The sequence below is a fragment of the Ambystoma mexicanum genome, chromosome 1p (assembly GCF_040938575.1).
Source record: "Ambystoma mexicanum isolate Mex_15411 chromosome 1p, UKY_AmexF1_1, whole genome shotgun sequence".
NCBI lineage: Eukaryota > Metazoa > Chordata > Amphibia > Caudata > Ambystomatidae > Ambystoma > Ambystoma mexicanum.
Window position 1 is genome coordinate 425,266,759 of NC_090921.1, and position 72,089 is coordinate 425,338,847.

Below are 72,089 nucleotides of genomic sequence, written 5' to 3' on the forward strand. Positions count from 1 at the left end.
AATTGCGGCCATTTTTGACACCATTAGTAAGTTGTCTTTTTCCGATCGTGATTGGGTTCTCTCATCATTAGAGGGACTTTCCGTGATCTTTGCGAGGGATTTATAGGTGTTGTCGCCGCTTTTATTGGTGAGTCTGTGATCTGTGATCAACCCAGTTGCTGTGCTTGTGTCAGTTGGTTTTTTGTTTGCCTCAAAATCTTTTGCGTGGCTGTGTCAGTACTCAATATGTTTTTTTCCATCAATAATGATTTCTCCAACATTATTTAATCCGAGATTTCGGTCGTCTGTGATTTCTTTTCTCTTTCTCCATTGTCCTGGTGGACTCTGCCACCCTTAGTAAAGTTTAGTACTGCTTTTTGACCAAAGAAAATGTTTGCCGCGGCCGGGCCATCTGTTAATGATAACGATTGAGGCTTCCAGATTTTTTTCTCCTGACTGATGTACCTCCTGACTGATGTATGAATTGTGTTTTGTTGGGTTTCAGGCCCATCCTCCTTCCATTAGTAGGTTGCTGTTTCTGTAAGGATAATTCATAGGGGGTTGTGGGCTTGTCATTTATTTGCGGGCGGGTCTTCAAAATATATCTTTCCGTGGGGCTATTTGCCATTTCTGCTGTTTTTTTTGGTGTAATTTCCCTCACGCCCAGAGGAGTATCCACTGCATTGGTCGAAACATTCTTTGGGGCTCGCCACCAGGGTTGCAAGGTCCACGGGCTGTTTATTAATGTTTTCCTCATCCCGCCCATGGTGTGCGTTGTTTGGGCTTTCATTAATTTTTCTGATCTGTCGCATGGGGGATTGGGTTAATAAGATGAACTGGCTCAATGATAGGAGTTTCAGTTGTACTCTCCTGTTTGTCACTCTTATATTGCGATTCAGGTGGTATCACCGGCTGGGCATCGCAACTTAATGGCTTAGAAGGGTTAGATGTCAGGAGTGAATCCAGCCTTTTTTCCTCTTCACTGATCTGCATGGTAAGTAAATCCATGTGTCATGCCGTAGAATTTTCAATGTTCACGTTGACCGTGAACGGGCACGTTGTTCCATTATGGTTGGGTTACGCACACCAAACAGGTGTCTGCGCTAAGAGTCCACTATCTACCAGGGGTCAAACTTCTTCTAATGTGTTACCCTCCATGCCTGTAATTCCCAATAATTCAGTAGTAGTGATTAGTGGGGGGTCAGGGTCCCTTTATCCGCACAGGCCCCCAGTGGCACAGTCATTTCCCCCAGCATTTTGTTCTTTTGACTTACTGGTGACTGGGTCCAAGTCCACCGGCTTCTTCCTTCTCCTTCGACGCCTGACACCAGACACTCTGCTACACTCCGCTATGCTTTGCTAGGCAGCCAGGTTATGACTGCCAGCGAGCAGTAGTAGGAGGAGGAGCGTTCCGGCACAGGTAACAGCCAGTGAAAAGAGACTCCAGTCCTTTCTCTCTTCATTTTTTTGCAGTTTGGAAGAGGTACTTTTCTGTCCTTATTATTCAGAGCATTAAAGTTCCAGGCACAATCCACAGTGTCAGGCAATTTTCACGGCACACCGGACACTCTGCAACACTCCGCTATGCTTCACTAGGCAGCCAGGTTCTCATTTTTAATGCAATTTAAGAAAGGAAAAGCACCTTTATCAGGTAACTGTAATATGTTTGTTAGCTGCAGTAGTTCCTCTACTATTACTATGAGCAGCCTTCTGATTACAGGGCCATTCTTAGGATCCTGTAAAAAATTGTGTATATCCACATCGCTTCTAACAAGGGCCGGATAAGCTCAAAGAATAAACACAAAAATAGCAAGCACGATACGCTGCACATTACTTTCGGGAAGAACTATAAAATCAGCCAAATAAATATTCAGTAAGAAACAAATCCAGGTACTGTTTATGTTTCCAATTCTTAACCAAGTGTTGTTGTTTAAGCATATTCAAGAAATATCAGCATTTCTCTAAAGTTGATTCTCAAGATTCCTGTGGCTTAAACAAAAGAGTTGCACACCTGCTATAATATCTATAAGGAGTGTCCAAGCCACAGTCCAAATGCAAATCTGCATGTATTAGTTAGTTTATAGCCTTATCGTCCTTCTTCTTTGTCATCGATTGAGTCTGCATACGCTGAAATTCTTTTTTTGTCTTGCTTCTGGATCAATGGTTGGGGGTGCTGCGGCCTCGCCGGTATAGGGTTTGACGTCGTGCAGGTGGACCCAAGATCTTCTGCCTTGAACTTTCACTGCTGAGGGAGTAATGCTCTCTACAACATTTGGGCCCTCAAATCTGGGCTTGTGCCACTTCCTAGTGAAGTTTTTTATAAACACGGCATCACCAGCAAAAAGTCTCAGTGCTGATAAAGGTTCTGAAGATCTGGGTTGCTGAATGGTTTTCATCTGTGTTCTGAGACCGACCCGCCTGGCACTTGAGTTGATCTGAAATGAGAGAGATACTAGCGGTCATACAAGTCAAATAATCACGTAATTCATTTCCTAACATTTTTGCTGTACTCTGGGCATCATTTCGACTCCTCAATGGAGGAGTCAAAGGCACAATGATATGTCTTCCTGTCGTTAGTTTGTGGGGTGTCAGGTGATGGTCCGAACCAGCCTGATTCCTTATGCATATAAAGCTAAGGGCAGGCAATATAGCCATACCTTTTTTAGTGTCAGCTTGAGCTTGGCAATCCTTTCTTTAAAGAGACCATTGAGTCTCTCACATATCCGTTCGCTTGCGGGTAATGAGCAGAAGAAAACTTGTGCTTGATACTTAACAATAATCTTATCTGTTCAAATACTTCATTAACAAAATGTGGCCCATTGTCGGATCCCACCAATTCACACACTCTTGGAAAGACTTCACGTACTAAAATCTTCGCTGTGCAAGTGGCATCAGGGTGTGTACATGGACCTGCTTTGATCCACCTAGAGAAGGGACACACCACCACTATCAGATACCTGTATCCACTACATACTTGCAGCATATCAACATAGTCGATATGTAAATGCTGAAAAGGACCATTCAGTCGAGGAATTACTTCTCTAATTGTTTGCAGTGTATGCCCAGCGGTAAACTTTTCACATACAATGCAGTTTACTACATAAAATGCAATGTGTTCTAACAGGTTTGGAACAACCAGTATTCTGCAATTGTTGCAGCAAGACTTTCCCTAGTTATATGCGCAGGATAGTGCAGCTATTCAAGCGCTAACCTTAACAAGGCTACTGGCATCACTGGCTTTCCAGTGCTATACTGTCACCAAAATGCCTCAGTGGGGGATAAAGAGCAACCCCTTCACTTCCACAATTCCTGCTCTTCCTGTGGTGCACCTCGTTGAATCTCCATTAATCGTGTTCTCGGTAAATGATTCAATCCTTCTTTCACTACCATAATAATGACTACTTTTCCTTAACATCTGGAGTATCAAAAGATGAAATATCTGGTGAATACACAACCCTTTTGAATTCTTTGGCTTTGTTTCTGCAAAAAATAAAGTCAGTTTGCTTAGCATGCGCTGCGCATTTAACTATCAATACGGCTACTGGGAGTTGCAGTGCCTTAATATAGCCTGTCCAATGAAGATGCGTGCTGTCTGCTAAGAGGTAGCCCCTCCTTTTGATATGATATGATATGATATGGCATTTATAACGTGCCCTTACACAAGTGTTTCAGGGCGCGACGAGGCAAGGGAGGTGCAACAGTGGGAAACAGACAACGATCCTAATAGGCCAGGTGTCATTCAGATTGCGCAAGTGCATGGGTAGGGAGAAAGGGCAAGTGCCTGGGGGAAGGGAGAGGGGGAAAGTGCAGTGCAAGGGATAGAAGAATAAATAAGATAATTAAAGCGGCCAGATGGTGGCAAGTGCAGGGTAAGAGCAGAATAAATGCTGGTAGGGGACTGTAGGGATACGGAAAACAGTCCCCAGGTGCGATGGGTTGCCAGGGGGGCAGAGCAAGTATGCAAAAAGCGGGGCCTGGCCTGGAACCAAGACCAGAAAGGGTGGCCAGGTAACCAGTGCAGTTTCAGCCAGGAATATCAGCAGGGGAGAAAGGCAGAGAAAGCAGAAGCAAAGAGGAAGGTTTTGAGGTATTTCCGGAACTGGAGATGGTTCTCCTCAAGTTTCAGGGAGGCAGGAAGGCTGTTCCAGAGGGAAGAGAGAGCTCGACTACCCACTCATTGCTTGGAGAAGTGACTGACCCTGAGGGAGTTGGAGGCAGATGAGCGAAGAGCCCGAGAAGGAAGGTATTTGGGAAGAGAGAGTTGGAGGTATTCCGGCCCCAGGCCCCAGAAGGCCTTGTGGACAATGCAGAGGGTTTTGAACTTAATCCTTGCAGCCACTGGGAGCTAGTGCAGAGATTTCAGTCCTGGAGAGATACGGTGGAGGAGGAGGTGCAGCTGGTAGTGGGATTTCTTAGAGACATTTGAGATGTGAGATTTCCAACGTGATAACCCTGCGTGTACCGTTGACTTCAAGGCGGAGGCACAGTACACCGTCACTTCCTTATCTGCATGATTTTCAAGCACAACAATAAGTGCTACCAATTCTGCCGCATGAGCTGAAAATTGAGCCAGTAGTCTTGCACTTGCTACAACTTCAAACTCGCCATTTGCTTTGTGCCTCACTACAGCTGTGCCAAAATTCCTATCTCTACTCATTTGATCAATTCTCGAAGAACCATCAATAAAAATAATTTCCCAACCAGACAGCGCATTTTCCTTTACGCGTGGTATATCATCATAAAACTCTATATAATTCGCACAGTCATGCACATGCTCGCCCTCTGCCACTGGCTCAGCTACAACGGTGGCAGGCTTCACTATTTTACATGTGACAATTTTAATGGCTTGGTTTGAGGTTATCACTTCATAAGCAGAAGCTCTCTGAGATTTCAATGTTCCCTTGGGTTTCTGTGATGGCAAACAAAGCATGTTACACAAAAAGCATCATAGAGCAGTCCGTTACAATGTTTGTAGATTTCTCAAATGCGAACGCGGCAGCTGCCAATGACTGTTCACAAGGGAAGTGTCCCTTCATAACTGGGTCTAGAATCTCACTGTAATATGCTAGAGGTTTATTTCCCAATGTGGTCCTCTGTGTAACCACTGCAGTCATGACTGTCCCATTTGTGTGCGAAAATAAGCAAAACTCATCTGCATATTTGGGAATTCCTAAAACAGGAGCTGTACAAATTGCTTTCTTTAGCTCTTCAAAGCCCCCACCCCCTCCATTTACACACTCCATTCGGTTTTCTCTGTGTTTTCCTGTGCTTTCTTTAAAGCCTGCAAAAGGGATCTTGTGTACGAACTGTAGTCAAACACCCAGGCTCTTACATAATTACATATCCCCAAAAACCGCTGCATCTGCTTCACAGTGTGCGGTTTTGCAGTTTTCATCATCGCCTCAGCTCTTTTAGGTGTCACTCTCTTTTCCTCATATGAAATTAGCTGACCTATGTATAACACCTCTTCTTGACAATACTGTAGCTTCTCTTTGTCTACCTTGTATCCCTTGTCTGCTAGGATAGTCATCAACTGAATCAAGTACTGCCTGCACTCCCCTTCTGTGGTGCTACAAATGAAAATGCAATCTACGTACTGTATCACAGCACTCTTTAAATAAATATTGCCTAGGTAAATCTGTTTGACTCTATTAAAGATCAATGGAGATTTATAGTACCCTTGGGGCAGCCTAGTGTGTTTCAGATGAATCTGGCTAAATGTAAATTAAGTCAAGTCTTGTGAGTCTTTGTGCAACGGGATTGAAAAAAATGCATTTTTAAAATCGATCACCGTGAAATATCGAGCTTCTACTGCGATACTGCATAGTATCATGACTCGGGTTAGGAACTAAAGGAAACTCTGCATCTACAATTTGATTAATCGGTCTCATATCTTGTATAAATCTTCACTACCTTGTCTTTGATTTTTTCACAGGGTAAACTGCAGTCTTGCACAATGACTCTAACAGCACCAGCATTCCTTGTTCCATCAGTTCTGAAATAGTCTTAAAAATACCCTCATCCGCCTCTCGAAACATTGGGTACTGTCTTGCTCGAGGTTAAATAGCTCCTAGCTTCAGCTTTATTTTAACTTCTCCTACCCCCTTCAATAAGCCTACATCATAAGGGCCTGCAGTCCATAAAGCGCTTGGCACTTTCTCCAAGTCTTGGGCGCTGCAGCATTATTGCCATGTGCTGTGGGATCTATCATTTTCTCTATTCTAATCCAATATTTGATGCTCATAAAGAATACTACTTCATCATCTGCTGGGTCATCTCTAAACATATCATTGTCAGTCAATTGTATTTTTGGCGTCTGTGTCTGATACACTGTCTGATCTGGGGCAAACCCTTCCCTAGCTTGTGAGCTATATGCTGGATGATAAGCTGTCCCCCCTCTTGGGAATTGGCCATTCTGTACATACCCTTGGCTCCCATATATGCGCACAATATGCCCTGTCATCCCACAAGTCCAACATACGGGAGGAGCCCTTCTAACTAGTGCCCCTTGGTTGAACCCTCCTTGCGCATTTTGATTCTCATTCGGTGTGTTCTGAAACTCACCGTGATTGTTTTGGAATCCACCCCTTCCTCTATATCCCATGCCTCTACCTTGTGGTACAAACCCATTCCCTCCATGTCCCATCGGGCGCTGATTATTCACCTGCGACGTACCCGCTGCTTGCTGTACACCCAGTACTTCTCCGCTTGTCAATATTACCCTTCCATGGGATACTTTGACAATTTCTATGGAACTAGTTTAGCTTCCTTAAGTTTCTTAGCCTCTTCTCTCTTCTTGTATTTCTCCTTCAACAGCCAACAGTGATGCACTATTGTCAACTGTATTTCTGCCCACGGCTTTGCTTCCATTCCCACTTGCTTCTTCATTTGCCTCTGTACTTGCTCGAGCAAACCTTGACATAGAATGTGGTAAAATCATACCACCTTTTTTTCCCATGGCTCACTCGTTTCAAGAGTTCAGTGCTCTTGAATGTCCTGAATGTAAGCAAGAGGATCTTCGTCTTCTTTCATTTTATGCATCATGATTGCACCCATGTCTGATGATAGTGTACCCTGAAAGCCTTCCAAACATCTGCTCTACAATTATTAAACAGCGCTCCATTGTGCAATGTGTTCTGTGCTGTCACACTCAAATAGTCTGCTCTCTTCCATATGTCATCAGCTCTTTCCCCAAGAATGGCTGCTAGGAGACCCTTAATGTCCTCTATGGCTAGTGTATTTCCTCCTGTCATTTTGTCCAATTCATAAATCCATTTTCCAGCACCCGATGTCAAACTCAGAAGTTTGCATCTTAAATTGTCCTTGTCCATCTGTGGCCATGGAATATACTGTGGTCTTGCTCCTCCTTTTTCCAATAAGGGAAACAACATAAATCCTAACACGCAATCGGCTCACATCGTCTGCATATACATAGTAGGGACAATGGTTCCTGACCACCTCCTCCCTTGCAACAACCTTAACCTGCTCACATATGGCAGTGATTCTCCCTTTTCGCCATACGATTGTCCTCTGGGCCGCTCTGGATATGCTATGGGATCTGGCATTCTATCCTTTGGTTGCTCTAGATCAGACCATCTTACTTCCTTGTCTGCCTTCAGGCTTCCCTCAGGGGCATGTGCACCTCCTCCATCCTCCCCATGGAAGGATCCCTTTCTTCGTCTGACATATCTAATCCCCAATTAGTGTGACTCTCGTCCCCGTCGCCCCTATCTAAGGTCAATCTGCTTAGGGATAAGGCTCTATGCTCGAGACTGAACATATTTTCCTCTTTGGTTCGTGATTGGAAGACCAACATGTTATCGCATTTCTCTCTGCGTCCTGATTTACTTCCTTTCCTTAATTCTTGATAGGCTTTATAAAGCCTGTCTCTGATATTTCCTATATCAACATTTTCTTCTAAGACTACTCTAGATGGCCCTTACGTCACTCCCTGTAATGGGAGGAACCCCTCTATGCTGCCCCAGTGTATTGCTGGACTGGGTTCCATCAGCTCCTTTTGAATGAGGTTAATGTTGCACTCCTGCTGTATTCTCTTTTGTTCTAATTCTTTATCTAATTCTCTTCGCTTATTCACCTCCCATCTAACTCTCTCCTCTTCCTGTCTTATCTCCTCTCTCCTTGTCCCTGCTCTCCTTTCTTCCTCTTCTTTTCGTCTCTGTATTCTTCTATCCTTTAATTTCTGAGCTTCCTCCTCTTCTCTTTTTCTTTCTTGTCCATCCTGTTCTTCTATTGCTCTCTGCCTGTTGTCATGCTTCCTTTGCTCCTCTGCCCTTTCTTCTTTCTTTTGTTGCTCCTCCTGATACATCCGTTCTCGCTGCTGTCTGCCTTTTCTTTTATGGCCATCTTCCTTTAATCTCCTTTCTCATTCCCTGTCTTTTTTATCCTGTTCGTCCTGATCTTCTCTTTGCCTTACTTGCTCGATGCTATTCCCATCTAGCTTGAGCAATATCTACCTTCCCATCCATTTGTTCTGTATGAGCATTACCTCATCAGCTTTATCCTTCTCTCCTTTCCATCTCTTACTTTCTCGCTCTATCTCTGTTGATTTATTCGATCACTCATTTCCCTCTTTCACTCATTTCATCGATCATTTCCCCTCTTTGTCCTGTAAGATCTTAAAGATCTCCTCTTTTCCCTTACTCTCCTCTGGACTGTCATCACTGCTATAAGCGGGTGGTTCGTATACCGGATTACTATACCCTGTTGCCGTTTTCAGTTCCTTTAATGGGTACGTCTTCTGTACTATCACTGTTTACTTCCGGTGAGTTAAGGGGAGCTGAGGGGTCAGCACCTTCCTCCTTACTCTGATTAAGCATCCACTCTTCAGGTGGCGGATCCTCCCTCTCTTCGTGGTAGATTTTACAAAGCTCTAAAATAGCTAATATTTTTTCTAACTTCTTTCCCGTGTACAAAGCGTGCAAGTATGTGGTCATGTGTTGCAATACTGCTTTCGACAATGATCCCCCTTGTGGCAATAGCATGAACATCTTATCTGCCTTGCCTTTCATCCATTCCACACTATACTGTTTGAACTTGGGCATGTGCTTTGGCAATGTCTTACATAAATGCATCAGAGAAGTAATGCCCCCCATTGTGACGAGTCTCAATTGACTGTCAATACTTACCAGTGTTTACAAAATACCTTCATGAATACAGTAAATATCAATGCGCTCCAACAATCGCTACTTAAAACCTTTATCTCTCCAATTTTCTCTGTCCACCTCTGGAACGGCCCCAATCGTTTCCGTAGGCAGATAGTATAATTTTTTAACCTCTTTTTAGTTTTCCTACAATAGTTTGTGTCACTCCTCGACACCTTAATTCAACATAAATACACAAACATACAAAAAAGTCAACTCTTTACACAAAAACCTTAGTGATCACTTTTACTCTCTGCCCCTAATAATACCCTCATTTACAGAGTTTAGATTGTCACCTTATGCGGACCTGTCCTGCACGTTAGCATAGATTACTCCCATTGGAGTGTGAGACAATCTCTTCTAAGACCTCTTGGGTTAGGACTCTCAGGCCTTCTATCTCTATCTGTACATAAAAAAATTTCTCGTTACCCTCGTTACTTTTTCTCATTACTTTTGTTACTACTTCTTTTAATTATCACACCCGCATCCCCTCAATTTGCCATGCCCCTTTGTCTACTCACCATTCGCTTATTCAGCTTGAAGCCTTCGGTATCGACTTCCTCCTCCAACTGACCACTTTCGTCCGCACAGCACCTGTGGAAACCAGGTAGGGATTTTGTTAAAAAGGGACCCTGCCCACCATCTCGATTCTTCTTGCAAGTTTTCAATTTGGCCGCTCTCCACAGGAAAATCTGCGATGTTCCGGCTAGATGGCGAAGGATGTACGATTGTCCGAAGCTCTGGAGTCAGCTCTGGAGTCAACAGGTCGATGGGTCTTCCGTGCATCCATCCAACAATGCTACCATGTGAACCCATGGGGGCACTTTTAATCAGTAACACGCCATACAAAGATGGGAATGCAGAATAACTCTTACACCAAATTATAAGACTGACTCAGGAAGTTGGCCAAATGTCTCCTCCAACTGTTTTATTTTCAATTGTCTAAAACAGGGAGTTACAATGGACATCAATGGATGTTCAATCATGCTCTCAATCATTTTACATAAAAAACATACTTAAATACTCAAAATTCATCATACATGACGTCATACTATGTGGCAAACTAAGAAAACTTACGGGTGATTGTGATTGGCTCAAGGGGAACATCTAAGTATACTTTCTTTAAGGGATCGGGTTGTGATTGGGTCTCTACAGTCAGGTGAACAACTTATGCCCACCCCTAGTGGAAGTCATCTTCATCAGTTACCATCGGCTATCAAACTATAAGGCCCATTGTTATGTGGCCCTCTTCTATTGGTTGGCACGTGTCTACCCTTCTGGAGCATTCAGCTCACTAGAAGCAAGTAAGCTGGTACCCCAGGTGCCAGCGGGTGGACTTGACCGTGTCTCCCCACCCAATTAGCCCAACATCTCTCATCGCTCATGCCTTCTGCCATTAAGATTGTCTTTGAACTTGTCCTTGCAAAGTATCACTGCTCCTGAGTATAAAAGGGATTATAGGCACACTCTTATCGCAGTTCAGGTTTGTAGGACCAACTGCTATTTCCAGCCTGGACTCATGTGACAGGAGACCGTGTTTCGGCCTGTTTTGCAGCATATCATTTTCTTTAATTAATAAACCTGGCACTCATGCTATTCTTTCTTGACCTTAACAAGGGCTGATTCAGCGTCTCACATTTACTGTTCTTCAAGGATAGATAACCGGTTCTTGGCCACTCCATCCGTTGATACCAGGCCAGACAGCTATTCCAGGCCCTGCCTCGATCCTCAGCTGTTTTCTTGCTGCGACACAGCCCTCCGATTCTTTTTTCTTCATAGGTCTGAGCTTACTAAATATGTAACACTGATGTCCAGAATTCTATATAAGGAACAAGTTAATTACCTGTAACTGTTGTTCTCCAGCATGGGTCTGGCATGGATTCACATGCTCATGAATATTCCCCGTCGTCCGGCTGGGAATCCTTGGTAAAGAAAAAATGTGTTTCAGTTTTGTTTCTTAACTGTCTTTCTCCTAATAACCAATCACTGGTCTCTGGGTCATACTGCCCCCAGCCAATGACTGCCCTCTACCTAAGCCCCTCCTCTGGCAGCCATCTTCGAGTTTGGTAGCACGTAAAGTGGCAGTAAGAACAACAGAAGAGCCGCAGAGGGGTAGGAGGGAGGGTTCGCATGTGAATCCATGCCAGACCCATGCTGGAGAACAACAGTTACAGGTAAGTAACTTGTTCCTTCTCCAGCATGGGGTCTGGCATGGATTCACATGCTCATGAATACAAGAATACATAGCAGTACACACATGCACAACCATGGGAGGTGTCAAGGCTCAAGATTAAGCATTTCAACAACTCAACATTAAGCATCTCTTACCTCCTCACCAGGCCCACATTCAGGTGAACAGGTTGCGCAGCACTGCCTGGCCAACTCTGGACTCCTCCCTGGAATGCTGGTCGATGCAGTAGAATCTCATGAAGGTGTGCATCGACCTCCATGTAGCAGCCCTGCAAATGTCCAGCAGGGGCACACCAGACAAGAACACCGTGGTATCAGCGATCGCTCTGGTTGAATGGGCTCTCGGACGGCCGGGCAACGGTCGGTTTGCCAACCGGTGACTGTGCATGATGCAGCTGGAGAGCCATCTGGAAATGGAAGCCTTTGTGAGGGCCTTCCCTTGGTTCACAGGTCCAAAGTTCACAAATAGCTGTGATGTCTTCCGAAGGGTCTTCGTGCAGTCCACGTAGAACTTCAGCGCTCTAGCCACATCCAGCGAGTGCGAAGTCCTCTCGGCCGGCGACGAAGGCGATGGGAAGAGAACAGGTAACACCAAGGGCTCGTTGAGATGGAAGTCCGACGGCAGCTTGGGCATGAAGGAGGGGTGCGTCCTCAGCACTACCCTCGTCTCGTGGAATGTCAGGTATGAAGGTTTACAGGAGAGGGCCTGGATCTCTCCCACTCGTCGTGCAGAGGTGATGGCCACCAGAAATGCTGTCTTCCACGATAGGAACTTCAACGTTGCCGAATGTAGAGGCTCGAAAGGCGGCCCCATGAGCCTGCTCAGCACCACGTTGCCTTCACCGGCGGGAATGACCGGAACAGTCTTTTCATGAACTCCTTCACCAGGCGATGAGACCACAGAGATGATTGCCCCGGAGTTCTGGTGTAGTGGGAAATCGCCGCTAGGTGGATTTTGATGGAGGCATGAGCCAGCCCTGCCTTGGCAAGCGACAGTAGGTACGGCAGCACTTGAGAGGCCGTAATCCGTAGAGGGTTAATCTTCTGTGCACAGCACCATACAGAGAACCTCTTCCATTTGTGTCCATAGCACTTGAGAGTCGAGGATGCCCTGGCCTTTGCAAGCACCCCCTTGCAGTCCGCCGGGATATTGTACCCTCCAAACTCTAGTGCTGCAGGAGCCAGGCCTGCAAGTTCAGCGACCCCGGGTCGTGGTGGAGGATGGCGCCTACTTCTCTGGCAAGTAGGTCCGCGTCCGTCGGCAGTTTGACTGGGGGGGACGCTGACATGTCCAGAAGGTCCGGGAACCAGATCTGCCTTGGACACGCCGGTGCGACGAGGATCATCCTGCACCGGGACCGTCTGAGTTGATTGATGAGTTGCAGCAGCAACGGCAACAGTGGGAACTCACACAGGAACAGGCCATCCCAGGGGAATGAGAAGGCATCGCCCATGCTACCCGGCTGGGGAAACCTGCTGGCGAACCTCCAGCACTTGGCGTTTGTCGCTGTCGCAAATAGGTCGATCTGGGGATTACCCCATCGTTGGAATAGGAGATCCACTTGATCCTGCCGCAGTTCCCACTCGTGGCACGAACGCAGCTCCCTGCTGAGTGAGTCGGCAATGGTGTTCTTTATTCCTGCAAGATGGAAGGGTACCAGAAACATCCCTTGGGCGACGGCCCAGTGCCACAGATCCTGGGCTTCCTTGGATAGGGCTGGGGATCTGGTGCCTCCTTGCTTCCGGATGTAGAACATCGTGGTGGTGTTTTCAGTGAAGATCCTTACCACCTTGCCCTAGAGGGACGGAAGGAATGACCTGAGGACCCAGAACACGGCTCGGAGCTCCAGGACATCGATGTGAAGTGACCTCTCTTCTGGGAGCCAAAGGCCACTTGCGTGGAGATCTCCGGTGTGCACTCCAAATCCTTCAAGGGAGGCGTCCGTCGTCACCGTCTCCTGATGTGCCGGGGTCTGGAAGTCCATGCCCGCTGCCAGATGTGCGTGGGAGCCCCACCACCAGATCGCTTGGTGAAAGGTCTTATTGAGCGAGATCCTATCTTCGAAGCTGCCCGCCGCTTGCATCCAACGGGCGTCGAGGAACTCTTGCAGTGGACGCATCTGCAGCCTGCACAGGCGCACGAGGTAGATGCACGAGGACATCATGCCGAGCAGAGACTTGATGGATCTCACCCTGGCCGCGTCCATGGTTGACAGCCATTGCACCTTGCCCAGGATGGCCTTCGTCCTTTCCTCCAACGGAGAAGCCAATTGCGCCACTGTGTCGAGCCTGGCTCCCAGGACCAGAGCAACTTGCGATGGCACCAAGTGAGATTTCGCGAAATTGATCGAGAATCCCAGATCCATAAGCAGTTGGATGGTCTTCGCCGTGTGCATGACGGCGAGTTCTCTTGTCTTTGCTCAGATGAGCCAATCATCCAGGTAGGGGTAGACGTGGATCCCCTGCAGGCACAGCCGCGCCACCACTGGTGCTAGGCACTTGGGGAACACCCTGGGTGCCGACTTCAATCCGAAGGGAGGGGCCTTGAACTGATAGTGTCGCCCTTGGACTATGAATCGCAGGAACTTTCGATGTCCTTTTAGAATGGGGATGTGAATGTAGGCATCCTCCAAGTCCAGCGACGATAGGAAGTCGCCTTCCTCCAGCTGTCCCAGCACGTGCTGGAGGGTGACCATCCGGAATATCTGTGACTTGATGTACTTGTTTAGAGGACGAAGGTCCAGGATGTGCCGCCATCCGCCGGTCTTTTTCCTTACGAGGAAGTATCGCGAGTACATTCCGGAGCCCCAGAGCCTCTTTGGGACGAGTTCGATGGCTCCCTTTTTTAGCATCGCTCGTACCTCCAGTAGAAGTTGAGGGATGTGGTTTTCCTTCCTGGCCACAGGGGGAATACAAGGACACTTCCTTAGAAATTCCAGAGTGTGCCCGCGGGCCAGGGCATCCAGCACCCAATGGTCGGTGGAGATGGACTCCCACACGCTGACGATCTTCGCCAGCCGGCCTCCCACCAGGGCACTCAGGTGGGGGCCCGACGCTACGGCCAGTTCAGTCCTGCTTGGCCGCGTCCTTGCCGCCTCGGCCTCCTTGGCAATGACAACGAGATCCTCCTGTCTTGCCGCATCCTCTGTAGGCCTCCTGCGACGAGGAGCGGGCCGCCTGGTGGTACAACGAGGAGCCACCGACAGATCCTTTGGAGGCACCTTGCTTGCCTCCGGTGTTCCGAAAGGATGGCCGTCGCTGTTGAAGAACGGCCAAGGCCCAAGCCGTCTCTGTATCTGCCTTGATGGCCTCCAGTGACTCGTCCACTGTCTTGCCGAACAGGTTGTTCCCGTCGAAGGGCATGTCCAGAACCCTGGTCTGAACGTCCTGGTGGAAATCGGTCACCTTGAGCCAGCCGTGCTGATGAAGGCAAATGCCGTTGCCCATCTGGCGAAAACCGGTGTCCGCAATGTCCATGGCCACCGTGATGGCGTGGTCCGAGGCCACCTCGCCTTCCTGTAGGATCTCCAGGGCTTCAGCCCTCTTGTCGTCCGTGAGGAAGTCCAGCAGGGGAACGATCTTAAACCACAACTCCCTGTCGTAGCGTGCCACAATCGCGAGGGCGTTGGCCACTTTAATCATCGTCGCTGTAGACGAGATGAGCCTCCATCCCACAGCGTCAAGTTTCTTTCCCTTGCCGTCCGGCGGGGAAGTCGAAGTTGAAGCCATCGCCCCCGCCACTTTCTTCTTGGCCACCGCACAGACAACCGAATCTGGGAACGGCTGAGCCCTAAGGCACATGGGGGCAGAGTCCGGGACCCAGTACTTCTTCTCGTACCGGTCTCTCTTAGCAGGTGCCGTGGACGGGTTCTTCAGGAGCGTAAGCCCCTCGTCCCAGATGTCGTCTAGTAATGGAACTGAGAGGACCGTCTTCCTCTTGGCCTCACGCCGTTGGTAGAGGAACATTCTTCTATCTTCAGGGCAGAGCTGGAAAAGCTTGGATGCCCTGGCGATCATGACATGGAAAGAGCCAATTTCATCGGGTGGGGAGGCCAGAAGGGGTGGTGAAGGAAGGTCCATTCCGTCATCACCACCGTCGTCATCCGTTCCCGTTGTCGCCATCTCCGTTCCTGTCTCATTCCTCGGACCAGGGGAAAGAGTTGAAGGCTGAGAAGGCCGTGAGAGCTGGAAGCAGGGGGTGAGTTCTCCTCCGCTTGCTTGGTGGGCTTCCCGACAGTCTAGGCTCCGCTGGATCGTCTGCTGGGGGTAAGGGCAACCTTGTCCTTATCTCCGTACATAAGGCCTGAATCGCCCTCGAGATTGCTCCTGAGTTGTCTTGTGGCATAGGCACCGGCTGTGACGGGAGCAACGGTTGGGGAGTAGGCTCTGTCCCCTCCACGGCTCGCGGTTCCTCGTCAGCACCGCCGTCGCTTTCTTCGTCCACCTCATCGGGATCCCTCCCGTGGGACCGGACCTCCTCGAACTTCTTGTTCAGTATCTTTGCGACACCAGCCAGCTCCTCTTCAGAGGTGGTATCTGTGTCCGTAATGGCCACCGGGCCCCCCCCTCTTTTTCCACCTGGGGTTTCATGGGGGTCTTATCGATGGGCTGAAAAGAGGATTCCCTCTGTGGTGGCAGGGAAACTCTAGGCCCCGAGGTTACCTCCACTGGGGTAGCCTCCGCAGGCTTCACCAGGGCCACCACGACAACCTCGATTGAAGCCTTAGCTGGGTGAATCAGGGCCTTCGCGACTTTGGGCGCACCTAAGGCCTTAACCTTGGGGGGAGGGTCACTGCCTCGCTCCCCCTCGGCTGTCTTCATCGGGATCGACCGGGGCTTCTCCCGAAGCTTACCCGGGTTCTCCGATTTCCTCTTCCCCGAGCCAGAGCGTTGGCTCGTTGTTGATGGCGTCAGTGATAATGCACCCTGCCTGGCAGCCGAGGAGCCCGACCGATCGGCACTCCCAGTGCTCGCGGTGCTTAGCCTTTTGTTATGCCCCCGTCGCCGGAGCGCCCTCAAAAGTCTTAGAAAACCGCTTGGACTTCTTCTTCTCACCTGCTGCTGGGCTCTTCCCTTCCAGCCAGTTGGTAAGTCGGATACGATGATTCTTCATAGTCTGTTCGGACATGTTCTTGCAAAACGCACATTCCTTCTCCATGTGCGTTTTGTCTTCGTGAAGACAGTAGAGGCATCGAGAATGCTCATCCTCCTTGAAGACATTCTGTAATCCGCATCCAGGGCAGCTCTGGAACAGCTTGGATCCGGGCGTCGTGTTTCCTTTGTCCTGGGCCATGTCCACGTGGGGTAGGCCTCAAAGATCTTCCGGAATTCTCCAAGAAGCGAAACTCGATGAAAACTTCGCCCTTGAGGGGCATAGGAAATTCCCAAATGGGTCCCCGTTGATCGGAAGTAGAAACGGTGGAGCTTGAAGCTCGATTGACCGAAAAGGTTAAGCTCTTTGAAAAATCGCAAAACGCAGTAAAAGCTCGAGAGCTATGGCACGAGGACTCCCAACACGTGATTGGTTATTAGGAGAAAGTTCAGAAACAAAACTGAAACTGATTTTTTCTTTACCGAGGATTCCCAGCCTGACGACGGGGAATATTCATGAGCATGTGAATCCATGCCAGACCCCATGCTAGAGAATGGCGGCACCGCCTGCAGTCTATTCACTACGTATAGCTATCATTTATGATCACTTAGTCTACTTGCGTTACTGCATCTGTACAGTTATAAAACGGCTTGCATTTTCTGCAGTGGTCTTCACATGTGCAATCTTCATTCCGCATATGAAAGTTTGCTTGATTCTTTACTTCGTCATCAGATTCTATAAGGTCTCATGCATTTTCTTCTTTGACGATTCTTCTCAGTGCGTCACGCTCATTTCTCGTGATGTCACCAGCCTCTTTTCCTCTCATCTTTATATGCCTTCAGGGATCTCCTCCAAGATATTGTCATCTCTGCGAGGGTACATCATATATTTAATGGATACCTTTTCTCAAATTTTCTCCATGAAATAGGCATAATCACTGGTGTCGTGCGTGTCGCGACTTCTGGTTTCCAGCATATAGGCAAGATGGGGCGGGACTTCCTGCAGGGGCATTCAGCTGCTCCTCTACAATAGTAAAGTGGAAAGTGGAAAGGAATACAATGTACCTCCTTGGGCCTTCCTGCACTGTCTCTGCCAGTAACATGTCAGCATTTAGGAGGACTATAGCTTGGTAGCAGGAGGATGGAGGTGGGCGCAGAAAGACAAGTATGTGGCTGAGACATAACCCCACTCCATCTGATATCAACCCTGTGCTGAGTCGTCCAATAAGAGCATTCACAGATTGTGTGCGCCCCAAGCACAAATCAGGAAGAGTCGCCACTCAGTCCCTTACTACCTACTGCCCCCACGAGGTCTATCCTTTCAAGGCTCAATTACCAGCACAAGGCGACCACTTCGTCCACAGCAACATTTTCCAATGCAAGATTTAAAATTAGCTAAGACCTACCCATGGATTCTCTCTGGCCCCACACCGCTACCCACAGCTGGGTAGCCTTTGCGTTTTGAAGGCCACATGAGCCAATTTACCTGTGAATAGGACCACACAACAGAAAAGAAAATCCCACATGCCCGCCATCCTGCTCTGAGTGAATACTGTGCTCAGTAAAGTGGTGATATGTCCCAATTAGGTCCCCCCACTCAGGAAAGTGCGAGAGCTAAGTACTCACAGCCAACACACCTCTTCCTCCAATTCCTACACCTGTGCCTTTCCTTTCAGTGCTTCAAAGCAATAGTTTTATCCATATATGGCTGCTGATGCCCTGCTGATGGAGGTAGTCCCTTGAGGTGGATGGACAAATAATAATAATAATAATAATAATAATAATAATAATAATAATAATAATAATAATAATAATAATTTAGCATTTATATAGCGCTACGACCCTCGGGTATCTGGGCGCTGCTTATTGATAGCCACGGCATGTGGTGCACAAAGAGCCCTATTAGATGTGGGAGGTAGATAGTAATTATCAACAAATTACAGACATATTTCATTAAATGGCGCTGTAAAACAAGTAATTAATTCAAATTTTAATATTCAAATCTATTAGAAAAACACATAATAGCTTAAAAAAGCGGTGGGTACATCCCATTCACTTGACATAAAACAATTGTACGTTCTTTAAAAATACAAACAGGTTTTGTTGTGACACTTAAACTGGGCCATAAGGAAGTGGTGGCTTCCGTCTTGATGGCTGGACTTTGGTTCAGTGATCAGTCTGGGGAGCAGTAGCTGTCTCAAACTGTTCACGGGACATTGGTTCAGGTTGTTAAATCATCATACTAGTATAAATTCTAGATGGTAAAAGTCGACATGTTTCAGTTCTTACAACCATTTTTTAGAACTTTCTTCAGGAGTAGTGTCATATTCTAAAAAACAACAATTCAGACAACAAACTAGGAGCGTGCTATAATTGCGCCTCTCTTAGATGATGGAATTCAGTTGCCAGTGTTTAATATTGAACTTAGATGTTCTTGCTGTAGCTGTTGATTACAAGAAAAAATGAAAAGATATTAGCTTTTACTGCTAATGGTTCTTTTTTGATAAAAATCAATTTATCTAACAAGGCTAAGTAGAGTAATTACCTAGTCTCGTAGGGGGCGAGTGAAACTGAGTCAGAGGGATTTCTGTTGTATGCAGATTTAGTCCTCTGGGTCCATAGTAAATACGTCTGTATGTCTAATTGGACCTGCAGGTTAAATTTACATTGATTAAAGCTGGAGTCTGTATAGACTAGCTTTTGCTCCCACAGTGAGTAAAGTGCAAACAGAAGTTGCCTACCTTCAGTGAAGGGACAAATCGTCAGGGTGTTAGAGATTTCGAAACCCAGGATCTGGAAATTTGGGTTCTTAAATGTAGCTCAAGTCGTCTGAAAAAGACCATATAGTCCCTCAGCCTATAAGAGATATATTTATCATCAGGACCTCAGGGCTATATTTACTAGAGGATGATTACAGTAATGGTCAAACCTAATATAAATAATCTCACCTTGATGGCATGTATGTATTGATTTCGCCGACTGCATACTCGTAGTAACTATCCTAGATATAGTTCTCTTCAATCAATTAGTGTGACTGTTCCGCCGTACTTAGATTTCTAAAATGGAAAAGACAAGTAAAATGACTGTTAGTCATTTACTGTGGTCAATAGACAAATGTCTATAGTATTTGTATTTGTATTTGTATTTTATTTATAATGCGCACCTAACCCGGGGGTAGCCAGGCGCAGAGGCAGCAAGAGGGTTGCAAAACTTAGTTACATACATACAGTAGGGTGAGGTCCAGCTGCGGTTACAGTGCCGGACAAATCACGCCGAGTAGGAATGGTAGAGCATATACACTGTAGGCAATGCTAAATACATATTTACATGCAATGAGGTAGGGAGCCATGTGACACATCTGGGCATTGGCAAGGTCGTTATGAATCAAGAGTTTTAAGCCAGTGGGTAGTCCTGGCTCTGAACTGATGGTAGGTTAGGTCCTCCCTGCAGGTAGGAGGAAGGGAGTTCCAGAATTGCGCTGCTTTTACTGGAAAGCTGTTACCTCCTGACATTGTACGTTTGAACCTGGGTACAAGAAGAAGGTTGGAGTTGGCCATTCTTGAGGGGCGAGAGAGGGTGGGTCTAGTAAATCTGGAGATGAGGTATTGAGGGGCTGCTTGGTGGAGGCATTTATGAATCAGAGACACCGATTTAAGGAATATCTTGTCCTTGGTGGATAGCCAATTGACCGATCTTCTGGAATCAGAGATATGGGCTTTCTTCGGGATACTAAGGGCCGCTCTGAGGGCATTATTTTGGAGTATTTGGATTTTGTTTGAGATATATTTATTACAGCCTACATATAAAGCGTTGCAATAGTCCAACTTGGACAGGATCAGTGCCCTGGCCAAGGTGGTGCAGTTGGTGGGGGAAAGAAAGGGTTTGGCTGCCCTAATGAGTTTTCAAGTGTAAGAGGTGGCAGAGGCCATTGCATTCACTTGTTTGTTGAAGGTAAGGGTGGAATCAAGATAAAAGCCGAGGGTTTTAACCTCCTTAGCTACCTTAATCTTGTTATCGTCAATTATGAACGCTGAGTATTTTTGGTCCAGCTTGTTGAGGTAGTGTGTAGAACCTAGAATAAGGAGTTCTGTCTTGTCATCATTCAGGCATAGACCGTGTGAGGCCATCCATGCCTGGATGATGAGGTGCACTCTATTAACGAAGGCCAAATCCTTGTCATAATCCCCCCACAACGGGATGAGGATCTGGGTATCATCGGAGTAGTTAGTGTAGGTGATACCCAGGTCATCTAGATCATCGAAAATGGGCTTTGTGAAGATATTATAAAGTGTAGGGGAGATGCAAGATCCTTGAGGCACGCCGCAAGTAATAGGTGTAGGGTCGGCTGATGCTGATAGTGAGAAGACTCTCATTGTACGGTTGTTAAGGAAGGATTGGATCCAGTTGGTTGCTTCTTGAGAGAAGTGGGCAGCTGTTTGAAGGTGGTTGCATAAGATCTCATGGTCGACCAGATCGAAGGCCGCCGAGAGATCAAGGAGTAACAGTAGTGCTGTTTTACCCTGCTCTCTCAGTTCGTCTATCTGTGCCTTGAGATCTATAAGTGCAGTTTTGGTTCCATGCTGTGGCCTGAAGTCCGATTGTCTGACGCCTAGGAGATGGAAGTGCTCAAGGTAGTATTGGATCTGTTGGTATGCTATTTTGTCGAGAATTTTAAAAAGGAACGGTACTGTGGTAATGGGGCGGTAGTTAGTTGGAGTGGATGGGTCTAAATTCGATTTTTTAAGCAGGGGGAGGACCCAGGACTGTTTTAAATTATTAGGTACTGTGCCTGATGTGAAAGACGCATTTATTAGTTTGGTAATAAATGGTGCGAGATCACGGGCTGCGTCCTTGATCAGTTGTGCAGGGCATAGGTCTCCGTGACAGTTTGAAGGTTTGAGGGAGAGAATAGTATTTTCTACCTCTTTGGTGGATACTTTATGGAAATTAAAAGGGGGGTTGTGCGCGGGGGGATGATTAAGTTGGGTGAACCTTTTTATGGGTGACGTTGCTCGGCTTAGTGGAGGAGAGCAGAGATTCTTTTTTGAAGCTTATCTTAGTCTTAAGGGAGGAGATTTTGTTCGCTAGGGCATTTTGTATGCCCGTGCACCAGTTTTTATCTTTGATACATGAATTGGGCACTTGGATCGGGGATTCAATCTCTTTGAGTATTGTGAAGAGCTCTCTAGTGTTAGATTTAGCTTGTGAGATTCGCGTACTATAGGATGTTTGTTTGGCCAATATAATTTCTTTTTTGTAATGGGAGGCTAGACTACTCAAGTTTTTTTTGTTATTTTCTGAGGGGTGGGCTCGCCAGATTTTTTCACAGCGCCCTTTTCCTGTCTGAGGGCTTTAAGATGGGGTGAGAGCCAGGAGTTGATGTGTTTCCGGGGTTTGCTCTTTTTTAGCATCAGAGGGGCGATGGCATCGAGGGATGAAAGCATAATTTTGTTATAGATGTCCACCATTGTGAATGGATCGGCGTGATCCTGGATGGCGTTTAGGGTTGGTGTGATTAGCGGGATCAGGTTTTCAGGGGTTATGTTTTTTTTATTTCGGGAATGGACCGCTGGAGCTATGCTGTTAGCTTGTGCTGGGGTTGCCTCAAGGGAGAACGAGATCAAGTAATGGTCTGTCCAGGGCTGCGGAAGTATGGCCGAGACCAGGACTGGGCAGTTGTGCACTGCTAGCCAGTCCAGAGTTCTCCCTTTGATATGGGTGGGCACAGTGATCTTCTGGGTGAAGCCCAGTTCCTCTAGGGTGTTGTTGATGGTGCTGGCATTGGCATCTGCGGGGCCGCTAAGTCCGAGGTTAAAGTCTCCTAGTAGGATACGTTGTGAGGAGTTTTTAAGATTGTTTGATAAGATGTCTATGAGGTCTTCTTCAAATGACCCTAAATGGCCCGGTGGCCGGTAGATGAGGTGAATGGAGATGGATTGGGTATTAGATAGTGCTAACTTGGCGGTTAGGGATTCACAGGAGCTAACAATGGTGGGGGATTCAATGGTGATATGGAATTTAGTTTTGGCTATAATGGCAAGACCTCCGCCTCTAGAGGTGGTCCGGTCGAGTCTTAATAGCGTGTAGTCATCTGGTACCGCTAGCATAATTGCAGGGCCTGCCGTGGGGTGTAGCCAAGATTCAGTGACCGCTAAGAAGTCCAGGTCTTCGTTATGTAGCAGGTCGGCAATGTCTGATGCGTGGGCTACCATGGAGCGGGCGTTTATTAGTGCACCCTTGGTCCCAAGTTCTACTGGGTTTACGGGTGGTGGCACCGTTTCGTGCGTACTTTTACGGACACGGATGGGCTCGCGGTGGAGTCTGCTGTTCAGTTGAAGGGGGTGTAGGGAAGGATTACTAATCACCTTATTGTGGGCTAGTTTGGGTAGAGGGTCATAGAACCTAGGGAGCCTGGCGCGTAGTCTAAGGTTCCTCATGAGAACAGGGCAAGGTGAGGAGGTCATATCAGTTAGTTTATGTAGGTGGTGTGTGGGCTTAAGTGCTGGTAAATTGAGTAGCATGGTTGGGTAATGGCTGTTCAAAATATACAGTATTGATCTCAGTAACACTGTGTAAAGCGCATGGATATGCATTGTGAAGTTGGGCAAGGAAGGGCTAGTACAGTATAGTTGTCCATTAAAGAGGAGTCTAGTGTCATCTAGGTGGTGGGTCGAGTGGTGGCGAGCAACCAAAGGGTCTCAAATAGGTGCAGTGGCGAGCGACCAAAAGGGTCTCAAATGGGTGCAGTGGCGAGCGACCAAAAGGGTCTCAAATGGGTGCAGTGGCGAGCGACCAAAAGGGTCTCAAATTGGTGCAGTGGCGAGCGACTAAAGGGTCTCAGATAGGTACAGTGGCGAGCAACCAAAAGGGTCTCAAATGGGTGCAGTGGCGAGCGACCAAAAGGGTCTCAAATGGGTGCAGTGGCGAGCGACCCAAGGGTCTCAGATAGGTACAGTGGCGAGCGACCAAAAGGGTCTCAAATAGGTGCAGTGGCGAGCGACCAAAAGGGTCTCAAATAGGGGCAGTGGCGAGCGACCAAAAGGGTCTCAAATAGGTGCAGTGGCGAGCGACCAAAAGGGTCTCAGATAGGTACAGTGGCGAGCGACCAAAAGGGTCTCAGATAGGTACAGTGGCGAGCGACCAAAAGGGTCTCAAATAGGTGCAGTGGCGAGCGACCAAAAGGGTCTCAAATGGGTGCAGTGGCGAGCGACCAAAAGGGTCTCAGATAGGTACAGTGGCGAGCGACCAAAAAGGTCTCAAATAGGTGCAGTGGTGAGCGACCAAAAGGGTCTCAAATAGGCTACAGGATCTAATGGTAGGAGTCCATGTTTATGCAGTAGGTGGTAAAAACACAATATAGTTTGGGCTGCTCAGCGGGTGTACTTACAGGCAGTCAGGTCTGTCCTTGAGGAAAAGCCCTTAGGCTTCGGTCGCCGTTTCGGATGGCGTGAAGACTCCTCGGGGTGGGGGGCATTGCTTCAGTAGTGTTTGGGAGCTCCAACTCATCCGAGGGGCTGATATGCAGGCTCAGGACAGGTGAGGTGGTGCCGTGAGCCAATCGAAGAGGTGGGCATATGGCCGTCGGTAGCGAGTTTGTACATAGGCGGCTTACCCTGCTATAGTGCGATTGGCTCTTATGGGAATGCTCATTGAGGATATGACTGCGGAGCAGTGTCCAGCGCCGTAGCGCAGGTGCGGACAGGGGCAGACAGGAGGGGCCTTTGGCTCACGTGCCTTAGGCTGTTAGGGCCGGCTTCCGCCTCCGGTCTCACGGCCCAGTAGATGTGTTGATATGGTTGCTAGGCAACCAGAGTGAGCGTCGGGATGTCGTGCTTCGTGGCGGCCATCTTGTGGCTGGGGGGCTCGGCGGAATCAGGCTGCTGCGGCGGTGGAATGCCAAATTCCAGGCTAATGGTGCGCGGTGCACTACTGGTGCAAGCACTCCAGTGCTGCCAGTTTATGATCAAGCAGGTCGGGGGGGTGCAGTGGCAGGTCCGTGTCCCAGCTGCTCCTGCAGCATGGGAGCGGCGTCAGGCTCCAGGCACGATCGGGTGCGGGGAGAGGTGCAGGGCTCCTGCAGGGCTCCTGCCCAAAGGAAGAGTGGGCTGAGGGGCAGACAGGAGGGGCCTTTGGCTCACGGGCCTTAGGCTGTTAGGGCCGGCTTCCGCCTCCGGTCTCAAGGCCCAGTAGATGTGTTGATATGGTTGCTAGTCAAACAGAGTGAGCGTCGGGATGTCGTGCTTCGTGGCGGCCATCTTGTGGCTGAAGGGCTCGGCGGAATCAGGCTGCTGCAGCAGTGGAACGCCAAGTTCCAGGCTAATCGTGCGCGGTGCACTACTGGTGCAAGCACTCCAGTGCTGCCAGTTTATGATCAAGCAGGTCGGGGGGGTGCAGTGGCAGGTCCGTGTCCCAGCTGCTCCTGCAGCATGGGAGCGGCGTCGGGCTCCAGGCACGATCGGGTGCGGGGAGAGGTGCAGGGCTCCTGCAGGGCTCCTGCCCAAAGGAAGAGTGGGGCTGGATTACCTTCATTGGTTGAATATTAGCATGGTAACGTGTGAGGTGTCCCTAGTTGGTACTTATATGCTTAAAAAGGGGAAAATTAGTAGCTGGATTACCTTCATTGGTTGAAATCCGCGTTTAAGACTCGGCTCGATCGTGCCCCGTACCTCGCAGCGCTGCTACGTTGTTCCTGGCAGTCGCCATCTTGGGTGTGGGGATTTAAATAGAATGTATAGTCCATTTTTTGTTTTCACGTCGATCGCGGTTTCTATAATACTGTTCGTTAGATCCCGGATGAATGTGAAGGATACAACGGACTAGGACTTTGTTTGTATACAGTGTCCGTGGGCATTAAGAATACTGTTAATGTTAATACCGAAATAAACGAGCAAAAGCTGACTTCTCTCTTTTATTCAAGTTCGTCTTCGAAAAGGTCGCGGAGGAAGGGGGCACTCGCTATTAGGGTGTATCTATTGGGCGAAAGTGCGAAAGACAATAAGACTATTGACTGTCTTAAAGTGTTATCTAGAGTTTAAGAGTTACTAATATCACATTTTTGAATATTTAATCTTTAATTAGCTGGTGTGCCTCCAGTTTATGGGAAACTGACAATTTCCAACCCAGGGGGGAGTTATATAGTTTGAGAAAGAAACAAAAGGGGTTATATTTTATGCCATTCGATTGATTCGTTAAGCCTTATTTTGTCACTTTTGGTCAGAAAAATAAGTCTTTGCTCTTTTTCAAATAGTTTTTTCTTAGTCTGAGGGTCTTTGCCCTTTATCATCAGTAGCTCTGTCCATTTGAAGTCTTCACTTGAGTGATTTTTTCCAAGGTAATGTTTAACCATTGGAGCCAGTAGAGTTTTATTTCTGATACAACTTCTATGTTCTATCATTCGTGTTTTTACTTTTCGGATAGTTTTACCTATGTAATTTTTGCCACATGGGCAGGTAATCATATATATAACATAGTCTGAATTACAATTCGTCATTTGCATCTGTTTCCATGGAGTGGCTAGACCTATTTCTATTTCTTTAGATTTCTTAGCGTATTTGCATACTGAACATTGCCCGCATGGGTGGTGGCCAGTAATCGGGCTCAGACCCCATATATTAGTTAAATTTTCTGGTACCAATGTATTACCTCTGAATTTACTACTACTTACCTTATTTCCTATAGTGGTGGATTTTTTGTAGGCAAACAAAGGACAGGACAGTTTACTAGTAGATTGATTGAAAATCTTCCATTGTTTGCGCATGATGTTAGTTATAGATAAGCTCAGATTGGTAAAGGTGTTAACACAAACTAATCTGTCTTCTGATGGTTTGGACACTTTATCTTCTAGTAGAGATTCCCAGTTATTATACGCTCTTTTGGCTGCTTTACGTATACGTTTTTTAGGGTATTCACGATTTCTCCGTTTTTGAGAGAGAGTAGTAGCCTCTTCTTCGTAGGCTTCTTTGGTACTACTTTTTCTTTTTAGTCGCAGAAATTGACCAAAGGGGAGGTTATTTTTCAGATGTTTAACGTGATGACTATGGTAATGTAAAAGAGAATTTCTATCTGTGCTCTTATAGTACGGTCGTACTAATAGAGTTCCTAATTGATGAAAGATAGTTAAATCAATTAATTGATTTCTTCTCTTTCAATTGCCATAGTAAATTGTAGGTGGCGATTCTGTTGGTTTAGCCAAGATACAAAGTCATTCGCTTCTTCTTTTGTTCCTTTCCATATGACGATAATATCGTCAATGTACCTAGCCCAAGATTGTAAGTGAATTTGGAACGGGTTGTTAGAATAGATATGTTTTTTCTCGAAGAGTTCGACGTATAGGTTCGCTACACTGGGTGCCGTAGTGGCTCCCATAGCCGTCCCTTCGATTTGCTGGTAGAACTGTCCTTGAAATTCAAAGAAGTTTTTAGTTAGTGCTACTTCTATGCACCAAAGGATAAAAGATGTGGGGACTGGGTCCTCATCTAACCTGGTCAGGAGTATCTCTTCTAATGTTTCTATAGTCTGTTGTTGTGGCATATTAGTATAGAGAGAGATGATAAGATATTGAGTTTTTGTATGATATTGTAGGTTTTCATAGTGTTTAATAACATCTTTTGTGTCTTTTATATAGGATTCCATTTTGGTAACATAGTTTTTCAAGTAGTGATCTGCATACTTAGACAGATGTTCTAGGATGGAATTTATTCCAGCTACTATGAGTCGTCCCTGCAGTTTAATTAAGGTCTTGTGAATCTTGGGTAGGCAGTAAAAGGTTGGTGTAGAAGAATCTGTGTTGGTTAAGAATTTGCATTCCTTCCGACTTATCCATCCTCTATCGTTGGCTTTTTCTGCTTTTAACTCGACCATGTGTAATAGATCTTTAGTTGGGTTAGTTGGTATTTTTTTGTAGTATTGTGTGTTGTTTAACTGACTCAAACATTCCTCCACATATTCTTTTTCATCAAGGATGACTATACCACCTCCTTTATCTGCTCTTTTTATTATGATCTCTTCATTTTTGGAAAGGTTGTTTAATGCATTCAATTCTGGATGACTGAGATTCTGAAAGGGCTGGTGGTTTTCCTTCTCCAGTTTTTCGATTTCTCTGAGAACATTTTTTTTAAAAATCATGGATTCCGGGGAATAGGAATGGCTGGGTGGGCAGAAGTGCAAAGTTTTTTTTAATCCAGTATGGTTTTTGGTTTGTATAGTAGTGGCTTTGTTCGTATTATCAGAGAAACATTCTTTGAGATGTATCTTTCTCATGAATTTGTGGAAATCACTACGAATTAGAAACGGGTCATGCTTTTTGGTGATAACAAAACACAGCCCATTGTTGAGAACAGATTCTTCTAGGTCGGTGAGTATGTATTTAGAAAGGTTGACTAGAAATGATTGCCGCTACTTGTTTGTCATTTGTCGTTGTTCCAATTGCCCCGATTGGGGCCTTGTTGTAAAAAATTCTTAGATTTCCCTTGATTGCCTTGTCCTCTTTTGTTATTGCCTCTCCCCCTTTGGGGGGTGGTACTGCCTGAGGCTGTGTTGTCTAGATCGCTACCACTGTTACTTGAACTGTACGAGGTTGCTCTGAATCGTACTCGTCTGTTCTTCCTAGGGTTCTGTGGTTGATTGCCCTGTTGGCCCGCTGGTTTATAACCATCTTTAGCGTAAGGATAGGCTTTTTCATGGGAATATTTAGTAAGATCTTTTTTCAGACGTTGTATCCTTTCTAGAGTGTTGATTTGTTTGAATTCTTTCATGTCCTTCTCTATTTCTTCCAGTCTCTTTTTAACTACTTCTAGTGAGATAGTTTTTTTTAGATCTTCTTCAATTTTGGTTAAATCGATTTCTATTTTCTGTGCCATTTCTTTCGCCGTGTCTATGATAAGGATGAGCCAGTCTCTTCCACAGCGATTAGCTATATAACTCCATTGAAGTATCGAGGAAAAGACGGGGTTCGTTGGAGACTGTAAGGCCTTGGGGAAGTGCCTTATTTTTGAGATATTCGAGCATAATTGCTCCGTCAAATTCTGTTCTTATCAATCTTTTACGTAATTGCAGCATTTCGTCCCATTCGTTAGTCTGTTCTTCGATATTTTCTAATTCGCTGTTATTGATAATGGAGATGCGTTCATAAGTGCTGTAGCATAGCATCACTGGGCCTCATTACACGGATGGCGGAGAACAATGGCGCTATTAGCGCCATGGTTCATGCCGGTAAAATACCGGCACCGCCTTGGCGGAAAGGGGAATTACCGCCCCATTCCAAGGTTGGCGGGGCGGTAATTCCCCCTTCCACCATTGCCCTTCCCCATTCCCATTTTTGCCCCATAGGGCTCAATGGGAATGGTGAAGGCGCTAATTAGGGTACCGCAAATTGCGGTACCGTAATTAGCTCCCTGGGTCCCTTTGCGGGTTGGTTTTTAACGCCTGCAAAAAGCAGGCGTTAAATCCCCCAACCCGCAAAGGGACCTCGTAGTAAGGCGGTAAGGATTTACCGGTACCGGTATTTTACCGGTACCGGTAAATCCTTACCGCCATCCGTGTAATGAGGCCCACTGTATCCTAAAGTTTTGTCTTCTGCCATTTTGAGAACGAGATGTTTTATGTGTTGTATAGTGATTTAGGATGGTCAATATTTGTATTAGGTCTATATTATATATTGTTTGCACTAAATACTGGGGGAGAAAAAACCTGCCACACTAGTCGCAGTAACACTCATTTGAGAAAATTCCCATGACCGATAGCCACTATGAGCCAATATACTATAGAGGGGGAATCCCAATTATCACTACTAGAGTAGTTACTCTACCTTATATCGGGAATACAATCTTATTAGACGTGAGAGTTAGATAGTAATTATCAACAAATTACAGACATATTTCGTTAAATGGTGCCGTAAAACAAGCAATTCATTCAATTTTTAATATTCAAATCTATTAGAAAAACACATAATAGCTTACAAAAGCGGTGGGTACATCCCATTCTCTTTCCATAAAACAATTGTACGTTGTTTAAAAATACAAACAGGTTTTGTTGTGACACTTAAACTGGGCCATAAGGAAGTGGTGGCATCCGTCTTGATGGCTGGACTTTGGTTCAGTGATGAGTCTGGGGAGCAGTAGCTGTCTCAAACTGTTCACGGGACCTTGGTTTAGGTTGTTAAATCATCATACTAGTATAAATTCTACATGGTAAAACTCGACATGTCTCAGTTCTTACAACAATTTTTTAGAACTTTCTTCAGGAGTAGTGTCATATTCTAAAAAACAACAATTCAGACAACAAACTAGGAGCGTGCTATAATTGCGCCTCTCTTAGATGATGGAATTCAGTTGCCAGTGTTTAATATTGAAATTAGATGTTTTTGCTGTAGCTGTTGATTACAAGAAAAAATGAAAAGATATTATTTTTTACTGCTAATGGTTCTTTTTTGATAAAATCAATTTATCTAACAAGGCTAAATAGAGTAATTACCTAGTCTCGTAGGGGGCGAGTGATTCTGAGTCAGAGGGATTCCTGTTGTATGCAGGTTTAGTCCTCTGGGTCCATAGTAAATACTTCTGTATGTCTAATTGGACCTGCAAGTTAAATTTGCATTGATTAAAGCTGCAGTCTGTATAGACTAGCTTTTGCTCCCACAGTGAGTAAAGTGCAAACAGAAGTTGCTTATCTTCAGTGAAGGGGCAAATCGTAAGGGTGTTAGAGATTTCGAAACCCAGGATCTGGAAATTTGGGTTCTTAAATGTAGCTCAAGTCGTCTGAAAAAGACCATATAGTCCCTCAGCCTATAAGAGATATATTTATCATTAGGACCTCAGGGCTATATTTACTAGAGGATGATTATAGTAATGGTCAAACCTAATATAAATAAGCTCACCTTGATGGCATGTATGTATTGGTTTCGCCGACTGCATACTCGTAGTAACTATCCTAGATATAGTTCTCTTCAATCAATTAGTGCGACTGTTCCGCCGTACTTAGATTTCTAAAATGGAAAAGACAAGTATAATTACTTTTAGTCATTTACTGTGGTCAATAGAGAAATGTCTATATTATTAGCATGGTAACGTGTGAGGTGGCCCTAGTTGTTACTTATATGCTTAAAAAGGGGAAAATTAGTAGCTGGATTACCTTCATTGGTTAAATTCCGCATTTAAGACTTGGCACGTTCGTGCCCCGTACCTCGCGGCGCTGCTATGTTATTCCTGGCAGTCGCCATCTTGGGTGTGGGGATTTAAATAGAATGTATAGTCCATTTTTCGTTTTCATGTCGATCGCGGTTGCTATAATACTGTTCGTTAGATCCCGGATGAATGTGAAAGATACAACAGACTAGGACAAAAGAACCATTAGTAGTAAAAGCTAATATCTTTTCATTTTTTCTTGTAATCAACAGCTACAGCAAGAACATCTAAGTTCAATATTAAACACTGGCAACTGAATTCCATCATCTAAGAGAGGCGCAATTATAGCACGCTCCAAGTTTGTTGTCTGAATTGTTGTTTTTTAGAATATGACACTACTCCTGAAGAAAGTTCTAAAAAATGGTTGTAAGAACTGAAACATGTCGACTTTTACCATCTAGAATTTATACTAGTATGATGATTTAACAACCTGAACCAATGTCCCGTGAACAGTTTGAGACAGCTACTGCTCCCCAGACTCATCACTGAACCAAAGTCCAGCCATCAAGACGGAAGCCACCACTTCCTTATGGCCCAGTTTAAGTGTCACAACAAAACCTGTTTGTATTTTTAAACAAAGTACAATTGTTTTATGGCAAGTGAATGGGATGTACCCACCGCTTTTTTAAGCTATTATGTGTTTTTCTAATAGATTTGAATATTAATAATTGAATGAATTACTTGTTTTACAGCACCATTTAATGAAATATGTCTGTAATTTGTTGATAATTACTATCTACCTCTCACGTCTAATAAGATTGTATTCCCGATATAAGGTAGAGTAACTACTCTAGTAGTGATAGATGGGATTCCCCCTCTATAGTATATTGGCACAAAGAGCCCTGCCATGCAGCACAAGCATGCATTTGATGGCTGGGCAGGACTTGCGGTGAGGTCCTTCTGCAAATGATGCTACTGGAAGCTTTAGCAGTTTTGGACACTCTGGTCTGTGAAGATGGCAGGCATTGTTCCTGGAAAAATCCTTGAACACCCAGAACCAGTCTTGGGGAGTATGCCTCGGTGGCTGGTGCTCTGCTCTGCAGGCACGCAGGTGCGGCGCAACAGCATTTCCATATTCTGCATCTCTTCCCAGGACCATCCACTGTTTGAAGCAGACACACACTGCAGGCGCAGCACACCCATGGGCTTCTTGTCCCTCCCCGCCACCACTGGTGCAGACAACCACCACCAGAACGTGGGGTCTTGTGAACCAAGGAACCTATCAAATTCAAGAGCACTCTGTCTCTTTCCCCAGTGGACCGGTCTCCTCGGTCAGTCTGATCCTTTCCCCAGTGGACCGCTCTCCTCTCTGTCTGCTCCTTTACCCAGTGTACCGCTCTCCTCTCTCGGTCGTTCTCCTCTCTCTGCCTGCTCCTATCCCCAGTGGTCTGCTCTCCTCTCTCGGTCTGCTCCTTTCTCCAGTGGACTGCTCTCCTCGATCGGTCTGCTCCTTTCTCCAGTGTACTGCTCTCCTCTCTCGGCCTGCTCCTTTCCCCAGTGGACCGCTCTCCTCTCTCAGTCATACTCCTCTCTCAGTCTGCTCCTTTCCCCAGTGTACCGCTCTCCTCTCTTGGTCTGCTCCTTTCCCCAGTGTACCACTCTCCTCTCTCGGCCTGCTCCTTTCTCCAGTGGACCGCTCTCCTCTCTTGGTCTGCTCCTTTCCCCAGTGGACTGCTCTCCTCTCTCGGTCTGCTCCTTTCTCCAGTGGACTGCTCTCCTCGATCGGTCTGCTCCTTTCCCCAGTGGACCGCTCTCCTCTCTCAGTCATTCTCCTCTCTCAGTCTGCTCCTTTCCCCAGTGTACCGCTCTCCTCTCTCGGTCGTTCTCTTTCGGTCTGCTCCTTTCCCCAGTGGACTGCTCTCCTCTCTCGGCCTGCTCCTATCCCCAGTGGACTGCTCTCCTCTCTCTGCCTCCTCCTATCCCCAGTGGTCTGCTCTCCTCTCTCGGTCTGCTCCTTTCTCCAGTGGACTGCTCTCCTCGATCGGTCTGCTCCTTTCTCCAGTGTACTGCTCTCCTCTCTCAGCCTGCTCCTTTCCCCAGTGGACCGCTCTCCTCTCTGTCATTCTCCTCTCTGTCTGCTTCTTTCCCCAGTGTACCGCTCTCCTCTCTCGGTCATTCTCCTCTTTCGGTCTGCTCCTTTCCCCAGTGGACCGCTCTCCTCTCTCGGCATGCTCCTATCCCCAGTGGACTGCTCTCCTCTCTCTGCCTGCTCCTATCCCCAGTGGACCGCTCTCCTCTCTTGGTCTGCTCCTTTTTCCAGTGTACCGCTCTCCTCTCTCGGCCTGCTCCTTTCCCCAGTGGACTGCTCTCCTCTCTCGATCTGCTCCTTTCCCCAGTGGACCGCTCTCCTCTCCCGGCCTGCTCCTTTCTCCAGTGGACTGCTCTCCTCTGTCGATCTGCTCCTTTCTCCAGTGTACCGCTCTCCTCTCTCGGCCTGCTCCTTTCTCCAGTGGACCGCTCTCCTCTCTTGGTCTGCTCCTTTCATCAGTGGCATGCTCTCCTCTCTCGGCCTGCTCCTTTCCCCAGTGGACTGCTCTTCTCTGTCTGCCTGCTCCTATCCCCAGTGGACCGCTGTCCACTCTCGGTCTACTCTTTTCTCCAGTGGACTGCTCTGCTCTCTCGGTCTGCTCCTTTCTCCAGTGTACTGCTCTCCTCTCTCGGCCTGCTCCTTTCCCCAGTGGACTGCTCTCCTCTCTCGATCTGCTCCTTTCCCCAGTGTACCGCTCTCCTCTCTCGGCCTGCTCCTTTCTCCAGTGGACCACTCTCCTCTCTTGGTCTGCTCCTTTCATCAGTGGATCGCTATCCTCTCTCAGCCAGCTCCTTTCCCCAGTGGACTGCTCTCCTCTCTCGATCTGCTCCTTTCCCCAGAGGACTGCTCTCCTCTCTCGGTCTGCTCCTTTCCCCAGTAGACCGATCTCCTCTCTCAGCCTGCTCCTTTCCCCAGAGGACTGCTCTCCTCTCTCGGTCTGCTCCTTTCCCCAGGAGATCGATCTCCTCTCTCAGCCTGCTCCTTTCCCCAGAGGACCGCTCTCCTCTCTCGGTCTGCTCCTTTCCCCAGTAGACCGATCTCCTCTCTCAGCCTACTCTTTTCCTTGGTAGACCGCTCTCCTCTCTCGGCCTGCTCCTTTCCCCAGTGGACTGCTCTTCTCTTTCTGCCTGCTCCTTTCCCCAGTGGACCGCTGTCCGCTCTCGGTCTACTCTTTTCTCCAGTGGACTGCTCTCCTCTCTCGGTCTGCTCCTTTCTCCAGTGTACTGCTCTCCTCTCTCGGCCTGCTCCTTTCCCCAGTGGACTGCTCTCCTCTCTCGATCTGCTCCTTTCCCCAGTGTACCACTCTCCTCTCTCGGCCTGCTCCTTTCTCCAGTGGACCGCTCTCCTCTCTTGGTCTGCTCCTTTCATCAGTGGACCGCTCTCCTCTCTCGGCCTGCTCCTTTCCCCAGTGGACTGCTCTCCACTCTCGATCTGCTCCTTTCCCCAGAGGACTGCTCTCCTCTCTCGGTCTGCTCCTTTCCCCAGTAGACAGATCTCCTCTCTCAGCCTGCTCCTTTCCCCAGAGGACTGCTCTCCTCTCTCGGTCTGCTCCTTTCCCCAGGAGACCGATCTCCCCTCTCAGCCTGCTCCTTTCCCCAGAGGACTGCTCTCCTCTCTTGGTCTGCTCCTTTCATCAGTGGACCGCTCTCCTCTCTCGGTCTGCTCCTTTCCCCAGTAGACCGATCTCCTCTCTCAGCCTACTCTTTTCCTCGGTAGACACCTCCCCAGTGCCTCACATTTCATGCAGCGTCCTCTCAGTGTAAGGAGATGCCAGACAGCCGGACACCCTCCCACTTGTTTCTCTTATTGTGCTGCCGGGGCTACTACTTGTTAGCTTATGTCAAGCAGAGCAGCCAACCTTCCGTTATTTTGCAGGACTGTCCCAATGGTACGGGCTGCGCCCCACTTCCTGCACACAGTCACTGCAGAATAGGGGGCACTGTCAGCTTTGCTTTCCCACTGCAGGATCAGATGTTCAAAGCCTTCCCTGAACTGGGAGTTCACACTTTTACACATGATATTTCAGCAGAGCATTACAACGGGCGCTATTAGAGGTTGATGGCAAGGTCAGACTGGGGCATAACACTGCCTTGGGCACCAGTTAATAAGTGGCCCTCACTTGAAAATGGCATTTCATTCCTTTTGTGACAGACTGTTTGAATAGTACCCAAGGGCAACATTTTTGATAAAATGTGATGCAAATTGTATATTTTAAAGAATATGTATTCAGCAACACTGGTAAAAACTACTAGCCGCATGGTGAAGTAACTCATCAAACTGGCCCACATTGGCCAAAAACTGGCGCACTTTAACCAAAGAAACTGGCCCACAGTAGCTTTTTAGTTCGGGTATTGTCCATGCACCAGTCCGAGCCTGCTTGATGGTTGCAGACACAGGAGTGAGTGGGTCCTTGGTATCGACAATTCCCCCTTAAGAGGTTTGAATGCCTTGGTGATAACAAACAGCAGGGGTGCATAATACTGCATCCCGTGTGAAATTATGAATACAAGCAGATAACCTTCACAGGCATTGCATTTCCTTTCACCGTGTGTCTTCAAATCTTGATGATACAGTTTTAAATCTCAAAGGGGATTTGCTTTGGCTCCCTTTACTTTTCATGCTGATACTGTAACCTTCCATTCAAGATATAGAAAACTACGCTATAGCCATAGTCTCTTTACTTTACCTGCTCCTCTACCCTCTATATTATCAGTTTGGTAAATTATGTGATGCCATTTCAGTACCAATAAGTATTATTTCAACTCTTGAAACCCAAACCGTAGCAAATACGTATTTATTAAATAAAGCTAGTGAGATATGTGGTCAGGTGCTTGCATCGCAGATTGTGCCTAAATATCAGTTTCATCAATTGACCAAAATGGGTGATCCTGGGCAAATCATTTATTCTCACTGTGTCTTATCTTCCAAACCTGGGGAGTCCATGGAAGTGAATCAATTTGCCGCTTTTACTAATAATTCAAAAAGACGTACTCATTGTTTACTGGAGTACAGAGTTGGTCCATATATAATCATAGGGCCCATTCATATATTGGCCTTCACAAATGTATTCGTCTTTTGTCTTACTCATCGCATCTACTTGTACTGTCACTTTGCAGGATGCTCACGAATATCAAAGGCTGATGATACCCCTTGTAATTTACTTTTCTGTGATGTCACTTCTAATGATGTCAGCATATCCGAAATCCCAGGAGCCACCCCAAAGAGATATCAGGTGAGCGGCCTTTGTGCACAACAGTGCAACCGTTTTATTCGTTCTACTTTGTATCTGTCATTTGCCACTAATATTACCAAACAAGAAGATAAGTGCGGAAAAAAGTGGTGCGAATGCCGCTCCACGGAACCAGTGTACAGAATTGTGCACAGCACACTTCCAAAGCCTGCTTCTGATGCGTCTCTGAGTATCAAGGGTTCAGTGGAACCATTTTGACAGGTTGGCCACCCTAATATCAAATAATGCAGCTTGGAAGTAAAATGACGTGGGCAGTCAGTTATTTCAGGTGCATGAGGGAGATTTGGGCCACCCAGGTTTCGACTGGGCCATGAAATTGTCTCGGGCAACAATGAATACGTGGTCCATCGGTGCAAATGACAATTAATTCCTTTTGTGACAGACTGTTTGAATAGCACCCAAGGGAGAGCTTTTGATAAAATGTAATGCAAGTTGTGCAATTTAAAAATATGTATTCAGCAACAATGGTCAAAACTACTAGCCACAGAGTGAAGTAACTCATCAAACTGGCCCACATTGGCCACAAAAAAATGCTCGCTTTGACCCAAAAAAACAGCCCACGCTAGCATTTTGCATTTTTGGTTTGGGCATTGCCCTTTTGCCCTATAGGCCAGTCTGAGCCTGGGGCCCCCCAAACTTGACATAGATAACGAAAAGCAGATGCTGAGCCCAGGAATACGACAATCCTCTGCTCTGTTGACAGGCCGCAGTGGCAGATTACAGAGATGGCTTTGTTACATTCCCTTAATCCCCCTTCACCCAGGAAACAGAGTTTGCACGTCGCAGTCTCATCGGAGGATATGGCTGTTGCAAGGCGTGGGTTTAATCGCCCCCCGATTCGTGTTCCATGAGCAGTCTGCCTCGTCACCTCAGGTACACTTTACTAAATTAAAGTGACAGACCATTGAAAAAATCCCGTTTTCCAGTGGGATTGCACCATTATAAATAAATGAAGCCCATATTTCTTGCTTCCTTGTCACAACCTTTTGAGTAGAAAGGGGGGTCAAAGAAGGAGAGTTTGTTTTTGCAGGTGAGGGCTCCATTGACGACTGTGGACGGGAAGGAGGATCGGCAGGTTAGTTGATTGACTATGGCAGGTGTCACCATGTGAGGAATTCGACCATCTGCACACTGGGTACTCTGGGTGGACACAACCTACAGGTGCCGCCCCTCCCCCCGTCCCATTTAGTTGGGATGTGACAGCTAGGAGTACAGGAAGGCATCTCAAGAGGAGGAGGGCAAAACCTTCCTCTGCCCATGGCCAGACTAATTAACTAACAAAGGCTCCATGGATCCGCCCTGCCCATTATTAGTCCAGCTGGTGGCATAGCACACGGAAGAAAGTCAATTGGAGCAGGCCTCCGAGAGGCCTGGTTGCAGACCTGACAAAGGACAGGAAATCCCTCAGCATATTTTAATATACAGTACAAAAAAGAAGGTGGGTGAGGCGCGCACTCCCGGTCCTGGTCAATTAAACCTGTTGCAAAAAATAAGTAGCTGGGTCACATCCCAATATGGACAAATATTCACAGGGTTAGATCCCTTCTGCTGCAAATCAGGTACTCAGTATTAACAGGGTTAAATCCCTTGCTGCAAATCAGGTACTCAGTAGTAACAGGGTTAGATCCCTCAGCTGCAGTTCTGTGGTCTGTAGTTGTTCTCCTCCTAGCGCTTTCTTATCTCAAATAATCATCAGGGAGGCTGTTGAGCAGGTGTGCCTAATTAGACTCAAAGGATTCTGGTAGCTGTAGTGAAAACGTTTTTTTCTGTTCAGGTGACCAGCAACCGACACCCCTCCAAAGCACAAGTCCTTCCCAAATTTGGGGGAGGGGAGAGAACCATCTTTATGATTCTCCAAAGTGGGGCACAGTCACCCCGTGGCGCTGCCTCTGGAGCCCGGGACTCCCATAGCATTCAGTACAAAAAAGGTGGGTGAGGCACGCACTCCCGGTCCTGGTCAATTAAACCTGTTGCAAAATATAAGTAGCTGGGTCACATCCCAATATGGACAAATATTCACAGGGTTAGATCCCTTCTGCTGCAAATCAGGTACTCAGTATAAACAGGGTTAAATCCCTTGCTGCAAATCAGGTACTCAGTAATAACAGGGTTAGATCCCTCAGCTGCAGTTCTGTGGTCTGTAGTTGTTCTCCTCCTAGCGCTTTCTTATCTCAAATAATCATCAGGGAGGCTGTTGAGCAGGTGTGTCTAATTAGACTCAAAGGATTCTGGTAGCTGTAGTGAAAACGTTTTTTTCTGTTCAGGTGACCAGCAACTGACACCCCTCCAAAGCACAAGTCCTTCCCAAATTTGGGGGAGGGGAGAGAACCATCTTTATGATTCTCCAAAGTGGGGCACAGTCACCCCGTGGCGCTGCCTCTGGAGCCCGGGACTCCCATAGCATTCAGTACAAAAAAGAAGGTGGGTGAGGCGCGCACTCCCGGTCCTGGTCAATTAAACCTGTTGCAAAAAATAAGTAGCTGGGTCACATCCCAATATGGACAAATATTCACAGGGTTAGATCCCTTCTGCTGCAAATCAGGTACTCAGTATTAACAGGGTTAAATCCCTTGCTGCAAATCAGGTACTCAGTAATAACAGGGTTAGATCCCTCAGCTGCAGTTCTGTGGTCTGTAGTTGTTCTCCTCCTAGCGCTTTCTTATCTCAAATAATCATCAGGGAGGCTGTTGAGCAGGTGTGTCTAATTAGACTCAAAGGATTCTGGTAGCTGTAGTGAAAACGTTTTTTCTGTTCAGGTGACCAGCAACCGACACCCCTCCAAAGCACAAGTCCTTCCCAAATTTGGGGGAGGGGAGAGAACCATCTTTATGATTCTCCAAAGTGGGGCACAGTCACCCCGTGGCGCTGCCTCTGGAGCCCGGGACTCCCATAGCATTCAGTACAAAAAAGAAGGTGGGTGAGGCGCGCACTCCCGGTCCTGGTCAATTAAACCTGTTGCAAAAAATAAGTAGCTGGGTCACATCCCAATATGGACAAATATTCACAGGGTTAGATCCCTTCTGCTGCAAATCAGGTACTCAGTATTAACAGGGTTAAATCCCTTGCTGCAAATCAGGTACTCAGTAATAACAGGGTTAGATCCCTCAGCTGCAGTTCTGTGGTCTGTAGTTATTCTCCTCCTAGCGCTTTCTTATCTCAAATAATCATCAGGGAGGCTGTTGAGCAGGTGTGTCTAATTAGACTCAAAGGATTCTGGTAGCTGTAGTGAAAACGTTTTTTTCTGTTCAGGTGACCAGCAACCGACACCCCTCCAAAGCACAAGTCCTTCCCAAATTTGGGGGAGGGGAGAGAACCATCTTTATGATTCTCCAAAGTGGGGCACAGTCACCCCGTGGCGCTGCCTCTGGAGCCCGGGACTCCCATAGCATTCAGTACAAAAAAGAAGGTGGGTGAGGCGCGCACTCCCGGTCCTGGTCAATTAAACCTGTTGCAAAAAATAAGTAGCTGGGTCACATCCCAATATGGACAAATATTCACAGGGTTAGATCCCTTCTGCTGCAAATCAGGTACTCAGTATTAACAGAGTTAAATCCCTTGCTGCAAATCAGGTACTCAGTAATAACAGGGTTAGATCCCTCAGCTGCAGTTCTGTGGTCTGTAGTTGTTCTCCTCCTAGCGCTTTCTTATCTCAAATAATCATCAGGGAGGCTGTTGAGCAGGTGTGTCTAATTAGACTCAAAGGATTCTGGTAGCTGTAGTGAAAACGTTTTTTTCTGTTCAGGTGACCAGCAACCGACACCCCTCCAAAGCACAAGTCCTTCCCAAGTTTGGGGGAGGGGAGAGAACCATCTTTATGATTCTCCAAAGTGGGGCACAGTCACCCCGTGGCGCTGCCTCTGGAGCCCGGGACTCCCATAGCATTCAGTACAAAAAAGAAGGTGGGTGAGGCGCGCACTCCCGGTCCTGGTCAATTAAACCTGTTGCAAAAAATAAGTAGCTGGGTCACATCCCAATATGGACAAATATTCACAGGGTTAGATCCCTTCTGCTGCAAATCAGGTACTCAGTATTAACAGGGTTAAATCCCTTGCTGCAAATCAGGTACTCAGTAATAACAGGGTTAGATCCCTCAGCTGCAGTTCTGTGGTCTGTAGTTGTTCTCCTCCTAGCGCTTTCTTATCTCAAATAATCATCAGGGAGGCTGTTGAGCAGGTGTGTCTAATTAGACTCAAAGGATTCTGGTAGCTGTAGTGAAAACGTTTTTTTCTGTTCAGGTGACCAGCAACCGACACCCCTCCAAAGCACAAGTCCTTCCCAAATTTGGGGGAGGGGAGAGAACCATCTTTATGATTCTCCAAAGTGGGGCACAGTCACCCCGTGGCGCTGCCTCTGGAGCCCGGGACTCCCATAGCATTCAGTACAAAAAAGAAGGTGGGTGAGGCGCGCACTCCCGGTCCTGGTCAATTAAACCTGTTGCAAAAAATAAGTAGCTGGGTCACATCCCAATATGGACAAATATTCACAGGGTTAGATCCTTCTGCTGCAAATCAGGTACTCAGTATTAACACGGTTAATTCCCTTGCTGCAAATCAGGTACTCAGTAATAACAGGGTTAGATCCCTCAGCTGCAGTTCTGTGGTCTGTAGTTGTTCTCCTCCTAGCGCTTTCTTATCTCAAATAATCATCAGGGAGGCTGTTGAGCAGGTGTGTCTAATTAGACTCAAAGGATTCTGGTAGCTGTAGTGAAAACGTTTTTTTCTGTTCAGGTGACCAGCAACCGACACCCCTCCAAAGCACAAGTCCTTCCCAAATTTGGGGGAGGGGAGAGAACCATCTTTATGATTCTCCAAAGTGTTAATACTGAGTACCTGATTTACAGCAGAAGGGATCTAACCCTGTGAATATTTGTCCATTTTGGGATGTGACCCAGCTACTTATTTTTTTGCAACAGGTTCAATTGACCAGGACCGGGAGTGCGCGCCTCACCCACCTTCTTTTTTGTACTGAATGCTATGGGAGTCCCGGGCTCCAGAGGCAGCGCCACGGGGTGACTGTGCCCTACTTTGGAGAATCATAAAGATGGTTCTCTCCCCTCCCCCAAATTTGGGAAGGACTTGTGCTTTGGAGGGGTGTCGGTTGCTGGTCACCTGAACAGAAAAAAAACGTTTTCACTACAGCTACCAGAATCCTTTGAGTCTAATTAGACACACCTGCTCAACAGCCTCCCTGATGATTATTTGAGATAAGAAAGCGCTAGGAGGAGAACAACTACAGACCACAGAACTGCAGCTGAGGGATCTAACCCTGTTATTACTGAGTACCTTATTTGCAGCAAGGGATCTAACCCTGTTAATACTGAGTACCTGATTTGCAGCAGAAGGGATCTAACCCTGTGAATATTTGTCCATTTTGGGATGTGACCCAGCTACTTATTTTTTGCAACAGGTTCAATTGACCAGGACCGGGAGTGCGCGCCTCACCCACCTTCTTTTTTGTACTGAATCCTATGGGAGTCCCGGGCTCCAGAGGCAGCGCCACGGGGTGACTGTGCCCCACTTTGGAGAATCATAAAGATGGTTCTCTCCCCTCCCCCAAATTTGGGAAGGACTTGTGCTTTGGAGGGGTGTCGGTTGCTGGTCACCTGAACAGAAAAAAACCTTTTCACTACAGCTACCAGAATCCTTTGAGTCTAATTAGACACACCTGCTCAACAGCCTCCCTGATGATTATTTGAGATAAGAAAGCGCTAGGAGGAGAACAACTACAGACCAGAGAACTGCAGCTGAGGGATCTAACCCTGTTATTACTGAGTACCTGATTTGCAGCAAGGGATCTAACCCTGTTAATACTGAGTACCTGATTTGCAGCAGAAGGGATCTAACCCTGTGAATATTTGTCCATTTTGGGATGTGACCCAGCTACTTATTTTTTGCAACAGGTTCAATTGACCAGGACCGGGAGTGCGCGCCTCACCCACCTTCTTTTTTGTACTGAATATTTTAATATACAACTGTGTCAACCTGAAGTCAGCTCCCGCCCCTCAGTATCAAGTGAAGTGTTGTGTCTGGTAAATGTGTTTACAGTAGGCAACTCCCACAGGGGGACATCATTTCAGAGGGTAGGAGTATGTGATTTGATGGAGACAGAATGTCTGTTCTTGCCACTGCTCCAAGGGAGACCTGCCTTTAGTCAGGAACCACAGAGAGCTCCATTAACCAGAGAGACCCCTTGATCAGCAAACAGAAAGGGGGATAGGTGGGACTTAGTAGTACATGTTCTCACCTTTCCTGTTGCAAAGCACTCTAGTTGTGACCTCATGCATGACAGAAAATTGTTGGTGGGAACCCCTGATTGGTTCATTAAGGTAGGCTTAGCCTACAACAATCACTGGGGCCCATTTGGCTTTAAAAGAGGGTTGAGCCCCTCTTTTGGGCAGATCATCTGAAGACTTTTCAAGGAATAACAAGAAGGACTTATTTGGACCCTGACTGAAGGGACAGTCTCCCTTACAGCTTCCACCAGTGAAGGAAGGCCAGGATTTCCAAGAGGGAAGCAAGATCCCTTCCCTAAACATCTCCCAGGGAACAGAGGGAGATACTGAATCCAGAGGACCCTCTAGCAGTTCCAGAACCTGGACCCAGCCAGCACACAACGTGCCCTGCTAGGCCCTGCAAGCTAGGTGGGAAGTGCCACAGAGTCTCTCAACCGAAAGAAGGACAAGGCCGTTGCCTGCAATACTCTCCTCAACTTTGGGTCATCTGTCTTAAAGGACGACACAAGCCCAGCGACGAAGCTAAGAGGAGCGCACCGACAAGCATCGACCAGCGTCTGCCTTAAGGACATTTTTGAGCCAGTCGAGCCCCTTGAGCTGCAACCGACTGCACCCCTGACTGTTGTCATGCCGCAGTCACTTACGCCATCTAAGAAGCCTCGACCAGTATTTCGGACCCACCAACCAGTACTGAGGCAATTATTCCTGACCCCGAGCTGCCCTGTAGGCCAGCCTGCAGCCGTCCGTCCAGCCTTGCTTGCTGAACTGCCTGCCGCCTTATAAAACGCAGCTGTCTCCCATCCTGAACTCTGTTGTTTAAGCTGCAAAGCACCATAAAACCAAATCGACCCTGTCAAGCACCAAGAACTTCTACAAGCACAAGGTACATTGTGGTTCTGTCCCCCTGGTCCTTCTCTGAAGGCCCCTAGTGACATTTATTATGACCCATTGCTCCCTTTTTTGCTGAAACCAAGTATCCTTGTACTATTGAGATTAATTACTTTACCGACTACCCTCATGTCAGTATCCATAGTGTATCCCCTTGCCTTCTTGAAACTGTCTGTCCTCTGCATTCCTTTGCAGGGTGGTTGTATTTTGTAGTGTGCTAGAACTTTCTGTTGTTGTAATAAAGTGGATATTTTTATACAGCCTTGACTGGACAGTTCCTTTTATCATTGTGTAATAATTGTATTTATGCTGTGTTGCAAATAACCAACGATCCCCGACCTTGTGGAGATAAGCCTGCCGTTCCGTCCATGTTACCAAAATTGGATAAGGAGGTTTATAATTTGCTTGTGTTTCCAATCTGTAGTAATCCCTTCTGGTGCGCTAGAGGTGTGCGGCTGATTGATGGTTTAGAAACCGAAATTCATCCCTGGACCAGTGTTTCCCTGGAAGTTGATTCATCACACACCATCCAAAAGTGGGTGAGTGGACAGGAATGTTGTCACGCCATATATTTTTCATCTTTGTCTAGATGGCATTTTACAGTTTATTTAAGCAAATGTTGACATTTCTGGAAATGTAAAGTGTAAAGGTGGATTGCAGGCATGCTGCCAGCATTCTCATCCACCCGGTCACCCTCACTGTGTCCTTGGAATGTTCTTTCTTTGGATAGTCAGGTTAATATCCTTTGTTTTTCCTTTTGCATTTATCGATTTGCGGCTTTAGTTAGCATGGTCTTGGCTCCAAACAACCAAATACAGAAAAACTCCATGAGAATGCACATTTTGTAATCAATAGGGTCATAAAAGGCAAAACATACATTACAAGCTGATCAGGATAAAACAATTCTATTCATGGTGAAATTGTATAGATCAAGGTGTAATGACGTAGAGTTCTGTGACATTCAATCGGAGGTCTGCAACTTGCACCCCTTCGGCTACTATGAACCCTCATCAATAACTGTAGTAGGTAGGGTTGATGGGATTTGTAGTCCTAAACATGTAGAGAACCGAAGGATGCACACCCCTGTTATGAAGAGGAAGGTCATTGGAGCCTGATATGACATGCCCTAACCTTTTTACCTACAGTAGCGGGTTGTGCTCCTTATCATAGATGAATGCCACCCCAAGTTCCAAATCTCTGCTTTTTATTTATCTATCGTTATTCTCCTTCTATTCTTTTTCTCTCTTTCCCTGCCTTTTTCCAACAGTGTACTTTTTGGCAATTGTGTCATGTATATCCAATGCTCTTTTATCGATACAGTCATGTTTCTATCGTGGCAGTTTTCTTTCTCGTTACAATATTTCTCTTCTGTCCTCCCATTTCTTTACATATTCAGTATATGTTTTGCTCTATGCTTTTGGTTGGCGGTATGTTTGCCGCTTTCGTTTTCATCTATTTATTTATTCTCCTCTTTGTCATTTTGCTGGATTTTCTTTCTTTTGTTCTCGTTCCGGCATTATAGCTTCTCTCTCCTTTCTTGACCCGCTCGATCCTTTCTGCCTTGTTTTTATTTTCACCGAGTGCCTCGCCCCTGCCCCAAAACATGCTCCTCCTGTGCAAACAAACAGCTCGGGACAGTCCGTGGCAGGTCTCACAGTTCATCAGTAGGAGTTGGCAAGTGCTGTCAGCTGGCTCCGGCCCCAGGATTCATGATGTCACAACACAAACCATGTTTGCTGTGAAGTCCTAATGCCATTTTATTATTACATCTAACATTAACATAACATTTAACATTAACAACCGAGGCTTGTGTCTCATTACTCCATCTTCTCGGGTTCAGTATGAAGTCGTGGGTTAGGATTCTTCTTGGTCTGTGTGAACTTCTCACAGTAGGGCTGGTTTCACAGGGTCTTCGCCGTGATGGGGCGCAGGAAGTGGTTGAAGGGGATTTCAGTGGTGGCAGTGAGTTTTCTGATCAGAGGGTTCGGGTTCTGATCCAGTCCTTGGTGGCAGAAGTTCTTACTCAGCTTCGCTAGATGTTTGTCCAGCATTTCGATGTACAGTTCTCTGTGAAGGGCAGCTATCCTTGTGAAGAGTGGAGCTCCAGACGATATCCGCAGGGCCTTGTTCTGGACTATCTGAAGACTGTACTCAGGAGACCCTCGGCCGGCCCATATAGCCGAGGTTTGCTCCGAAAGTACTTTAAAACGAGATAGCTGCACCTTGAGATGGATGGGGGTGCAGATTTATTACTCCAACACCAATCAATAAGGACAACTCAATGGTTTGGCAAAGGGAGTCTGTTTAATGACAAGTACAAAAAACGGGGAGTCATGGCAATCAGCAGTGATGCGATAGTCCTTCTCGCTTCAACTCCAACGAACTTCATAAAAAACACATCATTTATACTGAAAATTTGTCATAAGTGATGTGTAACACTCAAAACTTAATAAGCATTTCTAATGGTTCGGAAAAGGTAATTTTAATATACGTTTTATATCTGTATATGGTAATGGAGTGAGGGGATTGGGTAAATACTGTCAGGTGGGCGTCCAAGCCCTTGCTTCAAAATGACTACTGTAGACGTCACTAAATGTACGACGTCCCATTGCTTCTACTTACTATGGGACCCTAGATTATTTGGTCCATTGTGATTGGGTTGGCACCAACCCCATGCATAAATTACTTTCCGTAGCAGCACGCAGAATGGTCAGCCAGGTGCAGGGTGCCCCCTCAGCTACCTGGCCTTCTTCCAAGTAAGGTTACAATCAATCATCACTTCAACAACAATGTGTCAATTATGTTACTGTGGTTCGCCTCGAAACTGCATCTTCTGTCTGGGAAAGTTCCGATATCTTCTCCTGGACGGATGTCAAGCCTAGGTGTGAACTTGTGCTTCTCCTCGCTCGGATGGTCACGTGATGTGGACACCGTGAATTTCCTAGGTTCTCTCAATTCGTGCATTTGATTCTTATTCAGCTCGCCACCTGCCTACACTTCCTTATCTTGACCTTTCAGAGGCAGGATATTCTGGTCTTAAGTTTCAATTAGATGTAGCTACTGTTTGTTCCTTCCATTGGTATGACCTTGGCTCTCTTGGCATGAGTTGCATATGCTGAGTTTCTATTCAGCCGTCTCTTCTCATTTTGCTAGAATATGAATCTTGTCTTGTTTGGCCTCTAGTAACCTGAGTTGATTCTGCTTTTCGTGTAAAGTGGAGCCGCACATATAATAATGTGCTTCATTTTGAGGTAGATTATGTACAATGGCGCTTGCCGTGCTATTTTTCTACTTAGCATAGCAAGCCACACTTTTTTCTTAGCTTTCTTGCGGTTTCAAGCATATGTACAGGCGTTAGCTGGTTGAATATCTTCATCCTGCTTACAGCTTAACTCTCATACGCTTTGATAGTTTTCTATCACTTTAAGCTCACAATCTCTTTTCCTATGGCATTTTGTCTCTTTGTGTCATTATTGGTTCATCATTTGTTCTATCTGTGAGTCCGTCCGGACTCTCGTGACATCACCATTTATCTTCCATTAAGACCTTTTTGGTTTCTTCCGGGACGGTACTTAGGCAATCTTCATTTCGTCTCATTTGTTGGTAGGGTTTTCTCAATGGATACCTTACTGTCCATGGTTGTCTGGGTATTGGCACTTCAATAGGTGTTGCTCTTCTGATGGGTACTGGGCAGAGCCCTACTGCAACTCTCTGCTGGTTTATTTGCTCATCATACGTCACATATTTTGGTGTGAATGTTCCTGGTACTTCAAAATGGGCGATGGGACCATCGCCCATTTCGGACCTCCTCTACACTCCCCCCATCTACCACTTTCACCTTCATCTTTGGAAGAAATTCACTTGATTCTTCTATGTTTATCTTCACTCCATTGCCTGGGTTCATTCCTTCTTCATCTTCTGGATCTATACATGAGGGTTTGAAGAAGTGTCTCTTTGGAGTCCATATTTTTATTACTCCTTTCAGGCTTCCTGCTGTCCTTAAATGTTCGTCTTTATTCCATGTCATTAGTTGACATTATCCATTTGGGCTACAGTAAACCCATCTTCCCACATAGTTTCTGTGCTTCCTGGGAGAGAGAAACATACCTTCTGGCACGTGCCTGCTGGCCTTCACAAAGTCTCTTATTTCTTCATCCACAGGTCTTTGGGCTTCCATTCTGGCTTGACATCAATCATGATCTTCATCCCTATAGCTTTCTTCGCAGTTTTCTGGCATTGCGAAATTATTATCTTGATAACACAAAATCCTAGTAATCTCATCACTAGCAGGGCTCCTAGGAACTTGAATATGTCTGCCATCCATTGTGGGACCCAAGAGAATAGTGATCCAAACCAGCTGTCAACATCAACTTCATCAGTTTCGTTGATCATCTGGTTCTGTAGCTTCGTCAGCATACCTATGGGTTCTGTTAAGGTTCCATTTTCCTCGTCGTGAGAAGGTATAATTGTGCAACATGATTCTCCTATTTTTGCACAAACTCCTCCATCCATGGCTGTGATCATGTCCAGCACTCATCTATTCTGGAGAGTCATCAGTCGGATGGCTCGTAACTCTTCCTTTATTGCATTGAATCCTTTTATTGACGTGTTGATGGTCTGCAGTAACTCCCATCTGGTTATCTGTGACCATTTAGTATTTGCTCCAACTTGGAATCTTGGCATGAAAATTGTTGCGAACACTGATGAGGTGAGGCTGAACAGCCTTTGTTCATATGGGATTGAATGAAAAGCTTCTTCTGATTTAAGAGAGAAGTAATTCTCTCTCTTCATCCGAGTTATCAGTTCCACAGATCTCTTCTTCCTCAGGTGAGCATCTGCTTTTGGGAAACTGTCAATATTCAGGTAACTTTTCGGGATCACCAATGTTGGAATGTGGACGTTCACTATCGTGCATATGCCTCCCCAGTCTCTTGGCAGTCTGATGTATGCTTTGGATCCACACGCCCAATAATGATCCATAATCACTGCAGTTCCATGTACCATTCCTGGAGCATCAAAAACTCGTCCACAGTTCTGATTCTCTCCCATCTTCCTTGTGCCATTGTTCCTGAAGCAGAATTTTGCTATGTTGATGGTTGGCTCATAGTGACCCAAGACCATCCATGCTCGGCATATCACTACTCCTTTCTCCCATCCGTCTGGTGAAAGCACTGTTCCCCAAATTTGCATTGGCCTCGATTCTTACATCTCCGAGCTTCTTCTGCAGTTTTTCCTTGGACATTTAGCTTCTGATTTGCTTCTCTTCTGATCGCTGCTCCTTTAACTCCAGGCTTCTCATATCTGATCACAATGTGTTTCGTCTTTGCATTGTTTCTTGTCTTTATGTCCTGGGCATAATTGCCTTCATTTGGATCAGTTGCTTCAGTTGCCCATTTCAGAGAGTCATCACTACCCATGAACTGGTCTCTGGTCTTGCACATTGCTACGTGCGACATACAGTGTGCTGTCTGGACATCGATTTCTACAGCTACAAAGATCTTGATGCTGTATGGCAGGAGTGTGCAAACAAAGCATTCCCCTTCTGAACTTCGTCTTCCATCTTCTTTCATGTGCTGGTACCAAATGTTGTTTCCCAAATGTGCTGTGCTGTCCAGGTAGTCGTTTAGTTCATTGTCATCTGCATGCATACTTCTCTTGATTCTTAATGTTTTCCTGTAGTTGGCTATGACGGCATCCCTGAATCCATTGGTATGGCTTGTTCTTGCTGGAGGATTCTCAGGTATCCTGGTCCATGTTGCAGGCCTCCTCATCCGTGCCATTTGAGCGGACAAGAGCCTGGTAGCTCTTTCCCTCTCCTCATACATCTTTCTCCTGCTGGTTACAAATGCCCATGCCAACCAGTGTGACACTGGTCTGCTGTATGGTTGTATTGTAGAACTGGTACTTGTCCCTTGCGTTGGAATATATATGCTTGGTAATACAGTCTCTGTGATTTTGTTCTTCAGTTCCTTTTGCAGTTCCCTTGCTCTGGCTATGTGCGGAACTAATGAGTCTATTATCAGTTGTGTCCGTGCAGAGAGTTTCTCAGTATTAGCTCTTGTTTTCTTAAGTTTCTGATATAACTGCTTTTGTTGGTTTTTGCTTTAATTCTTGTTTTCTCACACCATCTGCTGTGGAGTTTCTTATGGCAGGCAGTCTCTTCCTCTCTGCTGCTTTGTTTTGTGGTTCTGCAGTCACTAGGCTTGTTTCGTGTGCATTCAGTGTTTGCGTGCGTGTAGTTGTCAGTGATGTTACTTCATTCATCCCTTGCCGACCCTGTCTCCGGCTTTTCTTTTAATTTGTTACCATAAATGTGTGTGTATCATTGCTAATCACATCCATTTTAAGTTCATTCACTCCACCGTCAGATCTTCTAGGGACTGGAATGACTATATAAGGCCTGGGTGCTTTTGTGGGTTTTATGCGTGCATCATTAGGTGGGTGTACTGAAATTGGGACGCGTTGTGCACCAATAAAGAATGCAGTTCTGAACGTTAATGACAGTAATACAATAATGAATATGATGCATAAGTACATTATGCCCTGTTGGTCAGGCGGCAGCATATTCTTCCAGAGAAGCAGGGTTGCCTCTTTTCTTGTGGGATGACCAGATTGCTGCTCTGGACCCCCATCTCGATCATTTAACAAATGTCAGTGTTTATTGTTTCTGAGTGTTAAGAGTGTCCGGTACTCCACAAGTGTCCCCCCTCTCACGAGTTACAAATTGTCTCTTTTGTCCGGATACATTCCTTTGCTAGACTATGGAAAAAATTTGAAATCAAATAACCTTTTAGTGCGTCCCTTTACTGTGCATGTTTAAAATAGGTAAGCTCCCAATCCACTCCTCGGATTTGCTTCAGTCCTGAGGACATAGTGTACGTTGATCAGTGTGAAGGATAAGGGACAAAAATAACAACAAATATGACACATGGATTTCTTTGCACCGCTTCCTTGATCTGTCCCTCGGCGGAAGGCTCTTAGAATCTCCTCAGATAGCTCCTCTGATGGTTAGAAAGTTCCACTTGGAGTACGATTCCGTGTAGGAGCATTCCCATCTGCGCAATATTAGCTAGGTCTCTGATGAAACTGAGGAAGTCAACATCGATTGGTCTCCCCACTAGCTCTGGAAATTCAGTGACTAGACGAAAAAGGACATTATGAGCCAACCTGCTGTCTTCCAGTGACAGGGACATTCGTCCTGTCTTATTGAGGTTCAGAATTATATGTTTTTTCCTAAATGTGAACAATGTCTGCACTGTCCGGTCGCATGGAGTGCAACTAGAATTATGATTTTATTTAAAAGATTGCTTAAATGTTCTGTATTTGCTGGGTCTCGAAGGAATGTGAGTGTATCATTGTTCTCCCAATAAGAGTTGGACAGTCTTTGATTATGCAAAAGAACAGTGTGTTGATGAGCTCATCTATTTCCGCCTGTGTTGGGAACATTTGATTCTTTTTCACTGTACTCAGGGAGTAGGATAAATTGTTTGGCAATGACAGTGAGGAGTTGTCTTATTGTCTTTTCATTTTCCAGATCTTGTAGAAAGTCAGTGACACTAGTGAGCCTCCCTACAAATGACGTGTATGATCTTAGCACTAGATCAAAATAGGTGATCACATACTTGGTGATGTCGCTGCTGCGGGACACCATAAGTGATTCCGAATAGGGTCTTGGTGTGGAACGAGTCAGGATACTGTGTTTTCTTCCAATGCAATTGTCCTCGGTCACAATTTGGCATATTCTTTTCTCCAACCTTAAGTGTGCCTCAGTTCAAAGTTCAAAGTCATCAGATTGTGGTGTGGCTTGTGCGTGTAATTTTCTTCTTCACCCTGCAACCAGGATGCATAGAGTGTCTGTTTTTTATGTCCTTAACCCCTTCTTTGCTTAGAGGAAGTGTCCAATTTAAGCCACAATTTGCAGAAGGTTCTTTGTCTTTGTCTGGCTAGTCATGCGTCCTTCTCCTGCTTGATTGATCTCGTCTGCACGTGCTGTGGTTCTTCCCCGTCGCTCGTCGATTCCTCTCATTGGGGTGCAGGCAGGGGGCCTTCTCTGATGTAAGGTTTTATATCACCGATAAAAATCCAAGCTCTCCTGCCTTGTAGTTTCACTGCGGATGGAGTGCAGTCCTCCACTGTAAAAGGACTGTTGAACCTTGGCTCGTCCCACTTTTTCCTTGTATGATTTTTCACACGGAGGGCGTCTCCAGGGAAGACGGGTGGAACATGTACACAGACCTTGAACTTGGACTGTTGTAGTGTCTCCTTCTGTGTTCTGTGCTGATCTGCACCCTTTTAGTCATCGCTGCAGCTGGTCTGAAATTAAAGTAAGGCAAGATGTCATGCAGTTCAGATAGTTTTGCATTTCAGACCCTAAAACCTCTTCTGTTGACTGGGCATCACATCTAGTTCTATCTCGGGGTGTCAGAGGAGTTCTCATTCTTCTTCCTGTGGCTATCTTGTGTGGCATAAAATGATAGTCGGACGCGAGTTGGTTCCAAAGTACATCCAATGCCAGTGGAAGGCAGTGCAACCATCCCTTCTTTAGAGTAAGCTTCAACTTGGCTACATTTCTTTTAACAAGCCGTTGAGCTTCTCACATATCCCATTACCTTGTGGATGATACGCCGACTAGAACTTGTGCTTTATACCAAGCAGCAAGCTAATCTGCTCGAACACTGCATTGACAAAATGAGGGCCATTATCTGACCTCATGACCTCGCACACCCCCCAACTGGGAAACACATCTCTCACTAAATATTTGGCACACAGGTAGAGTCTGGGTGTGTACAAGGACCTGCTTCAATCCATCTAGAGAATGGACACACCGCAACAATTAAGTATCTGTACCCGTTACATACTTGAATCATGTCAACGTAATCGACATGTATGTGCTGAAAAGGCCCTTTTGTCCTTGGGATGACTCCTCTCATTACTTTTAATGTGTGCCCAGCCGTGAATTGCTGGCAGATTATGCAGTTCACTATAAAGAATGCAACGTGCTACGCTAAATTCGCTTTGAACCAGTCTTCTGCGAGTGTTGCTGCTAGGTTCTGTTTTGTCATGTGCGTGCTGGGTAATGTAATTGCTCCAGCGCTATTTTTAATAGAGCTACAGGCATTACTGGTTTACCAGTGCTGTCTTGTCACCACAAGCTGTCAGAGGGGTTTAAACAACACCCTCGACGTTTCCACAGCTTCTTCTCTTCCTGTGGTGCCTCCCCTTGGAGTTCCATTAGCTGTGTTTGCACAAAATTACTGTAACTTTCAGGTGCAGTTCGTGTAACCATCATTCGCTTGTTGGCATGGATAACTTCCACTTCCATGATTGTTTAGTTTTTGGATGCCATATGCTTGGCTTCCGTGTCTGCTGCTTGATTTCCGCATGAGATCAAATCTGTCCCCTTCGTGTGGGCAGCGCATTTCATGACCGCTATGCTCACTGGGAGCTGTAGTGCCGTGATCAGCCTGTCCAATAAGGCTGCGTGCTGCACTGGTGTGCCGTCTGCTCGTTGGTAGCCCCTCCTTTTCCAGCACGCTAAGCCTGCGTGCACTGTTGACATTCAAAACGCCCTATCCAATAAAATTAATGGACTCCAGACCAAAATAGCTGACAAAAGGACATAACTTACAACTAATACTCCAACACTACCTTCTACCTTACACATCAATTCAGGCTTCAAATTCAATAAGGTCTCCATACCCGAAGTTCAAAAAATCATTGTATCGCTTAAACCGTCTAATTGCTAAGGTGACAGCTGCTCTGCTCAGATTATAAAAGACGCAGCTAGAGATCTAGCCCCATTTATCACAAAACTCATAAACTCCTTCTTCTCCAGCAATTCCGTCCCAAGTAATCTGAAACAGTCCTGGGTTCTCCCACTTCTGAAGAAGCAGACTCTAGACCTGGCTATACCCACCAATTATAGGCCGATCACAACAGTCCCCTTCATATTGAAAATCTTGGATAGAATTGCTTACCTGCAAATTTAAGACTATCTAGAATCCAACCAATTACTCGGAACCCGCCAATCTGGCTTCAGACCTCAGCACGGAATATAAACTGCCCTTGTTGATCTCAAAAGCCAGATCGACGAATTGAAAGACAAAGGCAAAGTGGCCATCCTACTCCTCCTAGACCTGACCCCATCCCAATCACCTGCAGAGTCCCACAAGGATCCTGCTTCTCACCCACTTTGTACAATATTTTTACAAAGCCACTATTCGACAAACTGGACCGTCTGGGTGTCACCTACACGAATTATGCAGATGACACCCAGATACTCCCACCTCTATCAGGAACCTATGAGACAGACATCGCTTGGATTAACGAGGTCTACACCATCATTCAGGCATGGATGGCCACACACGGTCTCTGCCTGAATGATGATAAGACTGAGTTACTTCTTGTCGGTTCACCTAACAATCTTCTTAAACTGAGTATACTCATTGATGGGAATAATATACCCGTAGCCAAAAATGTAAAAACATTAGGTTTTTACCTTGATGCCCAGTCTAATCTAATCAAACAGGTAAACATGACCTCCTCTGCCACTGCCTATACTGGCAAGTTGATAAGGGCCTGTAGACCCTTATTATCACCCACCAGCTACCTTACACTGGCTAGAGCACTCATACAATCCAAATTGGATTATTGCAACAGCTTGTACCTAGGTGCCAATAAATCCATTACAAATAAACTGCAGATTAGGCAAAATAACGTGCCTAGAGCGGCATTAAACATCTCCAGAAGAGAGCACATTTCAGTAATTACAAAGCAACACAAGTGGCTCTCTATACAAGAAAAAATTGACCTAAAAACTATCTGCCTCACTCACAAGGCGCTCAATCGACAAGCCCCTCCTTATCTCACAGACAAATTCACGTGGAAAGTGCCCAACAGAATCACTGGATCTTCCAACACACCATGTCTGGTGGTGCCTAGATATAACTTAAAAAGAGTTGGCGGTGCCAGTTTCCCGGTACTAGCCGCTCAGCTATGGAACACTCTCCCTCAGAACATTCAAATTATTCAAGCATTTGACAAATTCAGAAACCACGTTATCACGTGGATACTCAACAAAACTTAAACGCTAATTTCCACTGTTACCACTGCTATGACTATTGTTATGACATATCTTCCATGTATACTGAACAATCTAAATACTCATGCATGTAATTATATCCAATTTATACAAACTGCATCTCTCCTTTATAAAATGTATATACTGTGCCACGTATTTATATCCTGACTGTATAAATCGCATCTCGTTTGTATAAAAATATAAATACTATGCCATGTATCCATTACCTTTCACACAAGCGCCTAGTTACCCCTGGGTCCGGTGCGCATTATAAATTTTAAAAAAAACAAACAAACAAACATAGGCAGAGTCACTGTACACCATTACTTCCTGGTCTGCGTGATTCTCAATGGTGAGTATTAACACCAATAATTCTGCAGCCTGTGCTGAATAATGAGATGGTATTCATGCACTAAGAAGCACTCAAAACTCTCCATGTGTATCTTTGCCCATCATGTTGGTTGATCCTCGTAGACCCGTCAATAAAGACAATATCTCCTTCTGCCAAGACATTTTCTTTCCCCCTGGGGGTTTCATCACAGAATTCTTCATAATTTGCACAGTCATGTATGGGCTCTCCTTCAGTGACTGACTCTGCTATGAACATAGCTGGGTTCACTATCTTACGTCAGACTATTTTAATCGATTGATTTGAAATGATCACTTCATAGGCAGAAGCTCTCTGAGATGCCAATGTGCCCTTTGGTTTTTCTAGAATGGCAAATAGCGAGTGCTTGACGTACAACGTCATTGAGCACCCCCATTACAATGGTTGTAGCCTTCTCTATGGCGAACGCTGCGGCAGCTAAACGTTGTTCGCACGGGAAATGACCCCTCATAACTGGGTCCAAATTCCCACTGTAGTATGCCAGGGGCTTGGACCCCAACGAGGTTCTTTGAGCGAGCACTGTCGTCATTATGCTGCCATGTGTGTGTGAAAACAGGTACAGTTCCTCTGCATAATTGGGGATCCCTAAAACTGGTGCTGTGCAAATGGCTCTTTTGAGTTCAGCAAACCCTTTCACCATGGTCTCAGACCATTCGAGCTTTTCCTTCGTCACGTGGGCCTTCTTTAGGGCCTGAAGTAAAGGCTTGGTGTAAGAGCTGTAGTCAAAGACCCATGCTCTGATATAGTTTCATAGGCCTAAAAAGCTCTGCATCTGTTTTATCGTGCGTGGCTTAGCTGTGTTAAATATGGCTTCAGCCCTTTCTGGGGTCACTTTCTTTCCCTCATGTGAGATCAGCAGGCCTATGTACAGCACTTCTTGTTGACACTATTGTAACTTTTCTTTGTCAACTTTATATCCTTTCTCAGCCAGTATAGTTAATAGTTGAACAGAATCATACCTGCATTGTTCTTCTGTGGTGCTGCAAATTAATATGTCATCTACGTATTGCAGGACAACACTTTCTAGTGCAATATTGCTTAAGTCCATTTGCAGGACTCGGTTGAAAACAGAAGGAGACTTACAGTACGCCTGTTGTAGCCTCGTGCTTTTCAGACACATTTGTCTGAACGTGAATGACATCAGATCTTGTGAGTCACGGTGCAACGGGATTGAGAAAAATGCATCTTTCAGGTCAATCACTGTGAAATATTTTGCCTCAACAGGTATATTACATAGAATTGTAGACAGGTTCGGGACTAGCGGGAACTCGGGCTCAACAATATTGTTTATTGGCCTCAGATCTTGAATTAGCCTCCATGACCCCCGTTTACTTTTTTTCACAGGGTACACTGACGTATTACATGACAACTCTGATTTCACTAAGATTCCTTGCTCTATCATAGCAGAAATTGGGCCTCATTACACGGTAGGCAGTAAGGGTTAACGGTCACCGGTAAGGGTACCGGTGACCGTTAACCCTTACCGTCTTATTACGAGGTCCCTTTGCGGGTTCGTACTTTAACGCCTGCTTTTAGCAGGCGTTAAAAAACGAACCCGCAAAGGGACCTTGGTGCTAATTACGGTACCGCAATTTGCGGTATCGTAATTAGGACCTTCCCCATTCCCATTATGCCCTATGGGGGCAAAAATGGGAATGGGGAAGGGCCTTGGTGAATGGGGAATTACCGCCCCCGCTCACCTTGGAGTAGGGCGGTAAATCCGCCATCCACCAAGGCGGACACGGTAAAATACCGGCGGCAACCATGGCGCTAATAGCGCCATGGTTACCGCCTACCGTGTAATGAGGCCCATTGTCTTCTTCTGCTTCTCTGGACATGGGATATTGTCGGGCTCTTGGTAGAATTGCTCCCAGTTTCAGTTTAATTTTCATTTCTCCAACCCCCTTCAAGAGGCCTACGTCATAGGGGCCTGTAGTCCATACTGAGACAGGCACCATGGCTACGTCATCATCAAAATATTCAGGACGATTTAGTGCCAACATCATTCTCTGAGGTACTTCTCTTTTTAATCATTTTTACCCAAAAGGTGAGACTCACTTCCACCATGGTCTCTCCTATATTTGTTTGCTCTTCAAACAGATCATCATTGGTGATGGCAGTCAATCAATATCCTTCTTCAATGGCGATTACTGCGCTCCATTGTCGGCCCTCGTCGTCATAACCATCAATCAAGGCCATTCTCCCTTTCACTGCAGCCATGTGTATCATCAAGGGAAATACTTGTCCCTTCTCCTCATGCATCGGTATTCTGGGTCTGAATAAGAACTCATCAGGGGTTCTCATGATTTTGTCTTCAAGGCCAGGCAATCCTGCCATAAGCACACGCATACGATATGCAAAATATTTCTCGCTCTAATGGTATGGCCCTCATGGCTATGTGTCCTGAGTATGCTCTAATCATTTTGCATACATTTGAGTAGTGCATTCCTGGAGTGGAACATACTATGCCATTTTCCGTGAACAAGATTGTCATGTTTAACTTTGTCATTAAATCTCGGCCCAAAATATTTACTGGGGTCTGCCAAGAATATAATAAAGGTACATTCATTTCACATTCTCCTGTGGAGACTGGAAGTGCATTTGTGAACGGAACATGACTGGTAGCTCCTGTAAAACTCTGAGTATCTATGGGCTCGCCGGACAAGGAAAACTTGCCTTCACGTATGCACAAGCGTGTTGCACCCGTGTCAACTAAGAAGAAATATTCTTTATCCCCTATAACGACATCCACCCTAGGTTCCCTGTGAGGGTCTGGTGTCACTGATAGGATAGAACACAACAGTGTTCCCAGTGAGTTGTCCTAGTTTATATACAAAAATGTGTCCACTGTGTGCTGGTGAATTTCCCCCATTCCCATTGTTACCTCCCATTCCAGGGTTTGTGGTCTGCCCTGTGCTCATCGTCTGTGATAGTTGCAGTGGTGCCTATTGGGATTGTTCTTGTGGAAAATTCCCCATGCTTTGCGGTTGCACCCCTTGTTGCACTCCAGGCGCTTGTTGTTACACTCTGTGTTTCTGTGCACCACCCTGCTGTAAAACTGCAGGTGGATTTGCCCATGCCTGTTCCTTGGCGGTCTGCATCATGCCTAGATTTCTGCATGTGCGTGCCAAATGCCCTTTCATTCCGCACAGCCGAAAACTGGCGGTGGTCGGATCATTTGCCCATTTGACATCTCTTGGTTACCATTTTGCATATTTTGGAAACCTCCTTTATTATTTTGGAAACATCCCTGATTGCTCTGCCATCCTCTTCCCCTAAATCCTCTTCCCTTGGGGTAAAACCCCATATTGCCCTGATTATTTTGCTGTGGACTAGCCACCTGCTGCATGCTTGATTCAGCTGTGCTAGTTATCATGGCTCCCTCAAGAGCATATTTTGACAATTTCTTTTCCACCCATTTCCCTTCCTCACCCTTTTGTGTTGCTTTCTTTTGCGATTTTCTTCCTGCAGAAATCTACAATAATGTGCGATGGTCAACTGTATTTCAGCCCAAGGCTTGGCTTCAATTCCCACCAATTTCTTGAGTTGTTTCTGTATCGGCTCTGGCAGCCCTTGGCACAATATATGTTAAAACACAGGTATACATTTCGTCCAAGATTCATGAGTCTCGAGTACCCACGTGTCTTGAAAATTCTGTATGTAAATTAACAGATCCTCAGACTCCTTCATCTTTCGCGTCATTATAGCTCCCATATCAGAAGTATATGGGTAAAGCACTCGTAGTGCTTTCCATACTGCAGCTCTACAATTGTTAAATGGAGCTCTGTTGCGCGTGGTATTAATTGTGGTTACACCAGGGTAGCCTGCTCGTGCCCACACATCGTCTTCTCTCTCACCAAGTATGGCGATTAGGAGACCCTTAATGTCCCCTATAGCTAACGTGTTTCCTCCTGTCATTTTTTCTAACTCATGTATCCATTTTCCGGCTCCCGATGTCAGCATTGGAAGCTTGTTTTTCAAATTTTCTCTATCTATGTGTGGCCATGGTATATGTTGTGGTCTTACTCCCCCCTGATCGAGTAACAGAAATTGGAATGTGTAGCCCTCTCTCTCTTCTCTCATTGTTCTCCTGTCTATTGCAGGGGTAATATTCCTGCATCGTACCTACCTGACAATGCCCTTAGTCTGTCCACATAGGGCGGCGAAGACACCCCCCTCTGACCGTGAGATACTTCTTAATATCAGTCAGCTGCGTGGCGGACTCTGATGCTCTCTGTGCAGATGCGATATTGCCTGACCACCTTATTCCTTTTTCCCTTGGGAGTCGTCTTTTGCTCCTTCTCTCTTCCTCATTTTCCTCGCGCTCCTCCCTTTCGGAGTCGGATATTGTCTGTCCCCAACTAGAGCGACTTCTCAAATCCTCTTTGTTCTACTTATTTCTAATCTATCCAGAGATAGCTCTCTATTCCCACTACTTCGTGTGACATCCTTAGTGTCATATCTTCCCCCTCCTCTTGGGGTATTTGTTCTAGCCCCATTTCATCATATATTCTATCGATCGTTTCTCCGATGCTTCTGGTGTCGAAGTCATCGTCAATATTTGCCCTAGACGTGCCTGGTACTGAATCGTACTGAGGAAAGAATTCTTCGATGTCTTCCCTGTCTACAACTGGAGCAGGTTTTGTAACCTCTTTTCCCAGAAATTCAAGATCACATGCTCTCTGTCTTCGCTTACATTATACGTCGTCATCAAATTCTTTGCGTTTCCTCGCCTCTTCTCTGACCCTATCTTCTTCCTTTCTCTTTTCATTTCTACATTCATCTGCCCTTCGAATTTCCTCATCTCTTCGTCTTTTTATTCTTTTCTCATGTATTCTTTGCTCTTCCTCTAACCTTTGCTGTTTCTGTTTGTCTTGGTCATTGGCTGCTCTTAGGTTGTGATCGAGCTGTCTCTCTTGCTCTTCGCGATAAAGCTGTTCTCGCCTTTGTCTGTCTTTCTTTCTTTTCCTTTCGTCTCTTAACTCCTTCTCTTTCCCCTTTCTCGGTGTCTCATCTAACCTCTCCTTTCGTTTCACGTCATCAATGCCCTTGCCATCGAGTTTCAATAAAATGTGTCCTCCCATCCATTCGTCTTTTGCGAATGCTATCTCATCAGTTCTATCTTCATTTCCCTTCCATCTCGTCTCTTCTCTCTTTGTCGAGATATGCACTTGTCTGTGCCTGATCTCTTTTTTCGTCATCACGTCTCCCCTTGTCCCTTGGGACTATGGAGGCAATATTCTTATCCTTATCTTTCCCTTGATTTTCATCACTATTATGTGTAAGTGACTCATATGGGGGGTTGCTGTACCCCATGGCTGCTTTGATTTCTCTCTGTGGGTATAATTCCTTGTCCTTACTTTCTTCAACTTTCGTTTCGGTTGGGGCAGGTGGCGCGGTAGGCGGCTCCCCCCCCCTGTGCATACATTAAGATTCCAATCTGTCATTGGCTCTTCCTCCTTACCCTGTTCATACATTTTCCACAACTCGAGAACAGCAAGGCGATTTTCTAACTTCTTGCCTGTATCTGTGGCATGCAAATATGTCATCATATATTGTAAGGTGGCTTTAGATAAAGACCCATTTTGTGGCCATGGCCTGACATCTTGTGGGCGGTACCTTTAACCCACTCGGTACTGTACTTCTTTAAGTGTGCCAATGGAGTCATATCTTCCATGCTTACATCTGTTCCCTTTCCTCTTATATAACACTTGTCAATGCTTTCGTGTGGCTTAAACAACTTCTAACAATATGAGCGAGCACCATAAACTGCAAGCTCCAATCCAGATTTTCTCAAAATGTTATACATTCTGATTTATTCAAAAACATCAATTCATATGCAATTTTATCTCAGCTATTAAATGGCATGACATTTTAAATCAGTTTCCTCTTAGACAATTTTTTACATATGACGTCACAACAAAAAACAAGTAAGACAGACGCTTGACAGACTAGACAGACACCAGCTGGACACAGATATCTCTGCCTCTAATCATTACCCCTTCATGGAGAGTAAACGTACCCCTTTCACAACGTCTTTAAACATTGTTGTAGTCTATTTGTTCCCCATGATGTGGGACTCTGGGTACACGTTTCTTCTAGCGACTATATTAAAGCGTAGGAATAAGGTGAATCCTCTCACTTCTCGGGTATATGACCCGGTAACCTCTCTCTTTTCGGGTGTCCTTCCCGGTAACTTTTATTTATTTAATTATTCCCCAGTCTTTATCCCCTTATGTATATACAGTCTTCTCTACTTCTAACTATATTTCTTTTTTTCTCCCGCCTCCCTCCGTTAACTTTTCCCGTTACTTGTTCTAAAGCATGCACTTTTGCTAGAACATTAGTCTTTTTCACTCACCGTTCGGATGGTTCTTCTCTGGACCCTCGGGATCACTGCCTTTTTTACCACCTTCTTCTGTTTTTCACCCGTACAGCTGCCCGTAGGAATGGGAAGGGATGCATGGGGAACACGGGTCCCTTCAGGCCCTGTCTGCAGTCTCTTTATGATACCATTGGTCTACCACGGTCTACTCAGCCGAATGGCAAAGGACTCGTGATATTGCCGAAGACCTAGAGTTACTTTATGTCGATGGTCAATAGGTGTCTTATTCAAATCAATAATCGATAATCGATAACCATCCAATCTCTGCTACCAAGTGTACTCAGGAGACTCCAGGCCGGCCAATATAGCCCAGGTTTGCTCCGAGAGTACTTTAAGATGAGATAGCTGCACCTTGAGATGGATGGGGGTGCAGATTTATTACTCCAACACCAATCAATAAGGACAACTCAATGGTTTGACAAAGGGAGTCCGTTTAATGACAAGAACACAAAACGGGGAGTTATGACAATCAGCAGTGATGAGATAGTCCGTCTCACTTCATCTCCAACGAACTTCATAAAAAAACACATCATTTATACTGAAAATTTGTCATAAGTGACCTGTAACACTCAAAAGTTAATAAGCATTTCTATTCGTTCGGAAAAGGTAACTTTAATATAGGTGCTATATCTGTATATGGTAACGGAGTGAGGGGATTGAGTAAATACTGTCAGGTGGGAATCTAAGCCCTTCCTTCAAAATGACTACTATGGACATCACTAAAAGTACGATGTCACATTGGTTCTACTAACTATAGGACTCTAGATTATTTGGTCCATTGTGATTGGGTTGGCACCAACCCCATGCATAAATTTCCACTTTACTTAGCAGCACGCAGAATGGTCAGCCAGGTGCAGGGTGCCCCCTCAGCTACCCGGCCTTCCTCCAATTAAGGTTACAATCAATCATCACTTCAACAACAATGTATCAATTATGTTACTGTGGTTGGCCTCGAAACTGCATCTTCTGTCTGGGAATGTTCCGATATCTTCTCCTGGGCGGATGCCAAGCATAGGTGTGAACTTGTGCTCATCCTCTCTCGGATGGTCACGTGAAGCGGACACCGTGAATTTTCCTAGGTTCTCTCAATTCGTGCATTTAATTCTTATTCGGCTTGCCACCTGCCTACACTTCCTTATCTTGACCTTTCAGAGGCAGGATATTCTGTTCTTAAGTTTCAATTAGATGTAGCTACTGTTCGTACCTTCTATTGGTATGACCTTGGCTCTCTTGGCATGAGTTGCATCTGCTGAGTTTCGATTCAGCCATCTCTTCTCATTTTGCTAGAATATGAATCTTGTCTTGTTTGGCCTCTAGTAACTGAACCGCACTTATAATAATGTGCTTCGTTTTGAGGTAGATTATGTACAATGGTGCTTGCCGTTCTATTTTTCTACTTAGCATAGCAGGCTGCACTGTTTTCTCAGCTTTCTTGAGGTTTCAAGCATATGTACAGGCGTTAGCTGGTTGAATATCTTCATCCTGCTTACAGCTTAACTCTCTTACGCTTTGATAGTTTTCTATCACTTTAAGCTCACAATCTCTTTTCTCATGGCGTTTTGTCTCCTTGTGTCATTCTTGGTTCGTCATTTATTCTATCTGTGAGTCCGTCTGGGCTCTTGTGACGTCACCATTCGTCTTCCATTAAGACCTTTTTGGTTTCTTCCGGGACGGTACTTAGGCAATCTTCATTTCGTCTCATTTGTTGGTAGGGTTTTCTCAATGGATACCTTACTGTCCATGGTTGTCTGGGTATTGGTACTTCAATAGGTGTTGCTCTTCTGATGGGTACTGAGCAGAGACCTACTGCGGCCCTCTGCTGGTTTATTTGCTCATCATACGTCACATATTTTGGTGTGAATGGTCCTGGTACTTCAAAATGGGCAATGGGTGTGCAGGCTTTATTTCGGACCTCCTCTACAAGACCCTTCCGGTGTCGCTCATGGCAGGTCATCCATGCTGGGGAGGCATACGTCAGATAATGAGAGTATTGGCAAGGGCAATCCGAAGAGCATAGCCAATAGGAGGTGCTGGACTGGCCCTACAAGCTCCACATGTGACCCAATTACCAGGGCAGGGGGTGCAGCAAATGTGCCTGCATGGGTCCGAAAGACAACCCTAGAAACTAACCCGCTTTATTTTGTAGGGCGATTGCTATTTTCTCAGCTACAAATGTTGACATTTTACAAACATTTTTAACTTTCTCCCACTTAATTTCACATTTCTTTGAACCAAGTCAATGTGGAAAAACAAACCTCCATCTTCCCAGTGGAAAAGCTTCCTCTTAAGTGTTGCCAAATCTTGGCTTGTACTCATTAAGGTAGCAGAGTATTGCAAAACATTGTTAATCTGCTGAGGGCAATGGAGGTTGTAGTGAATTGGTTTTGGACAGTGATTCCATTGAGGTTAAGGGAGATTAACAATCCGTGGGGGGTTTTAAATGTTAAGCCACTTCAAGTTTTTTTTAAGGTCATTTGGGCTTATTTGGAGGGTGGTGATAGTTCGGTCGTCCTTTACATCCGAGGGTGGGTCAAGAGATATGATATGTTATTGGGTATGTATTAAGGTTTGTTATAAACCATGTATACATAAAAAATATTATAATAAAATCATATTAACCTTTAAATAGGATAACTTGTGCTCAGTGGTCGAAGTGGGCGGGAACGGTTGGGAGCGGCACTCCTCTACATTTTTAAATTACGTTTTTCTGTCCTTATACTTTTATATTGAAAAGAAACAGTTACGGAATGGCTTTGTTTTAAAATAAAAGTGTAGGAAGAAGTTGAATCATGCACTTCAATGCAGTGCACTCAACATTCCCTTAAACAACAGGCACATTTGTTTAGGGGCTTGTATGGCGCGGGGCAGGAGCAGTGGCGTTGGGGTTTGTGGGGAGCGGGACAGGCCAGCAGGGAACACACTCCCATTAATTATTTTCATACACTTCGACCAGTGCTTCTGCCTTATTCATTGATTCTTGGTGGTTAGCGACCTGCAGGAGATGGGTTAGGATGGTTGGGGTAGAAAGTAGCCTGGCCACACTGGCGTAACAGGGGCCCCCGCAGGCCCCGCGGTTCAGGGGGCCCCGCCAGCACATGTCCTGGGAGGGGCCCCCAATAGTAGAAAAAAAATATATATTTTTTTTCTTTTTGAATTCCCTCTGCATTTATAAAGAAATTATTTCTGTAACAGAAATAATTTCTTTATGAAGTCAGAGTGACTTCAAAAAGAAACGATGGGCCTCATTACGGGTTTGGCAGCAACCGTGCAATTGCTACCAGCAGTATGCCGACAGACCCGTAATGATTTACCGGCGCCCGACTTCCCGGTTACACGTGGGGATTACAACCCCGGCGGTCTGGGAAGTCAGGCGCCGGCAAATGGTAAGTCCCTATTTCCATAAAGTCCTATCGGACTCTATGGGAATGGGGACCATAGAAGCACCGGCACCGTTAATAACGGTGCCAGTGCTGCCGTGAAAACTATGCGGGTGGGTGCCGTTCTGCCCGGCAGTTCTGACCTGCCGGGCAGGATGGCAACCGCCCGCAGAGCTGTAATATGCCGGCCCGGAAACAACAGTGCCGGTGAGCTTACCAGCACCGTTGTTTACAGTCCGTCATAGTTGTAATGAGGCCCAATTTCTTTTTTAAGTGTTAGGGCTCCCCTCAACCCCATGATGTGTGCGTGTGTGAGTGTATGTTGAAAGGGTTCACACTTAAATGTATAGGTGGCTGCCTGTGCGAGTGCATGGTGAAAGGGTGCACACTTAAATGTATAGGTGGCTGCCTGTGTGAGTGTATGGTGAAAGGGTGCACACTTAAATGTATGGGTGGGTGCATGCGTGTGTGTGCCTGTATGGTGAAAGTGTGCTCACGTAAATGTATGGATGGCTGGGTGTGCGTGTGTGTACATGGTGAATGGTGTGTGTGCTTGCATTCAGGGGCACAACAAAACCTACATTTCAGGGGCTAACCCTTCAAATGTTGGGAGGGGTGCCAACTTCATGGGTGGCGGGGGAGGGGCAAACTTATTTGTTTGGGTCATCTAATGTCTTTATGTATTTTTATGAGACTATTCTAGTGCAGCTTCAATGTTGCAAGCAGTTAACTCTCTCCTTTAAGGTTTAAAGCACCCACTAGTTGGACTGCTGTGAGAATGAGTGGTCTCCTGTTCCCTCTCTACCCCTCCAATCACTCCCCTGGCATGCAAGTATTAAAGCCACATCACAATTTCATTTGCCTAAAAAATGTAGCATTTGAATGCAGGTACTAACAGTGAATTGCTTTATGTTAGTAATTGGTGGGTTCTTGTTAACAGAGAAACCCAGGTGCCGTTTAACATCTGTGTCCTTTTCTGTCTGGCAACTGCTCTGAAGGTCAGACAGGTCTGGTAAACACAGCCCAACATTTCGGGGGGGGGGAGTGCTGAATCCCAGTCAACTCAATGGTGTTGCACCAATACTTGTGTTTAATGCCTGGATTACTTACTGGTAATCTTCATTACTCCTAGCCCTAGTCTTCCTCGTCCCAGTGTGTATGAGACAGTACTTGTGTATAAGGCACTCTGCCTCATACACAAGTACTGGGATGAGGTAGAGGTACATGGAAGTAATGCTTGATTTACCTACATGTAATCTTCATTACTCCTAGTCCCACTCTTCCTCATCCCAGTACTTACCTATGAGGCAAGGAGCCTCAACCATAAGCTCTAGGGCAAGGAAGAGGGACGTGGAGTTAATTCTGGGCCAAGGAGCTGATTTTGGAGGTTGGGGTGGGAGGGAGAGGGGATGAGTGGGGGGGGGCAGGATTATATGACAAATTATAATGGCTGTCCATGTCCAGGCTAAGCAGGCATGATATGTGGTATTAGTGGCTAGAGAGGCATTTTGGTGCAGCCAGTCTAGTCATTCCTCAGTTTGGTATGACTTTTTTTTAATGGGCATTTATGATAAAGCAAGTGAATTACCTGGCTAGACTTCCATTTGGGTGCTGCCAGTCAGCCGTTTCTTAATGCATCATTGTATATTTTTCTGGGCATCTGTGATCAAATGATATGATATAAATCATTTATAACGCACCTGCACGCAAGTGTTTCTAGGCGCAACAAGACAAGGGATGGAAGATAGAGGGAGGACAAGACAAGTGATCTTACTAGGCCTTGTGTCATTCAGATCGTGCAAGTGCGATAACGAGAAGCGCAAGGGGAAAGGGACAGGGGAAGTGCAAGGGAGAGGGGAGGGGAAAAACGGGGCAGCAATGCTCTGAGTAAGTGCTGTCAGGGCAGCACAGCTCTGGGTATTGCAAGGAGAACAAGGGACTGTAGGGTTACAGTTACAGCCCCTAAGTGCATGGTAGGACCAGAGGCAGTGCAAGGGTGACTGATTAAAAAAGAGTCTGGACTCAGTGAGACTCTGAGGGTAGCCAAGCAACCAGTCAGTACAGCAGACAGGTAGGTCAGGTAGGCCAGCAGGGGAGGGAGAGAGAGAAAGCAGAGGAGAAGAGGAAAGTTTTGAGCTGTTTCCAGAACTTCAGGTGGTCTGCTAAAGCTTGAGAGGGGCAGGGAGGCTATTACAGAGGGAGGCACCTGTAGAGGAGAGAGATCTACCCCCCACTCTCTTCCTGGAGAAGCGTCTAACCCTTAGAGAGTTGTAGGTAGCTGAGAGAAGGGCTTGAGAAGGAAGATATTTTGGTAGAGAGCGTTGGATGTAGTGCGGGCCCCGGGCCAAAAAGCCTTGTGGACAATGCAAAGGGTCTTGAACTTGATACTTGCAGCAACTAGCAGGCAGTGGAGAGATTTCAGGGCTGGACAGATACGATCCCTGTGCTTGAGGCCAAGGATAAGTCTTGCAGTCCTTTTCTGGATTAGTTGCAGGGGCTGGATAGTAGAGGAAGGCATATTGAGAAAGAGGCTGTTGCAGTAGTCCAGCCTAGAGAGACCCAGGGCTCTTGAAACAGTGAGCTTCTGGGGAAAAGTGAGAAAGGGAAGAGTCCCTTTGAGGAGCAGCAGCTGGTAGTGGGACTTCTTGGAAATGTCTGAGATGTGAGGAGAGAAAGAGAGTGGAGTCAAAGATGACACCAGTGTTGTTTGCCTCACAGGAAGGCGAAGGAAGAGGGCCCAAGGCGGGCGGCCAGAGTGAGAGAGGGAAAGCAGGGGCAGGAGTCCAAATGAGAATGATCTCCAGCTTACTGACATTAAGGCAGAGATAGTTGGAGGCACACCAATCCTGAATCGCGGATAGACAGTCGGGAATGAGCGAGAGATGAGAGGAGTCTGAGGGGGCCTGAAGGAAAGCGGGGTGTCATCCGCATAACACTGAAATTAGAGGAGAATGTAGAGATCAGGTGGGTCAAAGGGGCCACATAGAGGTTGAAAAACCAGAGTGAGAGGATGGAGCGGGGAGAAAGGGACCAAGTTGGACCTGGGCGGGGCAGTCCAAGAGGAAGGAGGTCAGCCACTCAAGGGCCTGATCCGTGATGCCCAGGTTCTCATGGAGTCGATTGATCAGGATTGATCAGGATGGCATGGTTGACCGTGTCGAAAGCACAGGAAAGATCAAGGAGGATGAGGACAGAAGGAATGCTGGAATCAAGGTTACAGAGCAGAACTTCACAGGTGTTCAGGGCAGTAGTTTCCGTGTCTCTGGCACTGAAGCCAGACTAATGGTCATGGAGACAACCAACAGATTCCATGTGGAGAGTAAGCTGGGAGATGGCCAGCTTTTTCAACAGTTTGCCCAGGAAAGGGGTGATGGAGATTGGGCGATAGTTTGCCAGGCAGGCAGGATCGGCAGAAATCTTCTTGAGGAGTGGGTGCATAAGGGAGTGCTTAATGGGAGAGGGGAAAGAATGATTACAGAAATCGGTCAAGGCTGGAGCGAGGGTGTCAATATGGTTCTTGATGGTTCTGGTGGAGCAGGAGAGCACCTGTTTGGATGACACTTTCATAGATGGGACTTGTCTAGAAACCTCGTCAGGTGTTGTCAGAGAGAAAGAGGAGAAAGGAGGAAGAGAGGTAGAGATGGCCAAAGGGTGGCCGAGAGAGGAAGAGGGAGAGGAAGAGGAGATGGAGGACAGGATGTCCTGAGTTTTAGCGTGGAAGTGAGATGACAGAGCGATACAGAGGGCCTAGGAGGGAACAGGAGATGTAAAGACCTCAACATGGTTGACCAGTTCTTTTCAGATTTTAAAGAGTTTGGCCATGTTGTTAGAGGCCATAGAGACACAGGCTTGAATGTGTGTTCTATTCTTGATGAGTGTTATTGCTTCGACTGCCATTTTGGTGCAACCAGTCTAGATATGTCTAAATGTGGCCTGGCAAGCTTTAATATATTGTTATTACATGTCGACACAAGTCGACCTTGTGCAGCCATTTGGACATGTTTTCATTGTGCATGGCATGGCATTTCTAATAGCAAAGCTTTAATGTTCCTGTGCTCTGTTGGTGACTTGCATCTATTGGATTGGTGTTACCCTACAAAACAATTGCAAACACTCTGGCTTTTTAGCCAATTTTTCTCAGACAGTGTGCTGTATGTTAAATGTTAAAGGTATTTGTACCACGCACCGTCACCAACGGAATTGGTCCCCAGGCGCTCGGTCGGATCTGTGAACGATAAAGGTGGGACGGGTTAGTAAGGTGAAGAAGGGAGTAGGATAGTGAGAGGAGTGGTGTTCTGTTGGCAGCTTCAACTCGGTATACACCGGGTGCTGAGCTTTGGTGCGGGTATCGGATCGGAGTCAGTTCGCATGTGCTGTTGTTCCGGCTTATGTGTTGTTGCAGTGTTGTGACGTGCATGCGGCTTGTTGTGCGAGAGATGGTTGTGTGAGTTTTTTGAGTGAGATAAGTATGAAGAGTTTGAGCTTAATTTGGTTAGTGGGTTACCTGACCTTTACCATGCTCACATTTACAGTTCTGTCCGAGTGCGGCATTTGTTGGCCCTCACATTCCCATCTAGACGCGGTGCAGGCCAACACCCAGGACTCCATCCAGGTTTGGTCATGCCAACATTCACACTCCCACCCAGATGCGGCGCAGGCTAGTGTCTAGAGACCCGTCCAGGTGTGGGCATGCTAACATTCACGACTCCATCCGAGCGCCACGCAGGCCGGTGTTCACAACTCTAGGTGTGGCACATGTTAGCATTCACGTTTTTCTAGGTGCGGGCATGTTATCCTAATATTTATATTAAAACACATATGTATATCTTTCTCCTAGTGCAGTGTGCGGCATATCCGTTCAGCAGCACGTTTGTGCGTATTGCGCAAGTGTGATAATCTAGGCTGGCCCAGAGTGTGGCGCGACCCTTGATTTGTTGCTGAGTTGGGGGGCCCCCTCAGCATGGCTCGCAGGGGGGCCCCCACATCTTGTGTTACGCCACTGCCTGGCCATGGGGGGGGCAGCTGCTCCCACAGTTTGAATACCACTGGAGTAGAGAGGGGTGAATAAAGTAGCTCTTTGAGTAAGTGGGGCAGGGACATCTATGAATGACAATTCTCCCTCCTGCTAGCCTCAAAATACTGCAGAGGATTCCATCCCAGGAATCAGCCTTTATCCCACAGACAAGCAAGCAGATTTAGCCTCCATAGCCGCAGAGTGATGCAGCCCAGGAAAGACAAGTTGCCTCCCCGGCCAAACGTGCACCCCTGTTTGACCACCATGTGTTCACAACAAACTCTGCTAACTCCTCGACCGATCATCACCTTGACGACAAGCCCAAAACAAAAAGCTTGTTTTACTTGTAGGATCCGGGGAGCCGGGGGTCTCCTGAACTCTGTGTTTGGGAACCTTAGCTCGAGCATTCTGTGGCTATTTTTGACGAATGGCCTCCGAGTGGCTTCCTACCAGCAGCTCAGGTGTACATGCTGTCTCCAACTAGATCAAAGGTCACACCCTTTCCTGTCAACCTAAAATATTTTTGGGATAGCCTTCGGTTTCGCAAATTTACTTTTTAAAATATATTCATAGCACATAACTCTGGGTTGTGGCCTGTTTCAAAGTATTGCCAGTTTTGACTGATAAAGGGGACTAAAGGCCTAATTCACAGAAGTGTTTTCATGGTGCAGCCCCAATGGAAAATGCTCCGTGAATCAGGCCTTAAATTAGTAGGTGATAATGTCCCTACGATCACACAAGGTAACCAAGTGGCAAAACCAACATTACAATCAGGTCTAACACATACTGAGAGGGCGTGGGCAGTATGCACAATAGCAGCGCAGTACTATTCTGCTGCCAACCTAAGTGGAGTCCCCATTTCCTATGTCTGGAAGAAGAGCTTTCACTCGTTGCTCTGGCCTTGCCGGAGCTGCCGACACCTGCCCTTCGTACCAACGAGGAATCGGCGCAGCTGCCAGCTGTTTGGGGCGCTGATCAGGAATGCCCTTTCTCCTTCTGTTCTCTGCCTCTCGTTTTCGCGCAGTACTTTCGCAGGAGTGTGCACGAGCCAGGAGCTTTAGTTTGTATATGAAAGAAATCAGAGGGGTCCAAGGAGGTGCCTTCTTACCGACAGGCATCGTGTACAAGGGGGCACAAAGGGCATTTTTTAATTTGTTTGTTTATACGTTTATAAAGCGCCGACAGCCCGCAGGCATCGGGGCGCAATAGGAACACGAAAGGACAACAAAAGGACGGGACAATAGTCTTCTGAAGGGAAGTCATGCGCCACTGGAAGGCCTCAACAGCAACAACAGGGGCAGGACCCGCACATGGTCCCGTAGGGATGTGTGTTTGCACTTTTCAACTGCCGGTTGTAAATGTTGTGCTTCCATGCAGCTTTCTGTTTGGGGCGTGTAACTCAACTGTAAAACAGAGTTAATTATTGCGATTGGATCCCTGATAAGACACTGCAGTTCATGTACAGGGCTTACATGTTGAGTGACAGTCCCCCAAATCAGCAATCTGCAAGGTAGCACAGCAAGTTAGGTGACTGTTGCAGAGATATTTTTCACTGATCCCACCCGGCGAATTATTTCGTTTTTTTTAAATGAATTCTGTAAAATGTGGTCTAAAATGAACCCGTGCCACCTGTGGTGGGGCTCTGTGGCTTGCCCATAGTCACCGGTGAGGGAGGAAGACAATCAAAAGTAGGCACCCATGCACTTGTCTTGGTCACATTGTACCCCACAGTTCCTTTCTCCATGCGTTAAGGGTTCCATGTGATAATGTCACCTGGCAAAAGTGTCTCCAAAAAATGACCTTTGTTTGCAGGGACATTATCACATCGACCATGTGGCGGACACCCCACCAACGCCCCAAACCATTTTTTTTCTCAAAGGGGTGAGGGATACACCCCCGAAAACCCCTGCTCCCCTTTACCCCATATATATGGTCACCATATATAATGTCGCCAAGGCCTTTTCCTGGCGACCACATGTATGGTGATCATATGTATGTGGAAAATATTACCAGATACCGCTTTAAGTATATGCCAACAGGACTATAGGGAAACAAAGTGCTACCCGGCTGGGAAATCGTCAAGACAGCGGGCCTCATTATAACCCAGGCGGGACGGGGTTAACGGCGCCGGTAAAGGTGCCGGCGCCGTCAACCCCGCCCCGCCTGATTACGAGGTCCACTTGCGGGACCCGTCTGCACGTCTGGTAAAACCAGACGTGCAGACCGGGTCCCGCAAGGGGATGAGGGTGCAAACAACGGGCCGCTCGTAATCGGCCCATTGTTTGCTCCCTCGCCCATTCCCATTCAGCCCTATAGGGGCTGAAATGGGAATGGGGAAGGTCCGGGCCCGGGTTCCTAGAAGGAGGAATTAGCGGGCCCTCCAAACTCGGAATGGCCCGGTAATTCCTCATTCTGGGAACCCGACCGCCGAGGTCGTAATGAGGCCCAGAGTCTGTGTCACATCTCAGTAGGCCCCTCGGCTCCTGCCTTCGGGGCTGCATGTGCATTTGCTGTGGTGCTCTATAACCAAACCCTGCTGCCTTCCGGCTGCTTCAGTGGGCTTTGAGACACTATTAAATGCTACCGGAAAAGGCCACCATCAGTCAGCCACGGTGGCAGAGCAAACATTTCCACCCCAATGTCTGTGCTGGACCTGTGTTAGACAAATGCCCTATTCTACAGCTGGGGTGCTAAGGAGGGCACGCGCAAGTGAGGATGGGCTTCCGTATGCAAGATCCCAAGCGAGTGCAGCCAGTGGCCTGTGCCTGCTCTGCCTGCATCCCTCCGATCGAAGGGCGTTTGTCTTCCAATTCACGTGTGTTTACATACATCAGGTTCAAAAGAA